Below are 63768 nucleotides of genomic sequence, written 5' to 3'. Positions count from 1 at the left end.
CAGGGTATCAGAAGCTGAGAATAGACTTGGTGCTGTGGAAGATGAGATACATAACAATTCCATACAACAGGAGAGATTGGAAAAAAAACTTAAAACAAATGAACAGACAATGGAAAAATTAGTCAAAGAATGGGAACAGATGAAAATAGAGGTCTATGATAAGATCAACAGAAACAACTTAAGAATCATTGGAGTCCCAGAGACCCAGGAAGAAAATTTCCAGGAAGAATCAACGGTCAAGAACATCATTAAAGAGAAACTCCCAGAGCTAAAGAATATATGTGATCAAATCCTGCATGCTCGAAGAGTACCAACCAAAAGAGACCCAAGAAAAACCACCCCAAGACACATCCTAGTCACAATGACAAATCCCACAGATAGAGACAGAATTCTGAAAACAGCAAGATCAAAAGGGGAAATTATATTCAAGCAAGCATCCTTGAGATTTACAGCAGACCTGTCACCAGAAACACTCAATGCCAGAAAGCAGTGGTGGGATATTGTGACAAGACTGAATGAAATGAATGCTTCACCTAGAATACTGTACCCAGCAAAACTCACTTTCCGGTTTGATGGAAGAATACATGGCTTCACAGACAAAAAAACAGCTCAGAAACTTTACAGACTCAAAACCAGTCTTAAGAGAAAAACTGAAAGACCTAATTTAAAACAAAACTAACCAAAAGACACACCAAATTTCGATATAAAGATGGCATTAAATCCCAGGACAATTCTTTCTCTCAACGTCAATGGACTAAAAGCACCAGTTAAGAGACACAGAGTGGCTAAATGGATCAAAAAACTCAATCCAACATTCTGCTGCCTACAAGAAACGCACCTGAATAGTCAGAACAAACATAGACTCAAAATAAAAGGCTGGAGAAAAATTATCCAAGCAAACAACACCCATAAAAAAGCTGGAGTGGCCATACTAATATCAGATAATGCAAACTTTATACTCAGGAAGGTTGTAAGGGACAAAGATGGACATTTTATATTAATCAAGGGGTATGTAGAGCAGGAAGAAATAACTCTCCTAAACATATATGCACAGAATGAGGGGCCAGCAAAATATTTAAAACAACTGTTGACAAATCTGAAAAACAATATCAATAACAACACAATAATTGTGGGGGACCTCAACACTGCTTTGTCAACACTGGATAGGTCAACCAGACTGAAACCCAACAAGAATATACTAGACCTGAGGAGAGAAATGGAAGAAAGAGGCCTACTGAATATATATAGGACACTCCATCCCCAGAAACCTGGATACACATTCTTCTCCAATGTACATGGGACATTCTCCAGGATAGACTACATGCTGGCACATAAAACATACCTCCATAATATCAAGAGGATAGAAATTTTGCAGACTACCTTCGCTGACCACAAGGCTCTGAAATTATTTGTGAATTCCAAAGGGACTCAGAAGAAACACTTTAACACCTGGAAGTTAAACAGCCTCACACTCAATAACCAGTGGGTCCGAGATGAAATCAAGAAGGAAATCAAAAGGTTCCTGGAAACAAATGACAATAAAGACACAAACTATCAGAACTTATGGGACACAGCAAAAGCAGTACTGAGAGGAAAATTTATAGCTTTGCAAGCACACATCAGGAAGGAAGAAGGAGCTTACCTGAGTAGCTTAATGACACAGCTAATAGAACTAGAAAGTACTCAACAAAAGGACCCAAAAATAGGAAGACAGAAGGAAATAACAAAGCTGAGAGCAGAAATCCATGAAGTGGAAACCCAAAAAACAATCCGAAAGATCAACGAAAGCAGAAGTTGGTTCTTCGAAAAAATAAACAAGATTGATAGACCACTGGCAAACCTAACGAAGAAAGAGAGAGAAACTTGATAACTCGTATTAGGAATAAAAAAGGAGAGATCACTACTGATATGACAGAGATTCAAAGGGTAATCAGAAACTACTTTGAAAAACTCTATGCCACTAAAAATGAGAACCTGGAAGAAATGGATAAAATTCTTGAACTCTTATAATCTTCCACGGTTGAAGGAAGAGGATGTAGCTTATCTAAACACCCACATCACCATTGATGAAATAAAAATGGTAATCAAAAGTCTGCCCAAAAACAAAAGCCCAGGCCCAGATGGATTCACTAATGAATTCTTTCAAACTTTCCAAGAGGAACTACTACCAATCCTGGCAAGACTCTTTTATGAAATTGAACAAACGGAAACACTCCCAAACAGCTTTTATGAAGCCAACATCACCCTAATACCTAAACCAGACAGAGATGCTACAAAAAAAGAAAATTACAGACCAATATCGCTGATAAATGCAGATGCAAAGATCCTCAACAAAATCCTGGCAAATAGGGTTCAATACCTCATTAAGAAGATCATCCACTACGATCAAGTAGGTTTCATCCCAGGAATGCAAGGATGGTTTAACATCCGTAAGTCTATCAACATAATACACAACATCAACAACAAGAAAAATAAAAACCACATGATTATATCAATAGATGCAGAGAAAGCATTTGACAAGGTCCAACACCCATTCTTGATCAAAACTCTCAGCAAGATGGGAATGGAAGGAACCTTCCTCAATATAGTTAAGGCCATCTACCAGAAGCCAGTGGCAAATATTATCCTCAATGGAGAAAAACTAAAAGCCTTCCCTCTAAATTCTGGCACAAGACAAGGCTGTCCTCTCTCACCACTCCTATTCAACATAGCACTGGAAGTACTTGCTATAGCGATTAGGCAAGAAAAAGATATCAAGGGATTCCAGATAAAAAAGGAAGAAGTCAAGCTCTCACTGTTTGCAGATGACATGATGCTCTACTTAGAAAACCCTAAAGACTCTACCAAAAAGCTTCTAGAAACAATAGACTCATATAGCAAGGTGGCTGGCTACAAAATTAACACACAAAAATCAATGGCCTTTCTATACACCAATAGTAATAAGGAAGAAATGGACATTAAGAAAACAACCCCATTCACAATAGTGCCACACAAACTCAAATATCTTGGAATCAACCTGACTAAAAATGTGAAGGACCTATACAAAGAAAACTATAAAAGTCTGCTCCAAGAAATAAGAGAGAACACGTGGAAATGGAAACACATACCCTGCTCATGGATTGGCAGGATTAACATCATCAAAATGGCAATACTCCCCAAGGCGTTATACAGATTCAACGCTATCCCTCTAAAGATACCTATGACATTCTTCAAAGAAGTGGATCAGGCACTTTTGAAATTTGTTTGGAACAATAAACACCCTAGAATAGCTAAAGCAATCATTGGGAAAAAGAATATGGGAGGAATTACTTTCCCCAACTTTAAACTTTACTACAAAGCAATAGTTATCAAAACAGCATGGTATTGGAATAAGGACAGACCCTCAGATCAGTGGAATAGGCTTGAATACTCAGAAAATGTTCCCCAGACATACAATCACCTAATTTTTGATAAAGGAGCAGGAAATCCTAAATGGAGCAAGGAAAGCCTCTTCAACAAGTGGTGTTGGCACAACTGGCTAGCCACTTGCAAAAAATTGAACTTAGACCCCCAGCTAACATCATGTACGAAGGTAAAATTCAAATGGATTAAAGACCTCGATATCAGACCCCAAACCATAAGATATATAGGACAACACATAGGCAAAACTCTCCATGACATTGAGACTACAGGCATCTTCAAGGAGGAAACTGCACTCTCCAAGCAAGTGAAAACAGAGATTAACAGATGGGAATATATTAAGTTGAAAAGCTTCTGCACCTCAAAGGAAATAGTGCCCAGGATACAAGAGCCACCCACTGAGTGGGAGAATCTATTCACCCAATACCCATCAGACAAGGGGCTAATCTCCAAAATATACAAGGCACTGACAGAAATTTACAAGAAAAAACATCTAATCCCATCAAAAAATGGGGAGAAGAAATGAACAGACACTTTGACAAAGAAGAAATACAAATGGCCAAAAGACACATGAAGAAATGCTCCACATCACTAATCATCAGGGAGATGTAAATCAAAACAACAATGAGATACCACCTCACACCACAGAGAATGGCACACATCACAAAAATGAGAACAAACAGTGCTGGCGGAGATGTGGAGAGAAAGGAACCCTTATCCACTGCTGGTGGGAATGCCGTCTAGTTCAACCTTTATGGAAAGCAATATGGAGATTCCTCCAAAAACTGGAAATCGAGCTCCCATACGACCCAGCTATACCACTCCTAGGAATATACCCTAAGAACACAAAAATACAATACAAAAATCCCTTCCTTACACCTATATTCATTGCAGCACTATTTACCATAGCAAGACTCTGGAAACAACCAAGATGCCCTTCAACAGACGAATGGCTAAAGAAACTGTGGTACATATACACAATGGAATATTATGCGGCTGTCAGGAGGGATGACGTCATGAAATTTTCCTATACATGGATGTACACAGAATCTATTATGCTGAGTGAAATAAGTCAGAGAGAGAGAGAAAAACGCAGAATGGTCTCACTCATCTATGGGTTTTAAGAAAAATGAAAGACATTCTTGCAATAATAAATTTCAGACACAAAAGACAAAAGAGCTGGAAGTTCCAGCTCACCTCAGGAAGCTCACCACAAAGAGTGATGAGTTTAATTAGAGAAATAACTACATTTTGAACTGTCCTAATATTGAGAATGTATGAGGGAAATGTAGAGCCTGTTTAGAGTACAGGCGGGGTTTGGGTGGGGAGGAGGGAGATTTGGGACTTGGGTGATGGGAATGTTGCACTGGTGATGGGTGGTGTTCCTTTTATGACTGAAATCCAAACACAATCATGTATGTAATCAAGGTGTTTAAATAAAAAAAAAAGAATTTATTGTTATAATTCAACGTAGTGAAAAGGTGTGAAGAAAATAATAAATATAAGTAAGAACTGGAAACTAGCAAACAGAAGAAAAAACTAGGCACCCTCCCTAACTTGCACTTCCTAAGAGAATTAAGCCAAGCCCTAAGCTTCTCTAAGTTCCTAAAGAAAGCTCCCGGCTAAGCACTCTAACTTCCCTAATTTACACTTTAATTAAGTGCCTTAAGAAAGATCCCAACTAAGCTAATTCCTTAAAGTGCCTTAATTTACACTTCATTCAAGCTCACTGGGAACCTTTCCACTTTTCCCTTTCCTCCACTCCCCCACTCCCTGGCTCCCCTTCCTTTCCCTGGGAACCTTTCCACTCCCCCACTCCCTAGCTCCCCTTCCTTTCCCTGGGAACCTTCCCACTCCCCCACTCCCTAACTCCCCTTCCTTTGAACTAACCACCACAATTCGCGGAAGACCCTCATTTTAAATTAGACATATGCCGTCAGGGGAAGGACAAAGATACGCACATGACCCCAGGGGCAAACACTGCCCCATCTGTTACACAGGGAAAACAAAATGCCTCTTTCCTGGGCTCTGACGCATAACTTCTTTTGTGGCGGGAGATAAGGAGAAATGCCTCCTTCCTGGCAGGTGTGTTCCCATGATATGTATAGACTTTTTACCCTATAAAAGCTTTGCTGAATGCTAAAGGGGGGCCGAATCTTCTCTACTCGGTCCTGAGTTATGAGATTCGGTCTCCAGCATGCTGAGATATTAAAATCCCTCGTGTTATTACAGCAAGTCTGGTCTTCGAGTCTCTTTGGGTGCGCGCATATCCTGAGCCTGGAGCGGACTTCCCCTGCGGGGGAGTTCTTTCATTTGGGGGCTCGTCCGGGATATTTGCGACCACCCAGAGACCCCAGACCCACTTGGAGGTGAGCTCTTGTGTCTGTGTCTGTGTCTACTTAGTCTGGGTTCGTTTGCTTCTGGCTGTACTTTTCTCTGAGGTTTGGCGCGATCGCAGTTTCGGCTTTACGGACGCTCAGCAAGTCTGAGGTTTCGTGGATAAAGACAGACGTGTCCGGGTGTCCACCGTCCGATCACCCTGGGAGACGTCCCGGGAGGAAGCGGGGACGACCAGGGACGCCTGGTGTACCCCCCTGGTCTGGAGAGTCGCGAGGAGAATAGCTTCCTCATTGAACTAGGCTGGCGGCGGAGGCCCCTGCCATCCGACTCTTTGAAGTGCCTTTGGGCAACGCGGGAACGGCGCTTGTTCTGGGTCATTTGTCTCTTGATTGTAACTTCTGTGTCAGTTTTCCTTGAAATTAGGACTAAGATGGGACAGACCGTGACGACTCCTTTGACTCTAACCCTTAACCACTGGACTGACGTAAAAGCTAGGGCTCACAATCTGTCTGTCGGGGTACGGAAGGGCCCCTGGCAGACCTTCTGCACCTCTGAATGGCCAACCTTTGGAGTCGGCTGGCCGCCAGAAGGTGTCTTTAACCTCTCTCTTATTTCCGCAGTAAGAAAGGTCATTTTTCAGTCTGAAGGGGGACACCCGGACCAAATACCCTACATTCTCGTCTGGCAGGACCTCGTCCAGAATCCACCAGTGTGGGTCAAGCCCTGGATATTTGGCCGCCCTGAGCCAACTTCCACTATAATGGCAGTAGCCTCAGACCCCGAGCCCAACTTGCCTGTTCCCCCCCGACCTTCAGCTCCCCCGCCCCTCTACCCTGAGATAGACAATGATCTTCTTCTTGACTTCTCCCCCCCTCCGTACTCCCAACCTCAATCCTCTCCCCAGCCGGCACAACCTAACGTGCCACACGTCGCTGTGGGGCAACCCCCGGCGGCCGGTCCACGCGAACCGGGACCAGCAGGGGGAACCCGGAGCCGGAAGGGCCGCAGTCCAGAAACTGTTCGCCCCTCCGAGTCACGGTCTCTTGCCCTCCCCCTTCGGGCAATGGGGCCCCCGCCAGGAGATGACCAGCTTCCCCCTTTACAGTACTGGCCTTTTTCCTCGGCAGATCTATATAATTGGAAGACTATGCACCCCACCTTTTCAGATAATCCCTCTGCCCTGACGGGACTCCTCGAGTCTCTCATGTTTTCGCATCAGCCCACCTGGGACGACTGTCAACAACTGCTCCAGGTCCTCTTCACGACAGAGGAAAGAGAAAGAGTCCTCCTAGAAGCCAGGAAAAACGTCCCGGGGGCCGATGGGACTCCCACTAATCTCCCTAACCTCATAGATGAAGGGTTTCCACTGACCAGGCCAACCTGGGACTTCAATACCGCAGAAGGTAGGGAGCGCCTCACCGTCTACCGCCGGGCTCTCATTGCTGGTCTAAGAGGGGCTGCAAGACGCCCCACGAATCTGGCTAAGGTAAGAGAGGTTGTCCAAGGTCCAGTTGAACCGCCCTCGGTTTTCCTGGAACGCCTAATGGAAGCTTATAGGAGGTACACTCCTTTTGATCCAGCTTCAGAGGGACAACAGGCGGCCATAGCAATGGCCTTTATTGGGCAGTCAGCCACAGATATAAAATGTAAGCTACAGAGGCTAGAGGGACTTCAAGATTATTCGTTGCGAGACTTAGTGAAGGAGGCAGAGAAAGTGTTCCACAAGAGAGAAACAGAGGAGGAGAAAAAGGAAAGAGAAAAGAAAGAGATAGAGGACAGAGAGAACCGGCGTGATCGCCGACAAGAGAGAAATTTAACTAGAATTTTGGCTGCAGTAGTAGGGGATAGTATAGCAGAAAGAGAAAGAAGCAGGCAGACAGGGCACCTGGGCGACAGGGCAAGAAGAACCCCGAGAGGACAAGATCGTCCATTCGATAGAGATCAGTGTGCCCATTGTAAAGAAAAAGGACTTGACCGTCCACTCGAAAAAGATCAGTGTGCCCATTGTAAAGAAAAAGGACACTGGGCAAGGGAGTGCCCGAAAAAGCAACTCAGGAGGAACAAGGTCCTGGCTCTCGATGATTAGGGGGGACGGGGCTCGGTCCCCCTCCCCGAGCCCAGGGTAATGCTTCCAGTAGAGGGGACTCCCATCAACTTCCTGGTGGACACGGGAGCTGAACATTCGGTATTGACCAGGCCCCTAGGAAAATTAGGAACAAAAGAAACCATGGTTGTGGGGGCCACGGGCAGCAAATTCTACCATTGGACTACAAAAAGAAAATTGGACGTTGGGAGGGGCCGAGTAACTCACTCCTTCCTGGTCATCCCTGAGTGCCCTGCGCCCCTCCTGGGAAGAGATTTGCTGACCAAATTAAAGGCACAAATTCAGTTTACCCCTGAGGGACCTGAAGTAACTTTGGGGGAAGCTCCTGTGACTTGTCTGGTAGTCGGACTTGAGGAGGAATACCGCCTCCATGAAACAAAGCCTGGAGAAGTAGTTGCTTCAGAATGGCTTACCCAATTCCCTGAGGTCTGGGCTGAACAGGCAGGAATTGGCAAGGCTAAACAAGTACCCCCGATAGTGGTAGAGCTGAAGGCGCATGCCTCACCTATCTCGGTGAGACAATATCCCATGAGTAAAGAAGCAAAGGAAGGCATCCGTCCCCACATCCAGAGGCTGATACAGCAAGGAGTTCTAGTACCCTGCCGATCTCCCTGGAACACGCCTTTGCTGCCGGTGAAGAAACCTGGCACTGGGGACTACCGACCAGTACAAGACTTAAGGGAGGTTAATAAAAGGGCCCAGGATTTGCATCCCACTGTGCCTAACCCTTACAATCTACTGAGTTCCCTCCCACCGGAGCGGGTTTGGTACACAGTGCTAGATTTAAAAGACGCTTTTTTCTGTCTCCAATTACACCCCAGCAGCCAACTGATGTTTGCTTTTGAGTGGAGAGATCCGGAAGGGGGACACACTGGACAACTGACATGGACTAGATTGCCCCAGGGTTTTAAAAACTCCCCCACACTATTCGACGAGGCACTCCATAGGGACCTGGCCCCCTTCAGGGCTCGGAACCCCCAAGTCTCCCTTCTTCAGTATGTTGATGACCTCCTGCTGGCAGCATCCACCAAGGAAGCGTGTGAAGAAGGAACCAGAGAACTCCTAAAAGAATTGGGTGAGTTAGGGTACCGGGTGTCGGCCAAGAAAGCTCAGTTGTGCCGCAACGAAGTAACATACCTGGGGTATGTCCTGAAAGACGGCAAGAGGTGGCTCACAGAAGCCAGGAAAAAGACAGTAGTTACCATCCCTGTCCCCAAGACTCCACGGCAGGTACGGGAATTTCTGGGGACAGCCGGTTTCTGTAGACTTTGGATACCTGGGTTTGCCTCCCTAGCCGCTCCCCTGTATCCACTTACACGGGATCAAGCTCCCTTTGCTTGGACACAGGAGTGTCAAGAAGCCTTTGAAAAAATTAAAACTGCTCTACTCACAGCACCAGCCCTGGCCCTGCCGGATCTAACCAAACCTTTTACCCTGTATGTGGACGAACGTGCGGGAGTGGCTCGGGGAGTGCTAACCCAAGCCCTGGGACCTTGGAAAAGACCAGTAGCCTACTTGTCAAAAAAACTCGACCCAGTGGCAAGCGGCTGGCCGTCATGTCTGAGGGTAATCGCAGCGGTGGCTCTCCTGGTAAAAGACGCTGACAAACTTACTCTGGGCCAGCATGTAGTTATAGTCGCTCCCCATGCATTAGAAAGTATAGTCAGGCAGCCTCCTGACCGTTGGTTGACCAACGCCCGAATAACTCACTACCAAAGTCTCTTGCTAAACGACCGTATAACGTTCGGACCGCCTGCTATTCTTAACCCCGCCTCCCTGCTCCCGGAGACAGACGGATCCCAGCCGGTACACTCATGCACAGACATTTTAGCTGAGGAAACTGGAACCCGGAGAGACCTGACAGATCTGCCCTGGCATGGGGCGCCGAATTGGTACACAGATGGTAGTAGCTTCATCATGGATGGAAAAAGAAAAGCCGGAGCAGCCATAGTGGATGGGAAGCAAGTAATATGGGCCAGCAGCCTTCCTGAGGGGACTTCGGCACAAAAAGCTGAATTACAAGCTTTGACAAAAGCCCTTGAGCTGGCAGAAGGAAAAGTTATTAACATCTACACCGACAGCAGATACGCGTTTTCCACCGCTCACATTCACAGCGCGATCTACAAACAAAGAGGACTCCTCACGGCTGCAGGAAAGGAAATTAAGAACAAGGAAGAAATCCTTGCTCTCTTGGAAGCCATACACCTGCCGAAAAAGGTAGCTATTATTCATTGTCCTGGACATCAAAAAGGAATGGACCCCGTGGCAGCAGGGAACAGAATGGCAGATCACACTGCTAAGAAAGCCGCACAAGGAACTGTCTCCTGTGCCTTATGTGAGCAACGAAAGAAACCCCAACCAAAAGAAGATAATTTCAGTCTAAACTACACACCAATAGACTGTGAGGAAATTGAACGCCTAAAGGAAAAAGGATTATCCAGCGGATTTGACTGCCATGGGATCGCAAAAACTAAAGACAACAAAATCATTTTGCCTCATAAAGAAGGTGAATACTATGTAAAGAGTATCCATCACCTAACACATTTAGGAAAAAAGAAATTGTGCGAACTAGTAAAAGCCTCCAATTATCACGTACTCCGACTACGAACTATAACAGAACAAGTAACCCAGTCCTGTAAAGCCTGTGTTCTAACAAATGCCCACCACCCGCTCGTAGAACCAGGAAAACGGCTGCGGGGAGACAGACCAGGAGTCTTCTGGGAAGTAGATTTCACAGAAATCGTTCCTGGTAGGTATGGCAATAAATATCTTCTAGTCTTCATAGACACCTTCTCCGGATGGGTTGAAGCTTTCCCCACAAAGTCTGAAACTGCCCAGGTGGTCACGAAAAAAATTCTGGAAGAAATTTTGCCCCGGTTCGGGATACCCAAGGTAATCGGCTCCGACAACGGGCCCGCGTTTGTCGCCCAGGTAAGTCAGGGACTGGCCAAACAGCTGGGGACCAATTGGAAATTGCATTGCGCTTATAGACCCCAGAGTTCAGGGCAGGTAGAGAGAATGAATAGAACTCTAAAAGAGACCCTCACTAAATTGGCTATTGAGACCGGCGGGAAGGACTGGTTGGGCCTCCTTCCCTTTGCGCTCCTCAGAGCCCGAAACACACCCGGACGTTTCGGGCTCACTCCCTATGAGATCCTTTTTGGGGGACCTCCCCCCTTGACCAGACCAGACGGAGTATTAGACCCCGCCTTAGATTCCCACTCACCCTCTGCTTTGTTTATCCACCTTAAGGCTCTAGAGGCTGTCCGCACCCAGATCTGGGACCAGATTAAAGAAGCCTATTCACCTGGGACTCCTGCGGTGCCACACGGGATCCAAGTCGGTGATCTGGTCCTTGTTAGACGTCATCGAGTGGGAACCCTCGAGCCCAGGTGGAAGGGACCCTACTTAGTACTGTTAACCACCCCAACAGCTGTGAAAGTAGACGGAATTGCTGCCTGGATCCACGCGTCACACACAAAGAAAGCTCCTGCTGAAAAGCTTAAGGATGAATGGAAAGTGGAAGCAACTGATAATCCTCTTAAACTTCGCCTGCGCCGTCGCCTCTGCCCAGAGCGGTAACCCCCACGCTCCTATGACACTGACCTGGGAAGTCATTTCCCAGGCTGGAGACACTGTGTGGAGCATTTCCAAGGTGGCCCCCCCGTATACTTGGTGGCCACCACTGCGCCCCGAGGTTTGCGCCCTCATTGCTGGTGTAGAGGCATGGGACATCCCGGAAGAGTCACCTGAAACGGTTCCCCAGGAAAAAGTCGTCTTTCAGAAACGAGCCCTCTCACAGGGAGTGTACACTAGGGGCCAGTACGTAGCCGACCTGCCAGGGTGCAGTTCCTTGGCAAAGCAGAGAAAGTTGCGGCAGGCATCGTTCTATGTTTGCCCCAGGGAAAAACAGTCTAAGAGGGAAGGTCGCCGATGTGGGGGGATAGAAAGTTTCTTTTGTAAAGCATGGGGATGTGAAACCTCTGGCACTGCCTATTGGAACCCCTCTTCCAGCTGGGACCTCATTACAGTAGTTAGAGGTAGTAAAGGTGACACCCTAAACATCACTTTCACGCAGAAAGGGAGGGAGGAAAAAGGCGGCTGGATAAAAGGAAAACAGTGGGGCCTGAGATTTTACGTTTCTGGAACCGATCCGGGGTTCACATTCAAACTCAGACTGAAAATTCAAAATCCTCCCTCTCAGCCAATAGGGCCCAACCCCGTCCTAACGGACACCCAGCCTTTACCCAAGCCTAGGCCAACACTAGTCCCTGTTACTCCTGCTTCCTCACAGCCCCTAAACTCGGACCCAACAACCCAGACTCATGAATCTAAAGACGCCCCTGCCCCCCCAGGGATGGAAAACCGCCTTTTAAACTTAATAGAAGGAGCCTTCTTGGTACTCAACCGAACCAATTCTGATATCACCCAATCTTGCTGGCTCTGTTACGCCTCAAGCCCCCCCTACTATGAAGGAATTGCCCAAAATAGAACCTTTAACGAAAGCGAAAGTTCCTCTGTATGTGCCTGGGGAGGGAGCAGAAAGCTAACCTTAGCTGCCGTGTCTGGGCAGGGCCTCTGTTTAGGTACCGTTCCCCCTGATAGAAAGCACCTCTGCAGCTCAACCCTACAATCATCCTTTACACGGGGGCGATACCTCGTTCCCCCTCCAGACACGGTTTGGGCCTGTAACACGGGACTCACCCCATGCATCTCCACCAGCGTGTTCAACAATCTCCAGGATTACTGTATTTTAGTCCAGCTAGTCCCTAGACTCTTGTACCATGATAGCGAGTCTTTTGTGAATGAGTTTGACAGAAGAGCTCGCTGGAAAAGGGAACCTGTAACTATTACACTGGCAGTCCTTCTAGGCTTGGGGGTCGCAGCAGGAATTGGGACTGGGACCTCCGCCCTAGTCCAAATGCCCCACTACTATACTGAACTGCGTGCTGCAATGGATGCAGACTTAGAAATAATAGAGCAATCCATCACTAAGCTCGAAGAGTCTCTCACATCCCTATCAGAGGTAGTCCTCCAGAATAGAAGGGGTCTGGATATCTTGTTTTTAAAAGAAGGAGGAATGTGTGCAGCCTTGAAGGAAGAATGTTGTTTTTATGCAGACCACTCCGGAGTCGTCAGAGACTCCATGGCAAAGTTAAGAGAAAGATTAGACAAACGCAGACTGGAAAGGGATTCTCATCAGGGCTGGTTTGAGGGATGGTTTAACAGATCCCCTTGGTTTACAACTCTTATCTCCACTCTAACAGGACCCCTAATAATCCTATTCTTCCTGCTTACTTTCGGTCCCTGCATTTTAAATAAGTTAGTTAGTTTTGTGAAACAAAGAATAAATACAGTCCATGTAATGGTTCTCAAACAGCAATATCAGCAGAATGAAGGGATGCTCTAAGATTAGAGCTATGTGCAAAAAAAAAAGTGGGGGATGAAAAGGTGTGAAGAAAATAATAAATATAAGTAAGAACTGGAAAATAGCAAACAGAAGAAAAAACTAGGCACCCTCCCTAACTTGCACTTCCTAAGAGAATTAAGCCAAGCCCTAAGCTTCTCTAAGTTCCTAAAGAAAGCTCCCGGCTAAGCACTCTAACTTCCCTAATTTACACTTTAATTAAGTGCCTTAAGAAAGATCCCAACTAAGCTAATTCCTTAAAGTGCCTTAATTTACACTTCATTCAAGCTCACTGGGAACCTTTCCACTTTTCCCTTTCCTCCACTCCCCCACTCCCTGGCTCCCCTTCCTTTCCCTGGGAACCTTTCCACTCCCCCACTCCCTAGCTCCCCTTCCTTTCCCTGGGAACCTTCCCACTCCCCCACTCCCTAACTCCCCTTCCTTTGAACTAACCACCACAATTCGCGGAAGACCCTCATTTTAAATTAGACATATGCCGTCAGGGGAAGGACAAAGATACGCACATGACCCCAGGGGCAAACACTGCCCCATCTGTTACACAGGGAAAACAAAATGCCTCTTTCCTGGGCTCTGACGCATAACTTCTTTTGTGGCGGGAGATAAGGAGAAATGCCTCCTTCCTGGCAGGTGTGTTCCCATGATATGTATAGACTTTTTACCCTATAAAAGCTTTGCTGAATGCTAAAGGGGGGGCCGAATCTTCTCTACTCGGTCCTGAGTTATGAGATTCGGTCTCCAGCATGCTGAGATATTAAAATCCCTCGTGTTATTACAGCAAGTCTGGTCTTCGAGTCTCTTTGGGTGCGCGCATATCCTGAGCCTGGAGCGGACTTCCCCTGCGGGGGAGTTCTTTCAGTAGTTGGGTTCAAATCATAAAAGCCCAAGCATCTTCAAAAGAGCTCAAGAAAGAGATTGGGTAAATGAAAACAACAGTTTGTTTTCACTGACCTGACAGTAGCAGTTGTGGTGCTCTGAGAACCAATGCATGATGAATACCAAAAAATGGATCACAGCTAAGGGAATGACTTGGATATGGCAAAGAAATAATCATTGGTGACTAGTGAGAAAAAAAATATATCAGTAGAGTCCCGAACACTAGCTTGTTATTGTGTTCTTGTGAACAACAATGGCATCCAGGACCTAGAGCCGATACAGCATCAATGATGTACTAACTAGATGACCTATGTTGGATTCATGAGTCCCAATTGTTGGTAGCTGGCAATTGATGAGGCATCACAGTCCAAATGGCTTGGGCATTGACTGGAAATAAATGGGATCTGTTGATCAGTTTGATCTTCATAATGACTATGTGATTTTTTGCTTTTTTCAGTACTAGTTTGGAAATGACTGTTCTGAACCACTTGTGTGATAGGTTCAGAAGTCACAATAGGTTGAGGCCAGAGAGACAGTGGTAAGGCTTTTGTCTTGTATATAGCCTACCTGGGATAAACCAGGGTTTGATCACCTGCCTCCTATATGGTCCCCCAAGCCTATCTGGAACAATTTCTGAGAGCTAAGACTATAGTTAACCTTGAGCACTGCTGGGTGTGGCCCCAAAACCAAACAAACACACACAAAAGTCACAATAGGCAATAGGGTAACTGCTCCTAGCTGTGACCTGAGGACAAATGCACTCAGTCTCAGCACAAAGGAATTTGCACAAAACTCTTATCTCTTTGGAGTCCTTGACCTTAATATAATATATTTGGACTTGGGTTGGATATTAAGTCTGGTGCAGCCACACTGGAAGAATTTTTTTTGTTTCTGAATCAGCTGTGATTATAAGCCTGTCAAATGCATGACTGTGGGAGCCTGCAATGGGGGTGGGTGTGCAGTTTGTGACTCTAACAAAGCAGAATTAAGTTTCCAACTCTGATGGACTCTGTCTATGACCTCTGGATGAGACTCACCTTGGAAATTCTTGCTTTCAGTGCATGCCAGGAGCACACTTTGTGGGACTGAGCAAGTCCCCAAACTCTTTACAACTCAGAACCTCCAACACAAAGAGAATTTTGGAAATAATTTAATCATTTGGGCATGAAGCAGTTGGTCATGGTAGGACCATCAACTCTATCAGAACCAGGCAAGATGGTGCTGAAACAGCAGCCTTTCTGGGCATGGTTCCCCTTGGGAATGGAATGCCTGCCTTAGAGCCATAATCCAACATATTGGCTTCCTCAATAACTTGAGTGTTGTCAACTTAATGAATCCTTATATAAAACTAATTATTAATAATTTTGATAAAACTATTAGTTTCATGCTTTCTTTTTTTTTTTTTACTGTGGGTTGGCATTCTATGACTGGTTTGCTGGTTTCATCTCTTTTCTTTTCTTTTTTTTTTTTTTGTTTGTTTGTTTTTGGGCCACACGCGGTGGTGCTCAGGGATTACTCCTGGCTATCTGCTCAGAAATAGCTCCTGGCAGGCCTGGGGGACCATATGGGACACCGGGATTCAAACTGACCACCTTAGGTCCTGGATTGGCTGCTTGCAAGGCAAACACCGCTGTGCTATCTCTCCAGCCCCGGTTTCATCTCTTTTCATTTTTTTTTTATTTTTGTTTTTGGGACACACCCAGCAGCTCTCAGGGGTTACTCCTTGATCTGCACTCAGAAGTCACTCCTGGCAGGTTCAAAGTACCATATGGAATGCCAAAAATTTAATCCTCTCCCACCCACCACCACCACCACCACCCCACTAGTTAAAACCATCACAAAAAAAAAAAAAGAATTTCACCCTCGTAGGATTCGTGCATGGCAAATGACCAACCTGCTGTGCTATTACTCTTGCCCCTCATTTCTTTTGATTTCTGATTTTCCATTCTCTCCACCCAAGTGCAGTACTCCTTAGATCTGAACCCAATTGGCCCCAGTTTTATTGCAGAGTTGAGTTTCCTTGAGATGATGGTCATTTTCTCCAGTGAATTGGCTCAGTGAGATACTGTTAGAGGATATTGTGTTTAGGTCGGTTTTTGTGCAGTATTGTTGCCACAGGAGTGCTCAAAGAACTATTTTTGGATAACCATCTTGGTCTCATCTAAAATATTCCGTGATTATAGATTATGGTGTTCCAACCATGGAAATATTAACATTTTGGATACTGTTTTGGATTTTGTCTGGAGATCTGGAATGCATGTTGAAATATGTAAGGAACATCTCTTTTCTCCATCCATTGATTTCAGTAGCACTCTTTCCTTTGTTTTATAACCAAAAAATTCTTCAGATATTGACAAATGTCCCCGTGAAAACAAAAATCAACATCTAATTTATTCTTTGAAAATAAGTGTTTTGACACTGGTGGTGGGATTGATGCTGGGACATTGAAAGCCTGAAACAATTGCATTATGAACAATTTTGTAAATCATGTTGTTTAAATAAATATAAAAGAACTGAAGTGCAAATAGAATGACATATTCAGTATCGACTTGGTCTTTGATATTTTAAAGATGTATTTTGTTTAAAGAAACTTATTCCAAACTATGTCTCATATTTAACCTTATTCTGACCTTTGATTTATATATTCTGTTGTATAGGCTTCCTTTATTTTTGAAATTAAATATAAAATTGTGGCTCATGTGTGAGAGAAAGCACAAGAGAGATATACAATTCCTTTGTCTTATAATGTGTTTCATCAAGGAATAATCCTTATTTGATAAGAATTCAATGATAAAGAGCCTTCCTAAAATACTGTCACATTAATTTCTAAGCATCAAGTCATATGTTATATTAGTAAGAAATGTTGCATTTTGTAAATAAATAAGAAAAAATTGAATGAACATGTTACAGTTAAAATAGTTGTATACAAATCCTAATAGAAAAATGTATGGGGGATAATGGGTGTGATTAATAATATTATTTCCATGAATAACTTGCCATACTTTGTAATCCAAATTATTTTGGGCCACACCTGGTGATGTTCAGGGGTTACACCTGGCTGTGCGCTCAGAAAATGCTCCTGGCTTGGAGGACCATATGGGACATAGGACACCAGAATATCGAACTGCTTGCAATCCTAGTCAACCACTTGCAAGGCAAACATCCTACCACAGTGCCACTGCTCTAACCCAAAAGAAAATTTTTCATTCCAAATTAGGAATGTAAATATACCAGATTTTAATATCAAAACTGGAATCATTGAGACAAGATGGCATGGATGTTCATTCAGTCTAGATATCAAAATAATGATGAGAACTTGAATAGTATTTGATATTGTTTAATATCTTGAATAACATTAATAATTAATAACAATAACGTTGATATGTAATTTAGTATTATTTTAACAACTTGCTAGCAATATGTCATCCATTTTCTGTAAATCAGACTCCTCAGATCCAAGAATGAAAAGCCAATGAATTTCTATAAGCAAAAACAATTCTTCATCCTACAGAAGACTTTTTGACTCTACATTAACAATGCAGTTTGGTAAAAAAGAAATAGCTGAAAAAGTGCACATTCAAAAGTAAGGGTAAAATCTAGGTAAAATATATTCTATAAAAAGGGAGGAGACACGAAAGACATTTGAGATAAAAATGTGCCTTGTACAATATCCAGATACTGCAATATCCTCTTGATAGCAAATGGAGGATGTTGAAGAAGAAAGTATGCATGAAATTTCACAGAAAAACACATACCTCTCTGGAGACAAATCAATCCACTGAGCCTCCACTAAATATACACAACTCAGATTTTCCTATATTTCTCCTGGCTATCTACAAATGTTGCAACACCTTTAAATTTAAGGGTAAGCCGTCAGTTTTTAAGGCACATTTTTCCATTCTTAAGTTCCAAGGGGACAAAAGGTATAGAGCACAGCATTAATTGTCCTACCACAAAGTCCTGCTCTCTTAAGAGCTTGCATGCAATGCCCAGGAGGGGAACAAGAAGACCTTATACTAGTGCCTGAAATTCTGACCCAGGTGTAGATTAATAAAGCCTATAAAACATCACACTTGATGTTGATGATTCAAAATCTAATTTGCTTAAACTAAGGCAGTTAGGAAGGTAGTTTTTCCATAATGTTGGTCTTTGTGAAGATGTCTAGATCCCCTAAGAGTACTTCATCAGACAAATGCGAAAGCATAAATTGGCAGCAGCAACTACAGAAAAAGTAAATGCTGTAGAGAGAAACTGTTAGATTTTTTTTATAATTACCTAACCCATTAATTTACTATACAAGCCATATGGTAAAATTACAACGAAAGGTCACAGACTGCTTTCGATGCATAAAGTTAAAAATTAAAGAAAAAAGTCATCCACTTAGTTCTTATTCATTATAAACATTGCATTTAGGAAATCTCTGAAAGCAAATTAGAATTTTGGAGCCCACAAGAGATGAATTTTTGGTCAGTTCAACTCTTGAGCAATTGTCGTCAGAGAAATAAAGTTCATCAAAACCTAATAGGCTGGAGATATAGTACAGGGGTTAAGGCATTTGTCTTGCATACAGCCAATCCCAGTTTACAGCCAGATACTACACTTAATTCTCCACGTACCACCAAATGTGACCCCAGAACACAGAGCCAGAAATGAGCTTTGAGTATTTTTAGATGAAGCCCAAACCCATCCCAAAGAGAAAAAAAAATGATCAGCATTTCATTTTTACCATTCTTTTCATGTTTTTTATTTTCTTCATTTTTACCATTCTTCAGGAAAGTGAAATATTTTTTAGGGTTTTTCTTTTTTTCCTACACCACATACCAGAATAAATGAGCAAATATGCAAACATATGTGTCCTTAAAAAGTAGCCTGCTGCTTTTCTAAAACATGATCCTTAAGATAGGGGCTAATTCCATGATCTTTTTAGATGTAGGATCTTAGAAATGGTCAGTAAATGATTCATTCCTCACTCTTCAGTCACCCTTCAATCACCCCTGATTCTTCTTGAAACAATAAAGCTTTTGCTATCTAACATAACTAATAATTTATTCTGTATCTTTAACCTTTAATCTCTCCAAGTCTCTGGTTTTCCATATGAACATGATCATTTATTGTGTGTATATATATATATATATATATATATATATATATATTGAAATCTATAGAGAAAAACATTAAAAAACACTTTAAGTCAAAGATGTCCTTTTATAATAGACATGGATTATGAACAGAAAATGCAGGAAATCTAAGAGTGGTCCAGGAATGGAAAACTCTATTCTTTCTCAATCCATATGCTATATTTCCTGGTATAATTTTTCATGGGTAAGTTTTATAATATTAACTTCATCCCTCAATTTTGATGGAAATAAAGAACATCCTTTGATAATACATGGCACATCTAGGTGAAACCGACTGCCATGTTCAAGAAACTGAAGAGAAAATTTAAAGTACAATGACTTCTTTTGTTTTAAAGGTGTTCTACCCCAAACTAGTATTCACACATCACCATCATTCTCATTTCCTTTTTTGAACAAATTAATCATAATCTTTTCTAGGATGTTTGTGTCTGGCCAGTATGTCCACCTGAATATGAAAAAGAAGTAAAATACCATTTGATGTTTGAAATTATGGGTGTAATCTCAATGACGGAAATGAATGACTGGGAAAAAAAAAGGAAGGGATTACGTGATTACAATCATGACTCTGTCAAAGGTATATAAATCCAGTGTCTGGGAAGGGGAATGTCATAGAACGACCGGATCATCCACTGAAGAGTTCTCGAAACTATCAGCACCATGGAAAATAAAGGGCCATCACAGAAAGGTATGTCCTACTTGAATTGTGGATTGTTTCAACACTCCTGGATTTGGAGGTATCGATTTAGAGTGTATAGCTAATAATTTCTCAGCAATATGTTATAAAGTTAAGAAGAGTTATCTAATTGCTGGTCTAGAAAACAATCATACAATTGTAGAAGAGAATATAAGACCTTCTGACAAAGAATTTTGCCTTCTCTTCCAGAGATATTTGGTTAATGTTGGGATTTTATTGGGGGGGGGGGATTTGCCATATTTGGGAGATAGGAAGTGCTACCATATTTTGTAGGATATTCTCCCAGAACAAAGAATTTCCCATATCAAAATGCCAATAATGCCCAATGTTGTATTAGAATAAGACCAAACAAGTCTATGGGTCCATTTTATTACAACATCAGTAAAAAGAAAGTAAGAATTTCTGGTTTATAGACATTTTATGTGATTTGATCAATATAAGTCACTGATGAATTTTTCAGTTGTGATCTCACAATTAATATAATTTTAGTGACAGGTAATAATACATGTCAATTTGCTTAACTAATTGGCATTTTAAAAGAAAAAACTGACTAGTAACTACTAATTGTCTTCCTTGGTTGACATTTATAGGAAAAAGAAATTAGAAGAAATTCTAAGAAATTAGAATAAAAAGATTAATCTACCTTGTTTCATCTTAAATTATGAAAATCTTTCAAATGATATATAGATAAATATATTTAGATATGAAGATATCCTTCCAATAATCAAAATTTTAGAATACCCCAATTTTTCTACCTGCAAAGCAAGTTTTATATATCCATAGATTAAATTTATATTAAACATATAAGACCATATTAAGGCTAAAATAAATGGTTTGGAAATATCACCTTTTCACATGTTACACGAGTTATATTTCAAAACAAGGTACTATTTAATATGGCAAATCAAAGCTTGTTTATTTGCATTCTATACTAAAGCTATAAGTTATTTAGGAGCTCAAGGATTAGCTATTCTACATATAAATCTTTAATACTTGCCTAGTTTTATCTTGTACTTCCAATTATACTGAAGTCTAGAAAACTTTTCCTTTTTTTTTTTTTTTTTAAGCTTTTTGGGTCACACCCAGTGGTGCTCAGGGGTTACTCCTGGCTGTCTGCTCAGAAATAGCTCCTGGCAGGCACGGGGGACCATATGGGACACCGGGATTTGAACCAACCACCTTTGGTCCTGGATCGGCTGCTTGCAAGGCAAACACCGCTGTGCTATCTCTCCGGGCCCAGAAAACTTTTCTTATAAATGTTTTTAGATCAAAGATACATTTTTGGAGTAGTTTATACATGTTAAGAATGAGATTCTTAACAAGGCCTTCTTTTTGAATGTGTCAAGCTATTTTTTTCTTGGGAATGTGTCAATATCTATATGCATGTGAATGTCTCTGCTGTCCATAATCCTCTATGAGATAGTACAGATTACTGCATTTTTCGGTTCTTTTTCGGAAAGCACCTGCCTTTCTACTTTTTCTGAAAACAACTACTTTTAAAAAGTAGAGAGTAAGGTGTTTTCCGAAAAAGCAACAGAAAATGCAGAGAAAAATCAGCTTCCTACGGCTACTAAAATGCAGCTTAAAAGACAAGGGATTTCTCTTGGGGATAATAATATGCCTAGGGATATGACATAGAGATAACCTCTGTTAGCGCTGAATCATCTTGATGAAGTTCCAGTACATACACACAGAATAAAGAGCCTACAGGTACTTGTGATGCGACATGACAAAGTGACAGAAGAGTATTGTTTCTCAGCCTCTACAAGCTGCAATAACAGGTCTTGGAGAAACATCATTTAACCTCATCAAGCCTTCTCTTTCCAGAATTTAATTAGATGATAGTAATGAAGTCAGAACTTGGCTGCTCCCCTGAGTTATTGTGAAGGTTTAGAGAAAAAAATATAAGTTAAAACTTTGGGCAATAGAAGGGGCTGGAGAGATAGCATGGAGATAAAGCATTTACCTTGCATGCAGAAGGTCGGTGGTTCAAATCCCAGCATCCCATATGATCCCCCGAGCCTGCCAGGAGCGATTTCTGAGCAGAGTTAGGAGTAACCCCTGAGCACTGCTGGGTGTGACCCAAAAACCAAAAAACAAAAAACGAAAAACCCAAAAACACAAAACAACAACAACAACGAAAAAAAAACACAACTTTGGGCAAAAGAATCTAGAAAATGCTCTGAGCTCACACTATGAGTTGGTTTTCAACTCTTAAGTCAGAGCATCATTTTTTATGCCATCACAAAGGCATCTAAAGCAAATAGATCAACTAGACTGTTCTTGGGATTCCTCTGTCAAAAATGCAAATAGCATTCAACCTGGGAATTTGAAAAATTAAACTCACGGAATATGCTGCTGAAAACTTGCAGCAAGTCCCAAGATATTAAACTTTCTTAAGAGAGTGTATACTCTCTTAAGAGAATAACCCTGCTCAGAATTCATTTAAGCTCCAAATGTGCGCAAAGTTCAGAAGCAGCACTTAGAGACAAGAAGTCACCTGCTTCTTCAGTTGTCTACCTATGCAAATATAATGCTATGTCTAAATTTACATCTTGGCTATCACAGTACCAAATAATTCGGGAGCAACTGGGAAAGTAAAGCTTGCAAGATTAAGTTTGCTAATCTCAGTTGAAGAGATCACCTCCCAGGGACTCACGTTTTTATTTAAACAGGTTCCCTCCTTCTGCTGCTGCTATTGGGTTCCAACCTGCTCTTGAGCAAGAGTGTGGCCTCGATGGCCATCTGTCCCAATGGGGCTGTCAACTGCCAAGTATCCCTCCCAGACCTGTTTGACCGTGCAATCATCCTATCGCACTACATCCATGATCTCTCCGCAACAATGTTCACCGATTTTGTAAGTAACATACCTCTGGCTTCATCCAGGAGGAGATTTCCCATTATGGAACCCAGCTGGATATGGTCTATGTGAGAACGTGGCATGAGATTAATTTCCAAGTTCTTTGATTTTGGGGCCACACCCGGCGGTGCTCAGGAGTTTCTCCTGGCTGTCTGCTCAGAAGTAGCTCCTGGCAGGCACGGGGGACCTATGGGACACCGGGATTCGAACCAACCACCTTTGGTCCTGGATCGGCTGCTTGCAAGGCAAATGCTGCTGTGCTATCTCACCGGACCCAATTTCCAAGTTCTTTGAAGGGAAAAAAAATGTCCATTCATTTGAGTCTTCGCAATTTTTTGCCACAAAATTTCAACACACATGGTCATCAGTTTGGAATTCCATTACAAAGTAACGACTAACTTACGAACTGACCTAGACAACAAGCATTGATGTTCTCAGAGTTAAAAAAAAAAAACTGGTAGTATGAGTATGAGATAAGTAAGAATAGTCCATTTTGTCTGAGAACACTTTTACCGGCTTGCCTTCTTTCTGCATCTTTAAAAGGAACAAGGTGGGAGGAGCTAGCATGATGATACATCAGAAAGTAAAGCTTTCCATGATTGCTTGAAGGTGACTCAAGTTCAATAGTTGGCATTCCATATAGTCTTCCCAGTACCATCAGGTGCGGCCCAAAAATAAACAAAAGGAAATGACATTGGGAAAGAAAAGGGAGAAGGGGGAAGGAGAAATACCAAACTTCCAATGGTCCAATGTAATAGATAGAATTGATAAAAACAAAAAAAGAGGATATTGGTTGCTGCTTTCCTCCCTAGCACGTCCAATACTTCACCTCCAATAAACAAGAATTGCCCCACAGTGTATTGGATGTGCAAAACAAATCGAAGTGCTGCTGGTAGGGTGTTTGCCTTGTACATAGCAGACCTGAGTTCAATCCCTATCGCCCTGAGCCTGCTAGAAGTGATCCCTGAGCACAGAACCAGATGTAACCCCTCAGCATTGCTGGGTGAGGCACAAAAACACAAACAAACTAAAAACTAAAGTCAATGAATTCATGTCAGGAGAAAAAAAAAGCAATAAATAATAGATTTCTGAAATGCCATCATGTAAAAATTAAATGTACAATGAAAGGGCTGTATTTGAAATTGAAAATTTATTTTCTCTTTGATTAATATACTTAGAAATGTATAAGTTAACTCTTACATCTATTAAGAAGCATAAGACAGATTATAACTCCAATAAGCAAATAGATAATACAAACATGGCTCAATAGCATAACAATTCATATCATTCTCATTTGACTAATTTTCCTTTCATCTTCCATTTCGATCTGCAATCTTTTATCTTCTAAATCTTCTGAGTGATCTCTTTAAATATTTACAACTTTTGCTAAAGTTTATTCTGTCAATTTGTTAACTAAATTCTCCCCTACTCTTGGACCATTTCGAATATTTCCAAAAATAGTATGTCTTGTTTTTTTTGTTTTAGTCCTGCTCCTTTTGGGGGAAGAGGGTCACAGTCAACAAATTGCAGTCTACACCTATAAATAACTTAGTAAGGTACAGATGAGTGAAAGAGAACTTGTAATATATGAAATCAAAGATATGCATTCAGATCCACAGAAAGTATATTAACTGGCTACCTATAAGTGCATATATATTATAATATTTGGTTTAAATATTGAAAATGGTACTTAATATGTATTTTTAATGTAAGCTGAAACATGTAATGTTTTGTATTTTTATAGCTTTCAAAATGGTAAAAAAAGTTAAAATTATGCAAAGGAATAGCAGATAAGGGAAGAAATTGATTTTCAAAGTTAGATTGTGAAAGAATAGATCACAGACAACATAGTAAATGGATTTTTTTCTTTCTTTTTATAATTACTTTATTTAAGCATCATGGATATAAAATTGTTCATGATTGAGTTTCAGTCATAGAATATACATCACCTTTCACCAGTGCACATTTCCTGCCACCAATATCCCCAGTTTCCCTCCCATTCCAGTCCACCTCAGCTCACCATATATTTTTAATCTTTTTATTTAAATTTTATTTTATTGAAACCATTGTGTGATCTACAGAGTTCTTCATAGTTGAATTTCAAATATACAGTGAGTCAAGGCCATTTCCACCACCAATGTCAACCACCCTCCACCAACAATCCCAGAATGCATCCTATACCACAACCCTTTGCCCCATGGCCTGCCAGTATAACAGACCCATTTAATTTTACATTGTTAAAGTTTAGGTCCCTTGATTCTATTGTCGTTGGCTTTGTCTTGGATATTTAGTTCTGTCCTTATTTTATTCCTACCAATGCATCTGAGACCACTTGGCCTTTGGCCCCCAGCCTTTCTTTTTTCCTTTCTTCTTAGTTTTATAGAAAAATGCAGAAATATGTGATAAAACAAAGTAATCCAAGGTTCTATGTCCCAAGGTTCTATGAAAAAGGCAGGAGTTCCTATTTAAAAGATAAGAAATATAAATAAATAAATAAAAGGAAATAAAAGGAAAAAAGAATGTGTGGGGGGGCAGGTTCTTTGTTTTGTTTTGTTTTCATGGGCATAGCAAAATAGGGCAGGCATTTTATTTCTCTCTCTCAAATGATTTTCTTGACACTATAGTCTGATTTTTTCCGATAGCTCCTTTTCTGTTTGTTTTGGTACCACACTCAGCAATGAAAAGGCTTACTCATGTGTCTGTGCAGAGAGATCACTTTGGGTGATGCTGGAAATTGAACTTGGTTGGGCTGCATATAAGGCAAAAGCCCCACCCATTGTCCTATCTCTTAAAAGACTGTTGATCTATCAAATGTACAAATGTTTCCATCCTAGATTTACTGAATGCTGAGGGAAATGTAATAAAGCGTGCTTTACTATTTCCAGGATAAACAGTATGGCCAGGGCCGTGGTTTCATTACCAAGGTCATCAACAGTTGTCACACATCTTCGCTCTCTACTCCTGAAGACAAGGAGCAAGCCCAGCAGATTCCTGTGAGTTTTTTATTCAGATATTTCTCCAAAATGGCAAAGACTGGGGCTGGAACGTTGGCACAGAGGTACGGTGTTTGCCTTGCAGGTGGCTGACCTGGGACTAACCACAGTTTGATCCCCCAGTGTCCTATATGGTCCCCCGAGCCAGGATCGATTTCTGAGCACATAACCAGGAGTAACTCCTGAGCATCACTGGGTGTGGCTCCAAAACAAAGACAAAAACAAAAAACGAAATAGCAAACACTCTGTACTCAAGTGGCACTGTGCTGTAGACAATGAGAACCAAAAGGTCACGGTTATTGCATACTCAGAGAAAAGTGGAGGAGGACCAAGTAGCCTAAGAAAAATTAATTCATGCTGTTGCCCAACTTTGAGTAAAATTAATACTGACATACAATTACAGCAGTAAAATATATAATATATATCTTATATATAAGTAGTGTGTATAAGTAGTACATATGTATATATATAACTATACATGCAGACATTACTTTACTCAATGTATTATACATAAGATCACGTTGAATATAATGTATGAAAGCATTAACTGAATTGAACTTTCCTAGGCAAAGTATTAGTCATAAAAGAATATGCAAAATAGAAAATGTAAATGTGTTTTTTCCCTTACATATTACTAATGACTCCTACTTGGGCATCATTTAATTTTACTAACTACCACCCTATTTGACCCATCTTTTTTGGGTTTTCAAGGCTCTCCTTCTGATTATACTTATATTTCATTCTTCCTTCCTTCCTTTGTTCCTTCCTCCTTCCCTCCCTTTTTTTCTTTTCTTAACATCTTAATGTCTTATTTTCTTCCTTTCTTCCTTCTATCCTTGCTTTCTTCCTTTCTCTTTTCTTTCCTTAACTTCTTAATGTCTTCCTTCCTTTCTTCCTCCCTCCTCCCTTTTTCTTTTTTTTAACTTTTTAATGTTTTATTCTTTTCCTTTCTTCCTTTAATCCTCTTTCTTTTTTCCTCTTTTCTTTCCTTAACTTCTTAATGTCTTCCTTCCTTTCCTCCCTCCCTTGCTCCTTTCTTCCCCCTTCCTTCCTCCTTGCTGCCTTCTTTCTTCCTTCCATCTTTCCTTCCTTCCTCCTTCCTTTCTTCCTTCCATACATGGCAGTACTTTCTGATTTCTTCTCCTGGCTCTACACTTAGGAATCACCCCTGGTGGTGCTCAGGGGGCCATTTGAGATGCTAGATTTAATCCTAGGATTAAACCTAGGTTGGCTGTGTGCAAGGCAAGTTCCCTGCCCACTGTACTATTTCTCTGGCCCCTCAACTCATAATTTTCTAATACCTACTTCTTCATGGATTCCTCTGCTACCTCTCACTTCTAATGTCTCCCACCAAATCGACCTATAAGCATTTTTGCTTTGCTTCCCACACTGTAATTACTGTATCTGTTTTTTTTTTTTGGTTTATCGTGCCACACCCGTTTGATACTCAGGAGTTACTCCTGGCTAAGCACTCAGAAATTGCCCCTGGCTTGGGGGGCCCATATGGGACGCCGGGGTAATCGAACCGCAGTCCTTCCTTGGCTAGCACTTGCAAGGCAGACACCTTACCTCTAGCGCCACCTCGCTGGCCCCTCCTGTATCTATTAAGATGGCATCAAGATCTGCATATCAAAGTTCAATTATTTTTCATAGCTTTACTATTTTAACATCGTAATACTTTCTCTGCCACAATCTCATACTTGACATGATTTAAAGTAAACATCTTCAACATGGGTATAGCTCCCCACAAATACAATTTTTTCTCTTTAGAACTTTGTTAATGGCATCAGAATTCTGTATGGAAAACTAATAAATAATAATTATAATTATGATCTTCATAATGAGAAATGATGAGTGAAAGTAAAGAGAAAGGAGGAAGGGTTAAATTTATTGAATATTATGCTTGTCAGACAAATTACAGAGTGCCTTTTGTTCACTACTATATTTCGTCCTCACAACATGCTTTTTCCCTTGCTGAGATAAGGGAATTTAGGTTTGGTGAGTTATGGAATTTTCAGCAGATGCATGGATGGTAAGTAGTGAGTCTGAATTTCAGCCCCAGTTCACTCCAACCTATCACTCAACGGTAATGCTCCACTGCCTTTTCTTCATTCACTTTCTAGCTGGCAACTTTTTACTGTGTCTTACATTCACATCTTAGTACAAGTCTCCACTGCAATGTTTATTCAGTTCTCTGTTCTTTTCCCATACTACTAGAAGTGTTCGCATATATGAAGAAAGCAGTCATTTTAAGTCAGTAATCAGTTCCTTGGGGTTACGTGCACCATTCTGGTATAAGTAGACTGAGTAAAAGGGAGTGTGTGAAAAGCTTCATATAAATTCTACTGATGCTACTATCATTGAAAAGAGCATTGTATCATGTCATTCACCTGAACAGGTCAATAAAGCAGACTTTTGTTAGAGGAATATTGAGGCAGCAGTAGACATAGACTGAAGAAATCATGTTCCTAAATGTCTAAATATTCTCTTTGCTTTGGCACACAAACAAAAACATATACTTTTTCAATTATTGATATATATTACTAAATATCTGAATGAGAAAAATTAGTCTTTTTCATTGTCCTTGATAAAAATCTTCACAAATGAGTTAAACCACACAATGAGATCCAACATTATTCTTTGTTTTCTCATGCAAAGAAAGAAAATATTAAAAAAAAAAAAGGCCCAGGGAGTGGGTGATAGTAGAATTTCAGAAAGAAAACAAAATGCTTCATATGATCAATAAAAAACTCCAATTAGGAATATTTATTTACAAATGCCAGAGTATCATTTTAATTTTATCAGTGTATAAGCCAACATTTCAAAGTGCATATTTTTTATTTAATGTTACTAGTATCTTTATTATAATTGCACATTAACAATCTTCAATTTAAATTGCTCAACGTGTATATTTTATTTTTTCAAAGTGTATATTTTAACATCAGCTATATATTTAATATCAGGCACAAAGGAATTGGTGGGGGGGAAGAAAACAAAAGTATTTTCAGTTAAATGTAGAAGCGAAAAAATCACATATAATTTAATGCATTGTATAATGTTTATTTTCATGATCTATTTTACACCTGGTACATTAGCAAGAAGACCTTCTCAGTGTGATTCTCAGCATGCTGCGTTCCTGGAACATTCCTCTCTATCACCTAGTCATGGAAGTGCGTGGAATGCAAAAAGCTCCAGAAGCTATCTTGTCAAAAGCCATTGAGATAGAGGAGCAAAACAAGCGCCTTCTTGAGGGCTTGGAGAAGATAGTCGGCCAGGTGAGCAGTGTCTCAACACTTCCTTGTTTGTCTTATCAAAGAAAGAGGTGATCTGAGCAGTGAGAGCTGAGTTGGGAGGCATCTTGCTTTGTACTAACATGTTGATATCCCAGTTCTAGACTGCTATGAAATAAAGTCAAAACATAGTGACTTAGGAAAAGTCTTCAAAGTAAATGAATCAAACATAGAAGTCTGCTACCCTCTTTGAAGATGTATCCTTCCAAATTCTTTCCTGGGAACCAGTAATTAAATTATTTTCAAGGGAAAGAGAACTAAATAATAGAATCTGCAGATTGAAGTTTTGCCTCAACTTATAATAGACATCCCCAATTGAAATTCTGCAAATATACCTTCTTTTTTCTCTCCAAACTATGAAATCAGAGTGGGAAAAGATAAAAAAAGAATATTAATGTTAATAATGTCAGGTTGGTTTTTATTTAGCCTCCATATACCTTACTGTACATATTTATCAGGAAAGAAAGATACTGAACAGATCAGATCAAGACATCTATAATGTATCAGAAGCAGTATATTTCAGTGAGTCCAAAAAGAATAGGGTCTATATTTCCTGAATTTCTATTTTGTAATTTACAAAAAGTTGTTTCATCTACATTTGTTTGGCTTTGGCCCCAAATCAAAATACCTGTCATCAGACATAATTTCCCCAAATAACATGTTACATTTCGGTGACTATTGACAGTAATGTTTCTCTATTTCCATGGGGCAACTTCAGCCTGAGTGAGGTAACATCTAAACAGCTCTCAAAGTTCTCAGAAATCATGTATTATCTAAAGAAAACTATATGATTACAGGACTAATAATAGGAGCAATTTCATATTTCTCATATTGTGTAAAAGTACATGTCATCTTCTGTCATTTTATAGAAGAATGTCTCCAACACAAATACAAATCACATTTGAACCTTGAGATGTACGAAATAAATACCTGGATTTCCAAGTTATTTTCTGCATAACTATGGGCCGACTTTCTGAGGTCACTCATATGTTCTAGAAAATCAGTTTATTTTTCTGGTTCATTTTCTGTTAACCATATAACACACATATCATATGAAATCATATGAAAGAAGGGGGAAAATAAGTGCAATCTTAGTGGCCTATTATAAGGAGAAATAGCGTCCAAAGAGCACATCAGATACAAGAGTGAGGAAATGAAATGTTTCCACAAGTCGGAGCATTGAGATCAGCTTATCAAGACTGTCTTGTTCACACCCACATCTATATTTACATCACCATTTTCTGACTCTACATCTCTCTACTCCTCACATGCAGGATTCACCTTTGGTCACATACATGTGAGTGAATTTACATAGATTTTAGGTTACCGATAGATTTCTAGATTATCCACACATTCATGCCACTATATAGGGTTTGATATTGACCTCAATTCAACAATTTGGGAAAAGGAAGATAAACAAAGGTGAATGTTACTAACAGAATATCATGATCTTTTTGGTGCTCAGGTTTATCCTGTAATAAAAGATAACGAGATCTACACTGTGTGGACAGAACTTCCTTCTCTGCAGTTGGAAGACGAGAATGCACGCCTCTCTGCTTTCTATAACCTGCTCCACTGCTACCGCAGGGACTCACACAAGATTGACAATTATCTCAAGCTCCTGAAGTGCCGAATGTTCTATGACAGCAAATGCTAAACCCACATCCATTCCATCTATTTCTGAGCTGGTTCTTAATGATCCATCCCTTATAAGCTTCTTTTAGTTTTATAGCTTTTTAATGCATGCTTGGGGGTAATGGGTCTCATCTTAAAAAATAAAAACTGACTCCTTGGAGATGTCAAACTCCAAAAGGCAATTTGTCAAAGTTTCTTGTTTTCATTTCATTAAAAAAAAAATGTCGCTGCTATGAAGAAGCTCCTATTAAAATCTGTCACAAAGATGCAGAAACTAGCATTGCAAACAAGACAATTAACAGCTTACTTTAGTATCAGAGCAAATGATGGGGAGTGGAGTTGTTAGAATCAAAGAATTTAGAGAAATATCTTTTGTGTGGTCACACTTCCAAGAGGCTCAATTCTCAGGATTCTTTATAAAAGCCAGCCACATCACTATGAGCACATTTTTTTTTTCAGAACTATGACTGACAGTGTAAGATCAGAAAACCATCATGTACCCAAACAACATGATTTTACTGAACAGTCTCAAAATTTTAAGGAGTGTTGTCTTCATAATGGCTACTATAACAAAATACCACAAATAAAAATAGTTTATCACTGATCTGAAGGCTGAAACCTCAAGATTTGGGTACTAGTATGATTTTGTCATGGAAGAAAGTCTAGGCAGTCAAGTTCTGTGTATCTCTTATATAACAGTACTTATTGAATCCTGAGAAATTCTACTTTATTGTAGTCACCTCTAAAGGTGCCTACTAAAAATTACCATTTTCTTTGGAGAGTACCATTTTAACATATAAACTAGGAATTACACAAAGATTCAGAACATGTCAGACACAAACATAGATGTCTCTATCTTTATCCAGTAGCTGCCTTCAAACAAATTCTTCTGAATTACCAATTTAGTATTATGGACACACCAGATGTTTTCATTATTCTGAGTCTAACAAGTCCACCCTGGTCAAGTTTTAACTCCCAATTTACTGAATATATCAATATCAATCCCAACTTACTGAATATTTCCCTCCTACGTGTTTGGTTCAAGGGACAATAATTTCTATGGCCAACTTCTAAAATGGTTGCTCCCCTTCTTTCTTCCATTTCTTTGGAGGAAGGATAGGAGAGATGGAAAATTGGGTGACACTGCTTTCTTGTGTGGAGTTACTGAAGACATTTCATAACTGATAAGAATTAGAGGATTCCCTCAAATACCTCTATGTTGGGTCCCCTTGTGGTTTTCTATGACATTCATAAGGTAGCATGGTTTCTTTTCCAGAAAAAATATTCTGAAAGATTCTTTCACCCACCTCATCTCTCTGTCATCTTCAGTATTCACACAACCTCTACTGCTCTCTTCCATACCCTACAATACATTACTGAAGAAGATCAGTTTTCTGTCAACCATCTACCAACTGATCCAGAGAACCAGAGCAACTGGGTAGCAATAATACCTCTTCTGACTTCTTTTATTTTATTTTATTATTTATTTATTATTTTGGTTTTGAGATCATACTCATTGACTCTCAGGGATAACTCCTGTCTATGTGCTCAGAAATTGCTCCTGGTTCAGGGAACCACAGGGGGATGCTGGGTATCAAATCCAGGTCCATCCTGGGTCAACTATATGCAAGTCAAATGCCCTACTGCTGTGCTATCACTCCAGCTCCATCTTCTGACCTCTTTCTGTGTCTTTTGTTAGTTCCTCTCCTCCTGTTCACATAGACACAAAAGAAAACCTGGATCCATAAGCAGACATTAAGCTAAGAAATCAAATATTATTCTCTCCTTCTTTTAGTACAAGAGAGTAAGGACCTCTAGCATAATTATCCAAAGTCATAGCTACAAACATTTCCTAAGATGATACCATCCTTCAATTGCCTACCATTTGTTGACATTAGAGAGAGGGGCCTAGGTAGAGTAGCTAAGCTTGTTCCAGTATCTCTTTAACCAAGGAGGAGGGCCAATCTAGGCATGCTGGGTTTTCTTGGTTTTGTTGGTTTTTTTTTTTTTTTTTTTTTTTAGCAATTTCAGGGCATTTGAAGACATTTCAACATGTAAACTGGAAATTACACAAAGATTCAGAACATGTCAGGCACAAACATAAATGCCTTTATCTTTATTAGCTGCCTTCAACCAAGTTCCAATTACCAATTTAGTTTCATGGATACATCAGATGTTCTCATCCTTCTGAGTCTAACAAATCCACCCCAATAAAGTTTTAATTCTGTAAAATAAAAAAGACAATAAACAAAAAAATCACAAACAAATGTGTAAGATAACAAATAAAAGGAAATATTTCATCCAAGTAGTCTGTTAGAAATGAAACAGTTTAGGGACAGAGCTTTAGCACAGTGGTAGGGTGTTTGCTTTGCATGCAGCCAACCCAGGACAGACCCGGGTTCGATTCCCAGCATCTCATATGGTCCCCTGAGCCTGCCAGGATTGTTTTCTGAGTGCAGAGCCAGAGTAATCCCTGAGCACCACAGGGTGTGACCCCAAAACAAAACAAAAAAAAATAAAAAAAGAAAGAAATGAAACAGCTTGGGGTAGTAGAAGGAAGATGAAGGCACAGGAAAGAAGGAGTTGGAGAGAAAAGAACAGAAAAAGAAAAGACAGCTTGAATGCTAGAAAATGATTCAGAGGATTGGAGAAGATGTTTTCTATGTTGGATCCGCAGGTTTAACTCCCACAACCTCAAGCACTGCCAGTATTAACCCCTAAACACCAAGCTAGGAATAAGTCCCAACATCCAACTAGGTGTGGCCTAACCAAAACAACACAAAGTAAAAAACTCCTAGGTTATGAGACATGAAATGTTATTATATTGACCAAGCCTTAATTATTTTTACAACGCATGAGGAAAAGGCCTCATATTTTCCTTTTCCTCTACTTTCCCCCTCTTCTGATTTCTATTTTATTGAGAGTATTCATTGGCCTCAATAATTGATGGTTATAAATGAGCAGAACCTGCAATTCTTTTTGATTGGAATTCAAGGGAATTTTCTTCAGTCATGCAAAGAAACATTTTCCATGTGTACAGGAACACTGTCCAACAAATCTGATTTCTTCCCTTAGAGCCAGAGTTATTTCTGTCTGTGTCCTGGTTCTGCCTCTCTGTGTCATGACCCAAACCTTTCAGAACACAACACAATACTCTGCCCTAAACCAATCTATCAATCTCTCTCTTTGCACTTGGAGGCATGTAAAATGTCAACTTTCTCATATTTCAGCTTTCTTCTTGTAAAAGGCAGGAAAGTATAAAAAAAAAATCAACCTCCATGCACTTGCTAAGTCAGTTGTTGCTGAAAACATCTAATATTATTATTATCTATCTCACTCCCTTTCCTCCAATTTCAGACATTTCCAGCTGAGAGGTTGGTATTTCATAGGGGTGAAATTTGGCAATAAATGGACAATACAATTGTAAGAAACCTAAGTTCACCACTACCACCCACATAGCTTCATATATTCTCCTCTCTTTATGCCAGGCACACATTTCAAGCTTCACATAAATATCCAACGTGGTGATATTGAAAGGTCTCTCTCTGCATGACCATGACATATACACTGAATGCTGAAGTTTTCAGACGTGATTGTATAGAGCCATAGGGGTTCTGTAGAGTCAGCAAGAGAGAAGCTGGAAAGAAAATATATAGGAAGATTAGAACAATCACTTCTCTTCCTCCTAAAGAGAGTCTATTTCCTGCTCTTTTATAGATTTTCATGCACAATTCTATTTGAAGATATGGTCCTGCTAAAACAAGTATAATAACAACAATAACAAAACAAAAAGAACACAAGTACTCTGGAATTCACTAATATCATGGGTTAATAAATTATGTGTCACATGTATTATAAGGACTAAAAGAGGATTTAAAAAATGTCTGCTCCAATTTGCTCTCAAGTTATTGAACAGCGGAGAGGGTACATAAACATGCAAATTACTCTAAAAACCAAAGAGCCGCACATGCCAAATTGCAGTGGTGAGTAGAAGGACAACAAGGAGACATCTGGATGGGAAGACAAGGTCATTTCTTCTGGAGTCACGTGACTGCGTTGCAGTTTTGAAGGTATGTTGAACAAAATTTTTAAGGAAGACAGTATATATATCAATTCACTCAGAACCATCTTAGGAGATGGGTATTTTCTACAGCCTAGTAAGAAGAAATAAAATGTTATTACATCCAGTAGTACAAAGAATCAACAAATAATCAGGTTTGGCCAAAACACAGAAACTGTTCATGATTTTAAAAGACAGAGAATAGGTCTCATTACTGTGCTCCTGTGATGGATTATACACATTTATAGGTCTGTAGTATTGTTTATGGATTGGGGAGTGTTATTTGTGCCAATTTGGAGAATTTGTTTTTCTTCTCCTAAGCAATGGGAAACCAGTCCATTTTTGAACATGAAAACAATACGTCCAAATTGGAAAATTGAGACCTTATATGGTTTGGAGGGTTGTGAAACTGTGCACATGGTAGCATAATAGAAGCTATCTGCAAACAAGGGTAAATATTATTCTGACACTCTCAAAGAAAATCTAAAGAGCCCTGTAAGCAGAAAGAAGCAAAGGAAGATGAGAAACAGGAAAACACTCCAGAGACAGCATGAGTCAGACTTAAAAGTCAAAAAGGCATCCAAGTACATGAAACTAGATGAGCAAATAGATGAGGAGAAGGTCAGAGAGAATAAGTGAAGTTTGTGTCCAGAGGCATCTTAATTTTATTTTCCTGTTTTTCATCAACTTTGTACCAGAAATCATCAAACCTAGTATTGTATCCAATCACAGAAATCAGTACACTCAAAAATCTCTGCTAAACTATGTCAGACTCTAAAAAGAAAACAGTCAAACTCCCCAGAAATGACACATTGTAAGTTGCTTGTCTCAGCTCTCAAATAAGTCGTATATTGCCAAGCACAGTGGATGGATAAAAATAAAATGAACATTTCTTTAAAAAGCCAGCCCAAAGCAAAAACTAAATAAAACATAGGTAATTGTTTCCTTTCAACATGCGCCTCTTTTCTCCAAGAGAAGCTTACTCTGTTGTTTTTTTTTTCTTGAATCCACCCTTGACTCTCCCTTCATTGTCTTACTCTCAGCAGATGGTCAGTTAATCACTAATCAAAGAAATAATTAAAATGAACCACCCTTAAGATAATACTCATCTGAAAGGACTCTTGAAACTGAAAAGCTTTCTAGTCTTTTACCAAAAAAAAAAAAAAAACACTAATAGTAGAATGATTCTTTCCAATCATCTTTCAGTAATACCCAGTAGCCAAACTTGCACAACTCTGCTGCTTAGAAATCTTCTGAAATAACTTTGATATTCATTATTTTTATGGATAGGAAAGCTAGGAAAGAAATGAAATAGGAAGCAATAAAAGAGGTTTAGAAAGGAATAAATGAACAAGTAGAAAATATATCTTTATAAACAGAGACAGGTGGCTAAAGAGATAGTTCAATGAGTTGAGTGCATGTTTTCCATGGAAAAGACTGGGGTTCAATGCCAAGTACCTCATAATCCCTTGAGTTCTATGGGGTGTGACATGGAAACCAAAAACAGAGCTAGCTTTGGGAACCAGAAATAACCCAGTTGGAGGAACTCCTAGCTTGTTCCATAGAGTCTAAGTTTGGTCTGGAAATCACTACCCCAAAGCAGAGTATGATCCCAGCAGCACAGTCATGTATGGTCCCTGATGCCCCCATCTAACAGAGCAATGTCCAGTGCTCTGAGACCTGGTGCATGCAAGCACCACAACTAAAACTGGCAAACTTTGCCAGTGTGACAGTGGCCAGATGAGTCCAATGAGTAGTGGCTTCTCAAGATGGAAACCTACATGAACACTGAACAAACAAATGAATGGAATTCAACAGATTAGGGGGTCAAAGAAAGATAGGACTAAGGTTAAAGCACTTGCTTAGCACATGGCCAAACCAGTTTCATTCCAGACACACAGTTTCATTCCCTGAACACAGTCAGGTGTGATCCCTGAGCATTGCTGGGTTTGGTCCAGTGTCCTCCCCAGACCCCCCAAAATAATTTAATAAAAGACAGTTGAGAAGCTACTAAGGGTAGTATCAACAGACTTTCCTATGGAATAATAAAAATCCTTTTTTTAGTTTAATCTTTTTCATTTTTATTTGGGGGGGGGCATACCTGGGAGTGCTCAGAGGTTACTCCTGACTCTGGGCTCAGGAATCACTCCTGGTGGGAAAATTCATACTTTATTTGGTTCCATATGTTTAGTCCAGTTAAGGTTTCTTTGTATTCTGCATGATTACTGCAAAAACGCTTCCCTCTCAGATGTTTTATGACAAAAGTCAATTCTCTGGATTCACTCAAACATTAAAGTGAGCCTCGAGCTTCAGGGGTTTGAACTATATAGCTCTAGTTAGAGTCAGATTTTCCTCTAGCTGTGGGTTCCCATTTATAGAGTCAATCAATCAACCAGGACAACAGGTCCAATCAGCAGCAGAGATGGACTCCGTGGACTGAGATAACTAACTAATTTAAGTAATACTTAAATTTTCAACTCCGTGGGGGATGACTACCTCTCTATTCCTTGCATTCTTCAAGGAACAAATGTAATTGCACAAGCAGCACATCTAGAGTTGGGACTGAAATATTTGATCAATAACTCTGGAATAAACACTCCCAAATGTAATACCTTTTTCCACAGCAAGTTGGGACACTCTTGTATTTCCTGAATCACTACTCTCTAAGTCATTTTCATCTTATAGCACCCTAGGAGTGCCTGAAAGGATATAATTTTAAAATTGTACATATGTGTGGCTAGTCTGATAGAGTGTCTTGTTTAAAAGTATATACACAAAATATGAATTAAAGGCAAAAGGATAAAAATAACTGAGACTGTAAGTACTTTCTTCTGAAAGCCAGGAGGACACTCATGCTAAATGCCAATGAGCTAATGGATTCAATATGCACAGACTCACTGTTACTACAGTTGTTTAACTATCATAATAAAATAATTTCTTTTACATATAATTTAAATCAAAGCTCTCGGCGTGTCGCAAGGGATGGGAAGTAAAATTATATGTGACTATCTCTCTTTATACACATATATAAAATGCTGTAAGTTCAATTAAGTAATCATCATTAGACCTTTTTATTAGTCCATCAATTCATTGACTGCTAAATAATAAACCAGATTTTATGATAGATGTGATTTTTTTTCTCTGACTTACATCTCAAAGCATGTCTAGAGCAGAGCATAATGGCTCACAAATACAAATAAACTGGAGTAAGCTATCATCTAAACATCCATTTGTAAAAAATGAATGGAAAAATAGTCAAAATTTAAATACAGATGACACAGAAAAGGTCTTAAGCTGAGATGGGTAAGAAACTCATGGAGACTCAGTAGATTCTCAGCATTCCAACCTAGGGATTCCTGAGTCTTTAATCTTATCTGCTTCCTTCTCTCCATATTTCTCTACTATATTTCACTGAAAGTCTTTCCTTTGGTCCAGGGATGTGACTCAGTACTGGAGTGCATTGTTTCACTTGCAAGCTTCTGGGTTTGATCCCATCTTTGCAAAGAAAGAAAATTCCTTGCTTGGGTTTACAACAGAGTGTAGACTTCTATACCTGCCTCCACCGGCTTTTTCTGGCTTGAGCGCCATCTTGCTTTCTGACAGAGATATACACAGGTCCTTGTAGAGATGTGAGAGGATGGTGGACCTATCCCCAAGGCACCTACAGTAGGAAGATGACATTCCTCTTCCTGACTCCCAAACCAGGGAGAAAGTCACAGATACCACAGACCATGTAAAAATAATTATGAAAATAATCATTTCCAAAACAGGTAATTTTTTAATATCAATTTAGAGCTAAGCCAGCCAATACTCCTGACATTCATAAAAGAACATTTCTGAGTCACAGCCCAGAGCTTTAAACTCTTCCTTTGGAGTGCAAAGACTATAGCCCACCTACATGCAAATGAATGAGTATAACAAGTATTCCACTATTCTGTCACTTTGTACAGATGTATAAAGAGCTCACTTTTCAGCATCCCTGATCCTTGAATGCCACCATATATGACCCAAAACACAAACTCAAAATATAATAAAAAAAATCAAATTAAACAAAGATAATAATCGAAAGGGCACTTCTAAGTTTGGTAAAAATAGTTCATAGGGTGGTAGAAAACAAACCTGGAAGGTTCAAAGTCCTGAGTCCCTCCCTGCCCTGAGGCCCCAGTAACCAAAGGTATGCCCCTTACTTAAAATGAGAGGGGAGGGGTTCTATTTAATTCTTGTTTCTTTTTTTCATGTGAACAAAAGGGGAGAAGCAATACTTTTAATATATATTTTGGTTTTTCTTTTCTTTCATTCCCGAATAGGTTCTTATAGGTGAGATTAACTTTCCAGAAATGGGCTGGAGCAATAGTATGGTGGGAAAGGCTCTTGCCTTCCACACAGCTGACCAGGCTTTGATCTCCGGCATTCCCAGCATCCCATATGGTCCTCTGAATTCTACCAGGAGTGATCCCAGAGCACAGAACCAGGTATAAGCACAACGAGGTGGGACCCAGAAAAAAAAAGGCAAAAAAAGTTTCCATAAATACCTAAATATCTGTGCATCTGACCATCAGTCTCTTGCTCTATTATACAATTACCAGCAAATTTTGCGCAGGCAGGTTTGTTTGTCTATCTCGAACAAACTACGCCATGCATCACATACCATATGTCAAAATTTCTCCCTATATGTCCTGAATGTATGTTCAAACCTTTTTTATTGAGAGCTAAATTGACAATCAGACAACATTTTCAAAATGTCTCCTTTCCTCTGGGCTTTATGCCTGTGTTTATAGATGTCCCTCCATTATAGAACATAGAGGAAGAAATGTACATTTTTATGGTAGTCATTTTTTCTCTTTTCCCCCCATTAATTCAGCTATGAAGAGGAAATGAAAAAAAATACAAGGAATGGAGTTGTACATTCACTAAACACCGTAGCCATCTATTTTTTGGCAGGCAGATGACCTCTGGGCTGTCTTACAGAGATATGAGGCCCAAATCACTGTTCTGTTTGCATTTTGCTTAGGCTAGGACTTCATGTAGTGCATTTCTCTAAAGTGACAGAAAACTGCACCAAGACAATATAAGACATAAAGTAGGTGCCAACAGCAGGGTGAATTCAATCAAATGAATACAAGGGCCTTCTTTTTATTTTAATTTTTTTTAACAGAAATAAACTTGCCTTCAGTGAAATCTCAGAGATTTCCAAATCCCACACACTGGCCCAATCTAAGAAATAAGAATATTCCATGAGCATATGAGCATGCAGAAGACCAATCAGCTGAGTCTCTGATAAATACAGGATGTTGTGAGGGAGAAAAAGGAGGTAACTCTGAGAAAATAAGTTCATGCCCCTAAAAACAGGTATTTGAACCCAAGTTAATAGAAATCTTTCCAACCGTGTAAAATGCCTTCTTGCATGCTGAAAATCAAATGCCTCTTTCTTTTCCAGAAGCCCTGGTATAATACTGCTTCCTTCCAGGAAAGTCTGCATTAGTCAGTACCTGTTTTCATGAACCACAAATTAAGGAGATAAGTGCTTTTTATGACACACAACATGGGACTCTCAGCAATGCTTTTACTTTTATGACAGTTTTGCTAATAGTGCTGCTATCAGAGCAGGAGATCAGCCCCTAGTTCCTTGTGGAATGCTCTTTCTCCAGGTGAGTTTATCAGAGTTTATCTTCTCCTTCCATTTTTACTGTGATAATTTCTTGTACATTGTATGGTATGATTTGGTACAATTATGAATGGTTCCAACTTTTTAAATCTTGGAATGCAACAGATCTTCCCTCTATAAATTGATGATTGAGCTTGTTTTAGGCTGTTAAGGATTTCATTAGAAGCACCTCGAAAAATATGAGGCGAAACTTCTCTCTATATATAGTGTGTATGTGTGGGCTCAGTTAAAGATTTGATTTTTAGTAAGTTGTAAAGCTGAATAAAAGGCACTGTAAAAAGCAAGTGAATATTCTGGAAGCCTCTAGAGAAAGTTACTATGAAATGTTCAGGTGTAGAAAGGAACATCAAACCAAAGTCAACAACAACAGAATCCATACCCTATCTAAAATAAGCTATACATAGAGGGGGAAAGTTACACTAGCACTCCAGGGGATAGGGAGATTTCGGACACATACTGGGAAATGGGGTGGAGGGAGGACAACTCTAGTGATGGGAATGGCCCTGATTCATTGTTACTATGTACCTTAAATATTACTGTGAAAGATTTGTGATTCATTTTTGGTCACAATAAAAATCGTTAAAAAAAAATTGGAGCTGGAGTGGTGGCACTACAGGTAATGTCGACTTTGCAAGCACTAGCCTAGGACACACAGCAGTTCAATCCCTCCAGCATCCCATCTGGTTCCCCCAAGCCAGGAGTGATTTCTGAGCACATAGCCAGGAGTATCCCCTAAGTGTCAATGGGTGTGGCCCCAAAACAAACAAACAAAAATATTATTAAAAAAAAAGGAAGACAGAAGAGTAGGAGTTTTTTCTTTATTTTATTTTATAAATGAATTATTTGAACCACCTTGAGATACACAGTTACAAAGTGGTTCCTGATTGAGTTTCAGCCATATAATGTCCAACACCCTTCACTAGGAAAAATTTCCCACCACCAATACCCCATTTTCCTCCCACCCTCTACCCTGCTTGCTTACCTTCTCTTTCCCTCTCCCCACTCTTCTTTTAGACCACTGAGGCTCCCTAAGTGGAACCTGTCAGTTATAGGAATGGGGAAATAAACTACTGTGAATCAAAATCCAAACCTAACCAGTATGTTTAAGAGATTTGCACATAGCTTTAAGGAAAAAAAAAAAAACATTTCTGGTAATCAATTTCATATAAAACGACAGAGAAAAGACTGGCCCAGGAACTCATTTTCCTGGGCTTAAGGAAAGCAATCTAGTTGTAGAAAGGGACAAGGTAAAATGGGGACTTTCAAAGTTATTTTACCTTGATACTCTTACATTTGGAGTGAAATAGTTTTCGACTTACAGAGTCATGCTTCAGCAAACTCAGATTCATTTCTGCCTTCTGCCCTTCCCAGGAGCACTATGAGCTAGTTTATTCAGACTTATGGAAGTGGTGATGGGTAGGTAGTGAAGTTAAAGAACTGAGATTCAAAGGAGTTGTTGAATTGGTTGTAGAGATGACATAAGCATTTGTCCTAATAACAATCAAATCGCTAATTGTCTTCTTTCAGTTTTATTTTTTTATTTTAGGCCACACTCAGTAATTCTCAGGGGTTACTCCTGGCTATGCATTTTGAAATTGCTCCTGGCTTGGGGGACCATATGGGATGTTGGCGGATCAAACCGAGGTCCATCCTGGATCAGCAAGTATAAAGCAGACGCTTACCGCTGCACCATTGTTCTGGCCCCTGTCTTATTTCAAATTTTAAAATATTTTTGAAACTTCCTTCTAGTATCTTTTTAGGGTTACCATTAATTATTCATGTCTATGTTATTGACTTCCTCTGATTAAAGTACAAATTCCCTGAGGACGGTCCTATCTATCTCTAACACCTGGAAAAGCAATGGGCATCAAGGAACTGTTGAAGCAGTGAATGATAATTTTATAAACCTGTCTTTTAAGGGAAGAAAAGGTAAGTGTTAAAACTAATGAGCTATTTAAATAAATCACTGCTTAATCCATTAGTTAATGACATAATCTTTGGTATGAATTAGTTCCAAATAAGTGGATAAAATATTAGCTTGTAGATTCACCGCCAAACCATACCAAAAAATATCAGGCTAAATTCAAAAACTTCATTCTAAATATAAATCCTATAAAGCAAATACAGAGAAAAATCATCCTAAGCCATTAGGTTAAAGAAAGGCCAGCATAACCTAATACTTGAAAGCTCTTGGCTTGTGAGTTAAAAGACGAAGATTGTAGTCTAAACATTGACTTACACGTTGTGGGAACTTGCATGAACCATTTGACCCCTGAACTAAAACCTTCTCTGTAAAATGTCAAGACTGGACAGGTCATTCAAAACTTACTCTTGCTTTAAATATCTATCAGGAGGGCTAGAGAGATAGGTCAATGGAAAAGGAGACTTGCCTTGCAACCAGATTCAATCCTGACATCCCATATGGTCCCTTGAGCCCTCCAAGAATTATCTCTGAGTCTGGCCTTGAAACCAAATAAATGTTTATCAAGGCAAATCATTGTTAGAGAAAATAATTATACAATAAATAATAGATAACTTACAGATCTCTAAATGCCAAACCTTCATCTAAGACTTGACATCCATTAACCAGGAGACCCATGAACCATTGTTTACAAATAAGTCTGTGGGGTGGCTTTCATCTTTGATTTTAAAGAAAGAGTAACTGAGATCATATGTTATATGATTTTTCTCAAGGTTGCAACACGATTTGCATCTCATTTTCCTGACTTACCACTGCTGCTTCCTCAGTGTTCAAACTATCCTAGACTTGTCTCTAGGCCCAGTAGGCCCACTTCCTCTTTAAGATATTTTGCACAGCTCTTGTGTATATTTGAAACTTTCCTTACTCTCAGACTTTGTCTGGCTAATTCCTTCTATCATCCAGAACTATACCAGAACTGGTCTGGTTTTATTTCCATAAAGTTACCACTCCTTTTCCTTCATAGCTTCCAGGGGTCTCAAACTCAATTTACCTGGGGGCCGCAGGAGGCAAAGTCAGGGTGATCCTTGAGTGCAAAGTCAGTAGTAAGCCTTGAACATTGGGGGGTGTGACCCAAACAACTAAAACAAAACAAAACAAAAAAAGATTTCTCTAGGGGAGGGCCACAAAATGTTGTACAGAGGGTCACGCGGGCCGTAAGTTTGAGACCTTCTTCAAACAACTCCTTTTGCAGTTAATTGATTTATTATCTGAGAAGTAAGTGAAAATGGGATCTACATTTTCGTCACTGTATTTCCAATAGTTGGACTAGCACAATACACAGGGTAGTTCTTAACTGTGGTAATAGATGGATGAGTGAATAAATAATAGTCTAGTTATATATTTTTTTCTATATTCATTTTAGTTATAGCAAAAAGTAGGAATGTGAAAGCAACTCACAGGAGATAATGAATCTCTGTTATGCCATTTCAGTGAGAAGTATTTTCAGACAAAGGAGAAATGAGTTTACTGACAATATTTAGGGCTGGCATTTCTCAGAATTTCTGCTTTACTGTCAACTCCTATCAAAATAACTATGTAAACATTTCATTTTTTTTATTAAATGAGTGTGTTCATTTTAGAGCAGCGTTCAGATCTCTTACTAAGTCACCCGAGAAACCAAGTGACAATATGAGTCATCAAGAACATTAAGTTCACAGAATCGAACACTTCCAAGAAAGCTTAAATTTTATATGAAAATGTATATGGTTAAAGAGAAAAGCACAAGTGATGTGAAGAAGCAGATGCAAGAGCAGTCATATTTCATGTCCTCCCCAAGGAAGGCAGTAAAATAGCATTTTCTCCTGACAGAAGAAGCCTATAGAGGCAATAGTGACTCAATCTTCTGTGTGGTCTGACTGCAAACAGGGGCAGTTCAAAGAACTAGACTCAGGACATGTAACAGTGCAAGGTTAAGCCTTGCCTGTGCTCAAAATGTTCATGCTCAGGCCCATAAATAATTTATGAGAGCTTGCAACCTCTATACAATATTCTAAGGAAAGTTATAGTGCTAGCTGAAAAGAATTTTTAAAATGGAATCCGGAAGAAATGATGGTTGAAGTTGAAGGGAGGTCTGAAAACAGTTGCCTGCAGATCTACACCATAATTAAAGTATTTAAAATCTATCAAAAATATGACATTATAAAATTCCACACTATAAGACAACCCCAATTGAGCAGAACTTTTCCTGGGACCATAAAGAAAGACCTAGGAATTGAACAATTAGTATGCCCAGAGCCTGCAGTCAATCTTACGACAGAATGCTTCATAGATAGGGACACTCTGTTTTTAGCCAAGGGTATTTCTTTTCTAATTTCCCCAACATTTTTTGTGCCTATGCAAAAAAAAAAAAAAGGCAACAACCAAAAAAATTGCCACACCCCCTTTTTTTTTAAGTTGTATTTGTATCTTCTAAATAGGGGATCCTACTTTTTTTCATAGAACCTTGGGACATGAATTACTTTGTTATCTGATATTTCTGTCTTTCTACAAATTGAGAAAAATAAAAAAGTAGATGGGCTCTCTACTTCGCTCCTTGGCCGTGCTTATGTTATAACCCTGAATTCCATTTCTGCACATTGTAAGAAGCAATCTACAGCCTTACCAATGGAGTAATTTTGCAATACACCCCCATATTTACAGAAATCAAGATGGCTCCTCTAATAATCTAAAAAGTAGGGAACAGCTAGGTATCCTCTCAAATAAGAAGTTTAGAGTAGAATTATGGAAAATGTTCAAGGAGCTCCAAAAAAGGATTGATAGAATTGACTGGAGCACAATTAAGCATCAAGAGGATTTGTCAACTGAAATTAGAAATTTTCACACTGATCTAACAGATCAGAACAACTGAGCTTATGCAACTGTTGCCAGGCACGGGGTTTGGGGAGACTCCATTCCGGAGGCTTTCTCCCTGGCCTGGGGAGTGCTGGGAGGCTTGGAAGGCCCCCAGCCGTCCTTGTCTTTTTCCCCTGACTCCAGGCCTTCCCTGGGTGACAGCTCAGATGGCCAGAAGTGGGTTCAGGTGGACTTTTAGTGGTCCTCAGGCTTCCCCCCTCCCTCCTTACTCCAGAGGGAAGGTGCATGGGGAGGAGGATGGGCAGACATCTGGCTTCCTGTTTCCTCCTTGATTCTAGAGACCAGCTCTTGCCAGGTATGGGGTTTGGGGAGACCCCATACCGGAGCCCTTCTTCCTGGCCTGGGGAGTGCTAGGAGGCTTGGCATGTCCCCAGCCGTCCTTGTCTTTTTTACTTGACTCCAGGCCTTCCCTGGGTTCCAGCTCAGATGGCCAGAAGTGGGTTCAGGTGGACTCTTAGTGGTCCTCAGGCTTCCCCCTCCCTCAGTACTCCAGGGGGGAGGTGCATGGGGAGGAGGGCGGGCAGACATCTGGCTTCCGGTTTCCTCCTTGATTCTGGAGACCAGCTCTTGCCAGGTATAGGGTTTGGGGAGGCCCCATACCAGAGCCCTTCTCCCTGGCCTGGGGAGTGCTGGGAGGCTTGGCAGGCCCCCAGCCATCCCCCTTTTTCTCCCTTGGACTTCAGGCCTTCCCTGGACGCTGGTCTATGTGGACTCTATAGGGGTCAACAGGCTTTCCCCCTACCTCTCCCTACACTAATGGGAATGCACTTTGGGAGGAGGGCAGGCCGTTCTAATACTGGTTTATGTTGGGACAGCCACTGGAAATTTTTTCTCTTTGTTTTCTTATTGATAGTATTGTATGCATATATTTTATATATCCATAACATCCATCTTGTATTGGGACCTTGATACTGCCCTACAAATATCATTTCTAATATTTTACTGCCTCAGTCCCAACCCTTATTTGCCCCCATCTTCCCATGTAGGTGCAGCTCATGACATGAAGCTCAACACATAGAGTGATGAGTGCAGTTAGAGAAATAACTACACTGAAAACTATCATAACAATGTGAATGAATGAGGGAAAAAGAAAGCCTGTCTCAATACAGGTGTGGGTGGGGTGGGGAGGAGGGAGATCGGGAAATTGGTGGTGCGAATCCTGCACTGATGAAGGGGGGTGTTGTTTACATGACTGTAATCATACAACTACAATTATATTTGTAATATGGTGTTTAAATAAAGATAATTTATTTAAAATAAAGTGGATGGGGCCCAGGGGACCAAGTGGCCTCAGCTACATTGGTGGAGAAAAAAATAATGTTAGAACTAAATACCCAAGCCAAAAATCAAAGACAGTAGAATCAAGAGATCCAAACTATAATAAGCTAAACACAAAATGGACCGGGTGTACTAGTAGACATGGGGGCTAAGGATAAAGGTATGCGATGCATACTGGGAACTTTGGTGAAGGGAAGTCAATGAGGGTGGTGGGAATAGTCCTATTTCACTATTACTGTATGCCTGGCATGCAACTATGAAGAACTTGTAATTCACAGTGGTCTTAAAAATAAAAAAAAATTAAAAAAAAACACCAACTTCCCAGTGTAGGCTGGGAACACTGCACTAAAGAAGCAATTCCATAAAGGCTGTTCTTGGAAGGTTTGAAAGCAATAAGCCTTCATTGGATAAAGCTCTCAGCCCAATTGAGCTTCTTTTTTTTTTTTTTTTTTTTTTTTTACCCATTCCCAATTGAGGTTTTTTCCATCTTGTTTCTGTCCAAATATATACCTTTGCCTAATTAAACTTTTCTTTCATAGTTAGCTAGAGGTTCAATGCAGGGGGTCTGAAGATATGATGCTGTTAAGGAGAAGATGCAAAGGGTACCATGCTGGAGATTAACCACCATGTCCTGGTGATGATGGGATGGCTCCAGAATCAAGGTTCTTCAAGTCTGCACTCAGATATGCTAATGGAACTGAATATATGATACTAGGAAAAGAACAGGAGTTAGGAACATGCTAGGCATGTTACCACTGTACCACCTCCCAGGTTTTAATTAAGGTTTTCATAGCATTGAAACTACAGGGACCATAAGCCATTATGCCCATACAGTACCCTGGAGTATTATTATTATTATTAATTATTATTGTTAATTATTATTATTATTATTTATTGGTTGTAACCACAGGCCTGAATTTGGAGGCCTGAATTTAGAGAAAAGTCAAGCACCTATTCAACAGGGCTGGCAGTAATCACCACTCAGTCCTTCGAGGAAGAAGAAGATCCCTACAGATGTAATTTGAAAAAAAATAATATGGGAACCCAAGTTTTACCAAAACCTAATACTGAAAAGGGAAACAGAGGTATGAGACAAACCAATTATACCTGCTTTTCAGTTATTATTATTAATAACTTTCAGGAAAGCCCCTTTGGAATTGTTCACCTTGACTCTCAAAGCAATCACTGTGGAGAAGACTTGCTTGCAAAATCTAATCTTGGGAGATGAAATGAGTTAAGCTACGGCAGAAGATATGAATGCTAAGCCTGTTGTATGTCATGAACAATTGGCTCCAAATGATGACTTTGGCTTTGGAGCTGTGTTTGGAAATACAGAAATGGCCTTGTGACTAATAAAACCATCGCTGGCTGATTATTATATTAACATGCATTTCTGTAGAAAGTAAGTTTATCTCCCTGGGATCTGCTTTGTTATAATAATCAAAATATATGCTAAACCTTTATATAGATCTGTGATGACCAGATTGATGTGTCTTTATATATGATACAATATGAAATTCCTAAATATCTAAAGCTTAAAAAAAAAGTAGACCCTCTGAACTCTTGACGTTTAGGAATGTCACAGAGGGTATTGTTCTTTACATTATTCTTTTAGTGAGAAACCTGTAAGAAATTTCCTTCTGGGATTAGTACACAAGGTAATTGTACCTCTTGAACAATTGGTCTATTTTTAAGCCCAACAACTCTGTGAACTATGGAATTACCCATGTCATGATTATTGAGTTAATTGTTAAAAAGGCTCAGTGCTGACTTTTTTGGTCTTATTGTAGTCAATGTTGAGCTGACTATAATATGCAATTAATATTCTTATCATAGTGTTTGATTTGCTTTCCAACTTTAAATTATTTTTAATTGACTTTGATGTTTTGTTATGTTTTCTTGCTGTGTTTCAAGTTTGCTTTAAATGAACAATACTAGAAGTGACTTGCTGACAACCTGTTTCCATGTGCAGCAGGGTATTGAATAGACTGCTTTCTTTAAAAAAAAAAAAGAAGAAGAAGAAGAAGAAAGGAAAAAGGGGGAAAACAGTCTATTTTTAATCAAAAGACTAATGTAATCAGTTTAAGATTTGGAAAAAGCTAAACTCAATTCATGTACTTATGTTTTTATTAGAACAGAATTTAAAATGAGAGCATAATTCACAAATAATCTTAACAGTTGAAAATTAATGTTTCTTTCATTGCATATTTTTTAGAGGGAGGGATTTGGGGCTTGTTTTTAATCTATGAGTAACAAAGAAAAGACTGAATTCAGAAATCCAGTGCAAATACAAATGAAGCATATTATGGGATTTCTAAAAACATTTGTCACAGAGATGGATCTCCAGTGAAAATATTTACTTTAATATCTTAACATTTTTACCCTGTGACATGTAGAAAGGATTTTTTAAGTTCTATATCCCAAAGTAGCCACAATACATTCCTCATATCACTATATATTTTGCAGCCTTTAAAACATGGTAGGATGATTTTAACAAGTTAGAATTAATGGGACGTTTTTTGTAAGTCATAATATTTGATAACTCACAGTGCTCCAATTTATTCATAGTTTGACTAAAAATAGTCCTGGGTTGAATAGGAGTATTTTAAATAAGCTTAGTAGGAAAAATTTAAACAAACATTCAATATGTTCCTTAAATTTTCCTTCCAAATTTCCATGGTAGCAATATATTTATTTTTATTCTAACAGTTAATATTTTGAGGCAACAATGAATGATAGTCCCACAATTGATGTGACTACACTATAAGTTTTAGGTGAGTACCATTGAAGGTGCTGAGGTTCTGAGGTTCTAAAAGTTCAACACTGGCCTTCCCCATACATTCGACCCCATTATGTCTTTATACTGACCTTGTTTCTTCCTTCTCTACTGGCAAAACTAATTAATCTTACAGGCTATTTGGATCTAATATTTGTAAATATTTAAATATTGAATTTTAAATATTTTAAAAATGAAACCATTTTATTCCTTTTGCTCATTTGTTGGTTTGATTTCTCATTATGCCGCATATGAGTGGGATCATCCAGTGTTTGTCTTTCTCTGGCTTATTTCACAAAGCAATGGTACAACAATGTTGTTGCAAGGGGTAGGTCTAGTATTTTTCATGGTAGCTTAGTAATGTTCCCTTTTATGTGTGTCTCACCTCAATCTTTTCTAATTGTGAGCTGATGGGCACATGTGTTGTTTCCAGTTCTTGGCCATTGAACACAATAGGCTTCTCTGAACATTAGAGTGTGTATCTCAATAAATTATTCTTTTTGTGTTTGGAAGATAAATAGCACAGTGGGATTAGCTCAATCTTATGGAATTTTGGACCAATATTTTAAGCATGTTTATTATCACATAAGTTTTCTGTTTCAACATTGGGAATGTGGGATGGTTTTTAACTAGTTACATTTTCTCTTACTTGCCTTTTAATATACTTGGCATAGTGTTCTTTGCTGTTTAATGCAGCTTCTGTATATGTTGAGCGTCATATGTGGACATGCAGGTAGTTTCCATTCAGAAAACAGATCCAGACAAAGGTCAGTTATAGAAAAGGCCTGTTTTGTAGAAGTGGCCTCAGCTAGTAAACACATCTAGTACAGTGAAAAGACAGAGCAGGGTGCACAGGTAGAACCAGCAATGTAAAGGGTCAGAGAGAGAATACAAGGATTAAGGTAATCCCCAAACCAGAGCCAAGTATAGTCCCTGAGCACCACTTGGTATGAATCAAACTTCCAAAAAGAAATAGTAATGTTTCTTACTTAGACTCCGAGGAACTAGACACTGACCATCCAGCCTTGACTCCTGGACCCCACACATAGAAACGGCAGAGTTCTCCACAACAGCTCCTGGAGCCCAATCTCCTCCAGGGCATGCATAATGCTGCTCTGACATAAACATGTGCTAGTACTAAATTGATAACCTGACAATGAGAAAATGGGAACTTGATCTAAGAGCAAGTTGTCCTTCCTCATCAGCCAACAATAAGACAAAATCAGAAAACATGTCACCCTTTGATCTGTGCAAAAGCCAAGATTGCTATATACAGATGACTGGATGTTACAATCAGGATGGGACAGGACGCATCCAGGGACCGACAACAACAGCATCAAAAGCTCTAGCCTAGCTTTTGGTCTACGATCTGTTCAACAAACAAGATATCCAATTCCAGAGGTCTGACTGAGACAACTGCAATAGAACGCGTCTTCCGGAAACATAATGAAAGACTTTATCCCAGGCTCCGTCCTAGGAGCAACATAATTACCAACACCACCAACTACAGAAGATGGATTAAAACGACACTGAAGAAGCAGAACTGCTAGAACCACAAAGAAATACTTCATCATAAGTTCCATTCCTTGAGCTGCACAGTCACCAAGATCTCTAGATACAGAGGTCTTATTTTACCATCCACCCATGACGAAGCAGAAGTCTTCCATACACCACAAAAGCACCGAGGGGAGAGTAAAGGATCATGCAAGGAGTCTATAGTTAATCCCATGAAAGTACACTTCAGGGGGGAAGAAACCCTGTATCTCCTAGGCCAAGGGAATTCCCTCTATAATATCCCCAAAAGTTACTGTGCCTATGCAGGGGGGAAAGGGAAAAAAAAAAGCACAACACAATTATTTTTCCACATATTTATTTATCAATCGATCAATTTGTTGACGTCTTTATATTAGTGTAGAGATTGAAGTTGATGTCTCCAATATTATTTTATTTTATTTTATTTTATCTTTCTCTTTCTTTTTGCACTCTGGCATGAGTTGATTTCAGAACCAAGACTGTTGCGTGGTGCTTGTCTTTATTGCTGTGGTGCTCACTGGATATTTAATTAGATATTTCTTTCTGTATTGTGGTGGTGTTTCAATTGCCTTTTTCACATCCTCTCTCAAACTGAGGTTGAAATCCTCTGGAAGGACTCCGCCTATTTTCAGCATATTTGACTTCTTTTTTTCTCTCTCTCTCTTATTTTGTACCCCAATCTATTGCTTTTCTTTCCTTCAAACAAAGCCACATAACTCGATTTATCTAGCTCCACTTCTTAAATAGAGGGGGAAACAGGGGAGGGTACCAGGACCAAACAGATATATGATTACTAATAGTGAGCAGGACAAAGAGGGGACCATCTACTCTAGCAGTCCGGGGGGTGATGGTGGGGTATATGGGTTGCAGAAGGGGAACTGGGATTCGGGGAGGACAAATTTGGTGATGGGTAGGTATTCCCCTGATTCAATTTTGATATGTACCTAAAATACTACTGTGAAAGATATGGAAGCCATTATGATCAAAATAAAAATTTAAAAAAAGCCTTAAAAATAGTAATGTTTCTTATTAAGTGGGAGTTGTTTAAATTCAGTGGAAATCCAGGTTACTAAATAGCAATTATGAAAAACATATTTGAATAAAAAAACTGCTGGAGAAGAAAATTAGAAAAATTGTGAGTGAAATGAAATTAGAAAAGAGAAATTTACCTGTAATGCAAATGTACTTTAAATTCTAAGATGTAGCTGTGGACATATAATGTCTTCTAATGACTAAATGGTGCCAATAAATATTTTCTTCATGAACTGAAGATAGTTCAGCAACAAAGAGGGTGTTTGCTCTGTCTGAGGTTAATCCTGGGTTTAACCTCCTACACCATATAGGAGTGATCCCTGAGCATTGCCAGGTGCAGCCAAAGAACCAAATATATCCTTTTTCCTTCATGTGTAATACCAAGTTTTTGATTTTAGCAAACTGAATTTTTCAAAATGGAAATTTTTTACAATTACAAATAAGACCCAGAGATATCAAATTGCATTTAAAACTCATTCTGAATCACCGTTTTAAGAAATCTCTTTATATTGGGACTGGAGAGATAGCACAGCAGGAGAGCACACAGCCATCCCGAGTTCCATCCCCAGCATCCCATATGGTCTGATGCAATTTTAAAGTACAAAGCCAGAAGTAACCCCTGGATGCAACTGGGTGTGGCCCAACTCCCCCAAATCTCTTTATATTGCACTTAGAAATAAGATTAAGAATAAGTAGTCTGAAAATATTTCTAAACCCTATTGTCCCAGTAGACTATTATGTAAATTTTTCAGGCTTAATTTCTCCTCCTAGAAACTTTAATATTTTGTCTTCAATTGGTGTGAGTAGTCATTTAATGACTGAAAATATTAAGAGTCATTTTTATTGGTAGAGCTATACATTGATATTCAGTACTGTGAGACTGTTTTATTCTATACTGTATTATTATATTGACTTGGAAGATCAACATGGCGGATATAGATAAAAGCTTTGAAAAGTTAAACACTATGGGTTGTTACAGAGAAAGTGAAATTAGAGTTACCCATGACATTGGCTGCTAATTATAACAATCATCTTTCTAGATAACAGGAGGATAATGATAGTCAATCAAAAGTAAGTACTCACAATTTCCTCCCCAGGTTCCACAGCCCCATCCCACCCAGCCCTGGAGTCTTTCTCCAATCAGGATTCTAATTGGTCTTCCTAAAATTAGCTGAAAGTAGACCATCCTTTAACCCTTTCCTATTACCAAAGAGCTTTTTGAAGATTAAGCCATCTGACTGTGGATTTTTAAAATTGACAAGAAAGAGGAAGGGAAAAAAGGGACTATGCCAGAGAGTAAGATACACATGATAAATAAAAGCAAACTCAGAAAACAATTACATGTTCGTATAATAAATAAAATAAAGTAGGATAAAGGCCTATGATGAGTTGGCTTAGGCTATGCTGAGTAATTCCTTGTGCTTAATATACAGGAACATTTTTCTTTTTCTTTCTTTCTTTCTTTCTTTCTTTCTTTCTTTCTTTCTTTCTTTCTTTCTTTCTTTCTTTCTTTCTTTCTCTTTCTTTCTTTCTTTCTTCTTTCTTTCTTTCTTTCTTCTTTCTTTCTCTCTCTTTCTTCTTTCTTTCTTTCTTTCTTTTTCTTTCTTTCTTTCTTTCATTCTTTCATTCTTTCTTTCTTCTTTCCTCTTCTTTCTTTTTTTTCTTTTTTTTTTTTTTTTTTAGTTTTTAGGCCACACCTGGTGATGTTCAGGGGTTACTCCTATACAGGAGAATTTCTAACTTTTATCTTAAACCTACAATATGTCTGAAACCAGTTTCAAAGCTAACTTTGTTTTGGGGGAAGGGGGAAAATGGGGTGTCTGAGCTATTTCTGGAAGTGATCAGTGCTTCCTCCTGGCTTCCTGTGCTCAGGGATCACTCTTAGAGAGGTACTTGGGTTAACCATACGGGATGCAAGGAATAAAACCAATGTCAGTGACATGCAAGGCAAGTGCCTCACTGTACTATCCCTCTACTGCTCAATACCAACTTTTCACTAAAAAGCCAACTCTGAAGCCACAATTATAAAAGACTATACAAACAGTACTCTAAAGATTTTCTCAATTTCTCAGTACAACTTCCATGTATGATTATATATACATGAACTATGTCTCCAAAATGTATGCTCAATATTCATGTGCTTGTTAATAATAAAAGCTGTTAAGCATTCAGCTAAAATTTAATGAAACACCTTTTACAAGGAAAAAGACCGTCCTGTAGAATACCATGATGTATTAACTGGGGAAAACCTGTGAAGTCTGATTTTGGGTTGATAAGACACATCACAGACATTGAAAACGTAAGGCAGAATGCCATAAACTCTTAGCAGGGATTCTCACTGTGCAAAGAAGTAAGTTTCAATTATATCATAATAGAATTTTGAAAAAACAATAAGAAAATTCAATATATCAGGAAAAACATCTACAGAAAGTGAGAGGATTTTAGATAGAATTTTGAAGAAAACAATAAGAATTTTTCATTATGTCAGAAAAAAAATATACTGAGTGAAAGGATTTAGCTTTTTGAATCACTGTCATTTCTTTCCATTGCCGTCATTGTGAACAGTATGGTCAGGTTGTATTTTTAAAACTGTCCCTTGTCTCTATAATATATATTCCAGAAATGTACTTGCTGGAACATTTCAAGTTAAAATCATTTTAGAAGGGAGGTGAGGTCTTGCATAGTTACCGTATTTTCCAGCATATAAGACGACTGGGGGTATAAGACGACCCCCTAATTTTGCAGTTAAAACATAGGGTTAGGCCTATATTCGCTGTATCAGACAGAACGTTCCTGTGCTGCAGCTGTATGTACCACAGTGAGCCAATCACAGCAAGCAAAGGTTCAAAGGTTCTACTGTCAAAGACTTCCTCTCTGACTCTGGCCAACCTGAGCAGGTTTTTGACAGTGTAGATTCGGGTGCAGAACATTGTATAATTTTCATGCATCAAAAGCCTGCTTGGATTGGCTGAGTCAGAGAGGCGGTCCGGGCAGCCTTGCAGTGATTGGTGCAGGATGGAGTTGGAAAATTCGTTTCGTGGCAATATTCAGACAATTTTCGTTTAGCAGCATATTGAAACATTTTTCGGGATATACTCGGCGTAAAGACGACCCCCGGTTTTTGGTTGACTTTTTTTTTTGTTTCAAAAGTCGTCTTATGCACCAGAAAATACAGTAAGAGTTTTCTTAGTAGTTAAAAATTATACTGGGGGGCGGAGCAGTGGCAAAGCGGTAGGGTGACTGCCTTGCATGCAGTAACATAGAACGGACCTTGGTTGATCCTTGGCATCCCATATGGTCCCCCAAGCCAGGAGCAATTTCTGAGCGCATAGCCAGGAATAATCCCTGAGCGTCACCAATTGTGGTCCAAAAACCAAAAACCAAAAAAAAAAAAAAAATACAAAAAGTAAAAACAAAAAGTCATAATGGACTTAACTTAAACATCTTGAGCAAGAATTAAGGCATTTACTGAGCATGCAACTGATTCTAGTTGGATTCCAAGCACTGCCTGGTCCCTTGAGAACTGCTGTAAGTAGCCCCCAAGCAATTATGGGTGTAGTCCTAAAACAATAAACTACTGATACTATCCCTGAATCTCTAGAACTGATGCGGACTGGCTTGGATCAGGGCGCCAGGACTTTTGGTTATCTGTTCATTTGTTTATTTGGGGGCCATACCCAGTGGTACTCAGGGCTACTCCTGGCTGAGTTCAGGAATCATTTCTAGTGGGTCTCTGGGACCATATCGGGTGCTGGAAAACAAACTCAGTCTCAATGTGTGCAAGACAAATATTCTTCCCACAGTACTATTCCTTTGGTCCCAAGCAAACAAACAAAACAAAACAAGAAAAGTATACATCTGGGCCGGAGCAGTAGTACAAGCAGTAGGGCATTTGCTTTGCATGTGCTAACCTAGGATGGACCAACGTTCGATTCCCTGGTGTCCCATATGGTCCCCCAAGTGAGGAGTGATTTCTGAGTGCATAGCCAGGAGTAATTCCTGAATGTCACTGGGTGTGGCCCAAAACCTCCAAAACAAACAAACAAACAAACAAAAAGATAATTACACATCTTGGAAGTTCTCTTTTAAGGAAAAAAATTCATGGATATGAAAATAGGGATAAAAACAGGATAAAAACATGTTTATTTGAAATACAAATAAACCATAATAGCTTTTAAAATGTAAAGTTTGATAAATATTATAAACACTATAACTTAAGGGAATCAATCATACATGTCATTTAAGTAGTCTGACAAACTCACCTCTATAATAAGTCTGACCACATGTTTTAGATTCAACCACTCTGGCCTCCTCTATAAAAATACTGGATAACTAATTTTCTCCTGTCATGGTTAATCAGAATCTATGTTCTTTCTATTATTGAAAGTTCAAAGATGAGTCTTAAGGAACTAAGGGTATAAGTTAGTGGTACATGAATATAGGATATGGTTTGCTTGTGGAAGACCCTAAAAATCCTAGGTGCACTCTCCATTCTCAAAGAAAATAAAAATAAGTTGAAAATTTGTCTTTACTTCTGGATGTGTTGTTGTAATTAAAACTTTTGTTGATGAGATTGGAAAACCTCTATCAAGTCTTTATATATGGGAGATATGGGAGTGAGAATTTAGAACAGTTTTCTAGAAACAAGATCCTTCAACTGTGGATTTATATTTTGTAGAGCTTATTTTTATTGTGGGATCCAGCAATGCTCAGGATCCTGACCTCAAGGGTCACTCCTAGAGGTGCTCATGGGACCAATGGAAGTCCTGGAGATAGAGCTGAAGTGTCCTGCTTGCAAGGCAAACACCTTACTCTCTATACTCTCTCTTGGCCCATGACTTCTATTTTCAGCTTTAGTCGCGTAAGACCATACTCAGTGCTATGAGCATAATCACACAATTTCTATCACACTTTCCTATCATTTTCTATCAATTTCTATCAATTTCTATCACACACTTTCCTATCATGATACTAGTAAGAGTAGTAGAATTCTAGAAATCATTCCTAAGTCAGGACAACCAGCAGAGCTATGTATTAACATGGCTCTCATCACATCAATGGATCCCAATGAACCCAAACTAAGTAAATGCTTAGAGTAACTTGTCTTTATATAAACCTCCAAATGAGATTTGATGTTAAAATATAGTGGTAAGAAATAGCCCATCTCTTTATTGGGCGGAAGTAACACTGTCAAAATACATTGAATTGCATCCTTTAATATGAGTATATTGTATACTTACTACAAACTTGTTTTCAAGAATAAGGTGTAGGCTAAAATCTAGTCAGTGTACAAAAAATATTGAACAGAGAAAATTTAACCTAAAGGAAAATGAACTTGTTGAGCTTGTGAATCCTTCTACATCATAGGACTATGGAAATCAATCCTGCGGGCCTAGATGAGCGAATTGTAGTTAGGGGGGTAGAGGGTTGATATTTTTTCAGCGTCAGATCAGAGAACCCCCTCAAGCATGTGATGCCAGTGCCAGCATGGCAAGATGAGTACCTTGGCCAGAATTGTGAGCCTACTCAGGAGGTGAACATTCTAGATGCACTGACAACCATGCAGCAGGAACAACGATGTGGTCAAACATCAACAAACTACAATTGTGGTGCTTCAAGTTATGAGAGGTATGAAAGTTGCCAGATTCCTAAGTTATTCCACCTTTGACTGATTGCTAGTTTCCAGGTACATGGCTGCCTCAGCCTATATGTAAGATTATCTGAATATGTGAGCAGCTAAACCTCTTACTTCAAGAACACACCTTTCACATACACAGATGCTTGTGTCCAGTCCTCATCACTCAGCTCTCAGGGGACTCAGTGGATCCAAACGTCCTTGCTGCCTACAATAAAACTTGTACCACAGAGATGAACTCCACATGTCTGGCTTCTTCAGGGTTTCTAGCACATGCTAGAACTTTGCTTTCGAAACCTACATTATAATTTTTGTTGTAGTTTTCTCTTTTTTTTTGTATTTGGGGACCAGACCTGGTCATGATCAGGGCTCACTCCTGCCTTTGCACTTAGGGATTACTCTTAACAGTGTTTGGGGGATTTATGGGGTGCCAGGGATGAAACCTGGGTTGACTACATACAGGGCAAGCTCCTGACCCACTATACTATCTCTCCTATCTAAGACCTTTGTTCAGGAATATAAATGTATTGTCCTGCGATTCTTTCTCCTCTCACTTCAATATGAACTTACTGGATAATAAAATATAAATAAAAGTGTCTAGAGGGCTAACTCTGTATATCTCACTAAATGCCACTGGCTTTGTGGGGCTTTGTCATTATTCATGAAACCAAGTGCCCATGTTCTTAGCTCAGAAGTCCCCGCTGCAAAATTACAGAGCAGACATTGACTCCTAATATGAAACACGAAGGAAAGTTCTTCCTTTCTCATGTTTCCCAGCAACTTCTGTTGACAATGCTTATTATCTGGCTTGCTAAAAAGGAGAAATGCTTAAAGCCTCATTAGCACAGAACAGGTAGAGTGATCGAAGCAGAAAGGCAGTAAATTGATAACTAGAATAGTAAATAAAAGAATACTGTAAACTTTATACCCAGGGCTCAGGAGATGTTGAAAATCTGAAACACACACCTGCTCTCCATGCAGGAAGTTTGATCCCATATGGTCCTAAGCATTGCCTGAAGCAAGACCTCTTCTTCCAACAATGAGCTTGGAATATGCCCAACACCCAAAGGACCTGTCCCCCCCCCCAAAAAACAACAATGTTTTATGCCTATAAAACTGAGAAGATGGGGCCGGCGAGGTGGCACTAGAGGTAAGGTGTCTGCCTTGTAAGCGCTAGCCATGGAAGGACCGTGGTTCGATTCCCTGGCGTCCCATATGGTCCCCCTCAAGCCAGGGGCAATTTCTGAGCACTTAGCCAGGAGTAACCCTTGAGCATCAAAACGGGTGTGTTCTGAAAAACAAAAAAAAAGAAAAGAAAACAAACCAAAAAAAAAAAAAACTGAGAAGATAAAAAGTGTGTAAGACTTTGAAGATACCAGCTACTGAAACTCAAAAGGATAGGCTATCTATTTAGAAATTGTTTCTATGAGAATTTGAAAGTCTACTCACAAAGAAAAATTCCATGGCATGATAAATGCCCTAGAATCCTTTTTTATCCAACATTTAAAGAATGAATAAAACAAATCCTACACAATTTTTTTTAGAATTTGAAGAAAAGATAGTGTTTTCCCTCTCATTCTAAGTTAAAGTTGGAAGAGAGAATCTTTCTCCTAACATGTGGAAGAAGAAATATGTATCTTCATAATATATTATTTATTTACAGGGGTTCAAAACAGTATAAGAAGAAACAAAGCCATCCATGGAAAGGGAGAAATTAAACTGTTATTATTCATAAATAACATGGTTGTTTATGAAGAAAATTCTATAAAACAGCAAATAAATCTGCTAGAACTAATAGCGTGTCAGCCCTGAACTTCAAGGTTAGCACTAAAAACAATTTTTAAAGTTAATAATTTTAAGAATGTCAATCTGGAAGAACCAATAGCACTAGATGACAAAAATATTTAACTATAAATATATGAGTTATGCACGCTCATTTACTAGAAACTGCAAAATTCTAAAGGAAAAATTAAATTCTAAATAAATGGGGAGATGAATGTTCATGTGTTGCAAATCAGCTGTTGATGGGGTTGACTGATGGAGGGATTGAGGATGAGGTCTTTCCCCTCCAGCTCAGAGAAAATCAATTGAGTAATGAATCTCTAAATATGTTAGGAAAAATTGATATCTAAATGAGAGCAAGTTTTCTAATACATGAATGTTGTGTATGTAAACATATTTAGAGATTCATTGCACTATTGATAAACAGCAGACTATTACGGAGAAGATGACAAGATGATGCTAAAATTTTTATGAGATATTAAACCTAAGCTATTCTAAACTACTTTGGAAAAAATAACAACACTAGAGAGTTATAATACCTAACTTTAAGACTTATTACAAAATTATAGCAGCCAAGCTCGTATAGCATTGACACAAAAAGAACAAATACCAACAAAACAGCATATTTATGTTATAAATAAACCCACAGGGCCAGAGAGATGGTACAGTGGGTGAGGCACATTTCTTGCTAGTGGCTGACCTGGGTTTGATCTCATATGCCTTCTTAAGTACTGCCAGGAATAATACCTATGTGCAGAGCTAAGAGTAAGCCCTGTGTATGGCCAAATGCAGGCCCACAAACAGAAGAAACAAACAAACAAAAATTAAGTCCTCGTATAAATGTACAATTTACTTTTTTTTTTAACAATTTGCAACAGGAACAAGGAAAAACATTTAAACAAAGTTTACTGGACTCATTGGATGATATCCACAATACAAAAAAAGAAAGAACTAAGATAATTTTGTCCATATTTTGAACCACATAAAAGTCTGCAGAGAAATTACAAAAGGAAATAAGGAAATGCCTTTTTTATTTACATGTGTCAGCATACTTAAATACATTCCCATTTATGCTTATATTAGACATACATATATAAACAGAAAAATGTATATTTAAAATATATGCATAGCACTTCATTTTGCTTTTCAGTGGTCTGCTATTTCATTGAGTCAGATCCAAGTGCCTCTTAGATCTACTTGACAGATACTTGCTCTCCTAACACAAAATAGTCATTATCACCAATTACTGGTTCTCATCACAAATTTATCCTAACACTTTGTAAAAAATGAAATAGCTCCACATGGAGAGACAGTGATCCCAATGTAAAAGCACTGTTTGGTGCAAGTCAAGAAGAGACTATGTGCTAAGAGTGAGGGCCAGTTTTCTCACTTGACTTGGAGAGAATTACTGCTCACTGGGCACCAAGGAATGACCATTATCACCTCTGATGCCCACTCAGTTGTTCTTATTGGAGAACAGCCAAGACCTTGACCCAAGTCTCAAAAGAATATAAATTCCCAGAATTTGATGTGTCACAAGAACATGTAAAATGATAAAATAAGGCAAACTATGTTAGGAATTTTTACATGCAATAAGGATAATAAAAACTTCTGACTGAAGAAACTAAGGCCAAGAAAGAGATAGTATCTGGTCCCAATCTTGGTCAAAGCAGGGTAAAACCTAGAGTCCCAGATTTCTTGTTTCCAAATTCTATTTCTTTTCCTTACATTCCTAGCATTATCCTTTGAGTATTTCCACCCCAAACCCCCATTAATCAAATCCTTCTCTGAAAGCATCTTCTTACATTTTACTTGATTTAAGTGCATTTTTGTTTAACTAGAATGCAAAATACCCTGCAATTTTTTTCTTTTGTCAAGCCCATCTGCAGACACTCAACTTGACCTTTTGGAAAATTAGCTATTTAATTCATACACACTTGGGACAATGTCCCTTGATTTTATTCCTATTTCCTACTAACTCATTTTTCATTATCTGTGGTGAAGACAATAGACTCTGTCCTTCATCTGGAATAATTGTTTTGAAATCCTCTTTTTTTTTTAAACAAAAGTACCATGTAAAGAGTAGTTTCTTTAATACTAGATTCTTTACATATTTAAAAAAAAATGTAAAATCTGAAGGACCTCGACTGTATTACTTTAACTAAGGTAGAATTTTAAATTAGTTTAATTTTTGAATAATAGAGCTAGCTGATAAAAATGAGAAAAATTATCAAATCACCAGCCAGGTGTATTCATAGTTAATATTTGTCATCATATTCAATTTAGTCGAGATAAACATACATCTAAAGACATTTAACTAAAAAACTATAGATAGCTATAAAGATAAAAGTTTATATACATTTGTATTTTTGAATTAATATACTTGCCCCTATTAAAATAATTCATAACATTTCCCAATAAACACATAATATTATTATATAGTTATAATATATATTCTTACCCTCATCACTAGACATATACATATATTTTAGGCTCTTTCATGTGAAAAATGTGATACCAATTATTTGCATGTCCATCTTAGTATTTCTGATCATTTTCATAGAACAACTTCTTGAAAAGGTACTATTACATTGAAAATGTTTTATAATTTACCAATAGTAGACAATTTAAACTTGTAATTTAAACTTGTAACTGCCTTCTTCTTTTATTTTCTTACAAAACCCGTGTCAGGTTTTGAAAAGAACAGAATTCATAATTATTTTTCATGCATTAGGAGTTAGTAGAAATAAGCAGCTATCTCCTTATAAATATTTTTATCTCACTTTATAGTACTAGTCTAATAATATCTGTTTCTGGTATCTGGACATTATGGTGGATTTGAACCTAAAAGACTGTCATTGCCTAAAAGATGAGCTCCAGGAAGATCTATTTAAGATAAATTTTTAATAAAGGTATAAGCACAGGGTATCACCATGGTGATAAAAGCTGGGAAAACCATCTGACAGAATATAGGTTGAATGAAAAAAATTGGTTGGTGATAGAGAAGAAGAAATTAAACTGAAAAAAAGAATCCGAAGCAAATGCACAGATTTTCTCTAATGAAGGACAAATAATCACAAAAGTATTTATTTCCAATTAAATCCTGTAAATGTCACATGGAGTTTTCTTCTACAGTTTGTGTCGAGTCATCAGACCATTGGCTAAGCTAATCAGTCCCTAGTACTTATATGCCTAGTCCTAGTGATCAATGAGCAAATCTCCAAAATAACACAAAAACCATTCCATCTGAGCATGCTCCTTCCAACGCATTGACTGGCTTTGTTGTACAGTCGGGATAAAGGAGAGAAATGGAGGAACCTCATTCTTTACCTCAAGCTCTTGGCTACACTCAGACATGCTCAAAGCATAATGAGACCACCGGCTCAGAAAACAGAACAAAAGAAAAATGATGATTCTCTGTTCTGCTCATTCTGGGGGCCGAGCATCTGCCCGAATGTTGTTTGGACATCATTAACTTGGAGATGTTCAAGACATTTTTTTTCTTCTCTCTTTATAGAAGGTAATGCACAATAGTAGACTGGAAAGAAAAGTGTTCTGGGTGTGGGGCCCCTCATTTTGTAAAAATGTGTCATTGGGAAAAGAAAAGTAGATCAAATCTTGGCTTCTTTCATTAGTATTGCTTCTACCTTCCAGAGTTGTTAGAATTAAAACTCCACTAGAGCATTTAATCCATAATAAACACTTGATAGGTTACAGTATTTATTTGTTCATTTATTTTAGAATGGACAAGTTTATTGAAAAGTAAAAGGAAATACTTTTTAGCTTTATAAAGAATTTAAAAGGAAAAGGAGTTCCCTGTATGGGGAGGAACTGAGTTTAGGACTAAGTTCAAATTGGAGGATTTATTATGTAGGTTAGTGTTTCTTGTGGTTGAGTACAGGAGATACAAAAAAGACTTACAAAGTACTGTTAATTTGTATTTCTACCATGCCATAGGGGACAAATCTAAGACATTATAATTATTAGGAAAGAGGGGATTTCAATTTAGTCAAAGCCCTTTTGTTTTCTTTAAACATTTCAATGATTTTTGTTTTAAAGATTTATCAACATATACATCAACTTTCAAACTAAGAGTTCTGCTGCACTTACATTTCTAACCTTTGAATTATAGTATGTGAGACAAATAAAATATGCCCAGACTTCAAGATGATGGACTAGACTAGCCCTTCCCACACATCAATATTCATAACAAGTCACAGGGGGATGCTGTCAAAACTCCAATTTCTATTTCTAGATTGGACCAGGGATAAACCTTGATCATCTGCAACTCTAACAACTAAACAGATGATGCTCATTAGTTGCCCTATGCCACATTTTGAGACATAGGACTAAATCTTGGGATGATTTTTGTGCCTTCAAGGGACATTTGACTCTACCTGGAGATATTGACTGTCACAA

General features: G+C 39.0%; 2 protein-coding genes across 2 annotated transcripts; both read left to right on the top strand.

Annotated features, from left to right (window-relative positions):
- The first annotated feature begins 6169 nt into the window (after positions 1-6169).
- LOC125995839 (uncharacterized) lies at positions 6170-11425 on the top strand. The gene is given in 2 exon segments (XM_049764812.1): positions 6170-7628; positions 7707-11425. Coding segments are annotated over 2 exon segments (5178 nt in total).
- Positions 11426-19939: 8514 nt separating this feature from the next.
- PRL (prolactin) lies at positions 19940-30776 on the top strand. Its single transcript, XM_049764811.1, has 5 exons — positions 19940-19967; positions 22652-22833; positions 25722-25829; positions 28925-29104; positions 30585-30776. The coding sequence occupies exons 1-5, from the start codon at positions 19940-19942 to the stop codon at positions 30774-30776; spliced, it is 690 nt and encodes a 229-aa protein (XP_049620768.1).
- Positions 30777-63768: the final 32992 nt, after the last annotated feature.

The sequence above is a fragment of the Suncus etruscus genome, chromosome 18 (genome assembly GCF_024139225.1).
Source record: "Suncus etruscus isolate mSunEtr1 chromosome 18, mSunEtr1.pri.cur, whole genome shotgun sequence".
In the NCBI taxonomy this organism is placed as follows: Eukaryota; Metazoa; Chordata; class Mammalia; order Eulipotyphla; family Soricidae; genus Suncus; species Suncus etruscus.
The sequence above is the reverse complement of the archived record's forward strand: the minus strand, read 5'-3'. Positions and strand labels throughout refer to the sequence as shown.

Excerpts from the sequence above, each read along its gene's own strand:
- PRL (XM_049764811.1), top strand. The coding sequence starts at position 19,940 with ATGGAAAATAAAGGGCCATCACAGAAAG. Across the intron at positions 22,834-25,721 it reads CAACAATGTTCACCGATTTT|GATAAACAGTATGGCCAGGG; the intron begins GTAAGTAACATA and ends TACTATTTCCAG. Across the intron at positions 29,105-30,584 it reads TGGAGAAGATAGTCGGCCAG|GTTTATCCTGTAATAAAAGA; the intron begins GTGAGCAGTGTC and ends TTTGGTGCTCAG.